General features: G+C 49.9%; 1 protein-coding gene and 3 non-coding genes across 4 annotated transcripts; all 4 read right to left on the bottom strand.

Annotated features, from left to right (window-relative positions):
- Window positions 1–45439: 45439 nt before the first annotated feature.
- Window positions 45440–56864, bottom strand: nop56 (NOP56 ribonucleoprotein homolog). Its single transcript, XM_072437732.1, has 12 exons — window positions 56622–56864; window positions 54623–54709; window positions 54047–54161; window positions 53595–53759; window positions 53135–53333; window positions 52422–52609; window positions 51152–51303; window positions 50870–50970; window positions 50158–50306; window positions 49661–49782; window positions 48889–49005; window positions 45440–45733 (listed from the first exon to the last, which is right to left on the bottom strand). Exons 1-12 carry the CDS (start codon window positions 56622–56624, stop codon window positions 45455–45457), a joined length of 1677 nt encoding a protein of 558 aa, XP_072293833.1. The 5' UTR covers window positions 56625–56864; the 3' UTR covers window positions 45440–45454.
- On the bottom strand, window positions 49085–49151 carry LOC140352435 (small nucleolar RNA SNORD57). Its single transcript, XR_011925440.1, has one exon. It is a non-coding gene; the product is annotated as a small nucleolar RNA SNORD57 (small nucleolar RNA).
- LOC140352436 (small nucleolar RNA SNORA26) lies at window positions 52184–52300 on the bottom strand. The gene has a single exon (XR_011925441.1). It is a non-coding gene; the product is annotated as a small nucleolar RNA SNORA26 (small nucleolar RNA).
- LOC140352437 (small nucleolar RNA snoR14) lies at window positions 55106–55177 on the bottom strand. Its single transcript, XR_011925442.1, has one exon. It is a non-coding gene; the product is annotated as a small nucleolar RNA snoR14 (small nucleolar RNA).
- Window positions 56865–69432: the final 12568 nt, after the last annotated feature.

The following is a 69432-nucleotide window of genomic DNA, read 5'->3' as shown; positions in this document are numbered from 1 at the left end:
AAGAACTAAGACAGCGACACATTGTACATGTACAATGCTGTGCTTAACCAGTGCAAATGAACACAAATGTCAGTCAAATGTGCGGCTCCACCACAGAGACCGTGTCACTTGGAATCAAAATATGGATAACTTTTGATGCCCCGCTTGTGTAGATGATTCTCCCCAAATATCAACTTGATCGGGTATTCGCCCTAGGAGGAGTTCGTTAAAGTGTGAAGCGTAAAAATGTGGTCATTTTAGAGATTTTGCGGTTTCCGCATAGGGATAACATGGGATGTTTCTGTCATCGCTACGGCTACGCTTTACCAAATATGACTTTGGCTCCCATACTTTTATGATCAGGATGGCAAATGAGAATTGTGTGCAAAATGTCATGTCATTTGGAAAAAACTCTATTGTTTATAGGCCACTCTGAAGGCCAAATAGTCAGAATTCTGGGAAACGTTTGCGGCTCCGTCGCACAGAAACCGTAAAAGCTATCCTTAAAATTTGGATAAATTTAGATGCCCCACTTGTCTAGAGAAAGTACACCCATTTAGAAGTTGGTGGGCAAAACGCACTAGGAGGAGTTAGTTAAAGTGTAAAACATAAAAATGTGGTAATTTGAGAGATTTTGCTGTTTTCCCATTTGTGACATATATTTGCGGGTCCGCCACACAGAGACCGTAGCACTTAGAATCGAAATATGGATAACTTTTGATGCCTCGCCTGTGTAGATGATTTTCCCCAAATATGAACTTGATCGGACAATCGCCCTAGGAGGAGTTCGCTAAAGTGTGAAGCGTAAAAATGTGGTCATTTGAGCAATTTCGCGATTGTCCCATAAGGATATAATGGGATGTTTCTGTCATCGTTACGGTTACGCCGTACAAAATATGACTTTGGCTCTCATACTTTTATGATCAGGATGGCAAATTAGAATTTTGTGCAAAATATAATGTCATTTGGAAAAACTCTATTGTTTATAGGCCACTCTGAAGGCCAAATAGTCAGAATTCAGGGAAACGTTTGCGGCTCCGTCGCACAGAGACCGTAAAAGTTATCCTTAAAATTTGGATAACTTTAGATGCCCCACTTGTCTAGGGGACTTACACCGATTTTGAGGTCGGTGGGCAAAACGCCCTAGGAGGAGTTCGTTAAAGTGTGAAACAGAAAAATGTGGATATTCGAGAGATTTAGCAATTTTCCCATAGGGATAACATGGGAGGTTTATGTCATCGCTACGACTACGCCGTAAAAATTAAGGCATAAGTTTGATTGGCCTTTTGCTCGGGACCCCAAAATAGAATTTTGGGCAAAGTTTAGAACATTTGTGTAAAACCAGTTTTTGTCCATCAATGTTCACTCAAAGGCAACTCTGTAGGGGGCGCTATCGCGCCCATTTCAATTTTGTCATCATAAACTGGTCCAAACTTGAAAGTTTAACAACTGATTCAAATTTGGTCCTAATCGGACTCGTTTTGATCAAATGGGAGCAATTTTTAGAATTGCAATATCTCAAAATAAGTTGTCCAACTTTGCGGCTGCGCCGCACACAGACCGTAAAAGGTATCTCAAAAAATTGGATAACTTTAGATGCCCCACTTGTCCAGAGAACGTACGCCGATTTTGAAGTTGGTGGGCAAAACGCCCTAGGAGGAGTTCGTCAAAGTTTGACGTGAACAAAATGGCTAACACAGCGTGTTTTCATTTTCAAAGGAAGATGGCGGCCATAGGGTAAGTCTGGGGGCGTGGCCACAATAATATTTGTTTTTTGTCCTCACGAGAGGAATGCGTGTTCCGATTTTCGTAGCTCTACGACAAAGTTGACCTCGGGGCGTCTCCCATAGGCGCAATGTATTTTGACTTTTGTCGGTGGCGCTGTCGCGCCATTTTTTAACAAAAAAAAAAATGGCCCAGAAAAAACAAAATTTTTCGCCGATTCTGAATTTTGGGCAAAGTTTGGTGAGTTTTTGAGCATGTTCAGGGGGTCAAATTAGAGTTCAAAGCGATGAAGAACAAGAAAAATAATAATAAATATAGCCGCAAGCGGCAATGATCGGCCCTCGCCACGCCGCCGCCACACCACCGCCACGCCGCAAGAGGAGGGGGCGCTAACGCGCCCCAATTATCCTTTTATTACGCCTACTGCTGAATCTGTGACGCTGTCACATCTTCTCCCCTTTGTTTTACCATCAAAAAGCAATTTTATTTTGAATTCTTGGCAAAATGTGCGGCTCTGCCGCACAGACACCGTGACTCTTTGAATGAAAATGTGGATAACTTTTGATGGTCCTGAAGATGAGTCTCACCAAATTTCAGGTTAATATGTCTAACGCCCTCAGGGGGAGGAGTTTGTGAAAGTCTAAAGTGTAAACATGTTCTGGCGATTTCCCCATTGGAATAACATGAAAGGTTTCGGTCATCGCTACGGCAACGCCATAACAATTATGACATGGGTCTCATTGACTTTTTTGATGGGGATGCTAAAATTGAGTTGTGTGTCAAATTTCATATAATTTCGCAAAACTAAACATTTAACCTCCATATAAAATCTGTAGGGGGCGCTGTAGCGCCAAATGAATTTATTTCACTTCAAGTAGGTTTAGGGCAAAGAGTTTAACAACTGATTCTAATTTGACGCAATTCGAACTTTATCTGCGCAAACGGCAGAAATTTTAAATATGGGAGATTTCTGAAATTCTAGCTACAGTTTGCGGCTTCGCCGCACAGAGACCGTGAGAGGTATCAATGTAATTTGGATAACTTTTGATGTCCCACTCCTCAGTAGCATTTCCACCAAATTTCAGCTTTTTAGGGCCAACGCCCTGAGAGGAGTTCGTAAAAGTACGACGTTTGGAAAAACTCCGAAGTCATGTTTAGCCATTTTTGAAGCAATATGGCCGACATTTGGTTGGGCGGACGGCGTTGCCGTAATAATATTTTTTACTTCTCTTGTCACCATCTACCTCTGCGCCAAATTTCATGATTCTACGATCAGATTTTTTTTGGGTCATTTCCCATCTCTCAATGCATTTTTGGTACATTTGGGGGCGCTGACGCGCCAATTTTTTTATTTTAGAAAAGGGAAATAGCCAGAATGTAGAGAGGCACGATTTTTAGAGGTGTGAACATTTTTGTGACTTTTCGTCAATGTTCACTGGGTGAAAAATAGGGGGGTTGGTCCCGAGAAGAAGAAGAAGAAAGAAAGAAAGAAAGAATAATATTCCGATGCGAAAACAATGTTTCCCATTTTTCAAATATCATAAACTATACATTTTCGGAAAGCGCTCGCGCTTTCCTACCTCATGGTGTGGGTCCCTGGTCACTGACGGGTACTTTCGTTAATTTTGAGTGGGCTCCGCCCACTTTGTGTTTTTGGCCCTCTATACAGTAATAATGTTCAATTTTTGCATTACATGCTTATATGCACGGAACATGCAAGAGATGGGGAACGTATTCGTGAGACACTTAGGGCAAATGAGTGCTTTATATGGGGATGACGACCGCTTCGCGGTCGTCATCTCAATGTAAAGTGCTCGTTTAGTGCGCACTTTTGCACGGGCTTCGCCCGTTTACAACGGTAATGTTCCATTTTCCTACTACTAATTAGTATGCACGGGGCGTGCATGAGTGAAGGAGTGCGTTAGTGAGTATTTGGAAGTGGGCGAGCGCTTCGCGCTCGATTTCGTGCGCACTACGTGCGCACTTTCGTAGCCGTGCTTCGCACGGCCTTACGAGATTAATAGGCCTCTCGCCAGCTTGTGGCGCTCAGGCCTAATAATAATATTTTTAGCAAAAACAATATAGCCGTTTCCACTATAACAACAAATTATACATCGTTTGAAAGCTCTAAGCCTTCCCGATGCCGCCATGGGGTGGAATCATCATTACGAGCGCTTACGCGCTCGTCACTCCCTATTCCGTCGGGATGCGCCGCCCACTCCCCATAGACTTCCATTGATTTGAGCAGATACAAGCATGGCCCATGCCTGCGGCATGGATTCTCGCATACAGGACGATGCCAGGAGGGTTTTTGAAGGAATGCAGCGCTTTGCGCTGCTGTTGTCAACAATTAGTGAATGGGCTACGCCCATTCACTAATTGTTGACTATTTCTGTCATAGCAGGAGTAAGTATGCATGATCCATGCCTTCGGCATGGGCTAGTTCACTGTACCTGCCAGGGGCGACGGGGCACCAAACATGCGGGCTGCGCCCGCATGTTTGGTAAGACAGTTTGGTAAGACAGTTTGGTAAGACAGTTTGGTAAGACAGTTTGGTAAGACAGTTTGGTAAGACAGTAAGACAGTTGCATGGATTCTTGCGTACGGGACGATGCCAGGAGTGATTTTGGAGGAATGCAGCGCTTCGCGCTGCTGTTGTCAACAATGAGTGACAACAGCACCTTCGGCAGCGTTGCGGGAGCAATAGGCCCTCCGCCCTGCTGGGGCTCGGGCCTAATAATAATAATGATGAAAATAAAATAAAATAAGCAGGACCATTTTGAAGGCCTCCATCAGTTTTCTTTGCTGAATAACGGGTCGAACATCTTTGATATCCTCTTGTTGTAAATACTTCAGGTCATCAATGCAGTCGATACCAGAGCTAACAAGTGGCTCCATGATGTTTTCTTGGGTCTGAACAGGTTGGTCGGCTCCTTTGGATGATACTTCGCATCTCATTTAAAGTTGACATTGTCTTTTAAAAGGAAGAAATGAATGGTGAGGAACAATAATTAGCATCTGACACCATGTGGACTGAGGTAAAGGGTAGTAATCAACTTAGGTAAATAGTTGTGAATTTCTGTGTGTCTTATAAACTCCATTGGCCGGACAGTTTGCCACAAATATGACATGGAGATACCATTATTGTTGGTGGTCTTTCACAAATGAATCAAATAATAGTAAACTTACTATTTTTTGCAAAACAGGATCTGGCTTTGTGAAGTGAAGGAAGAAAACAATGAATTCGACCTTAACAAACAAATGAACAGTATATCAATGTATTTAAATATGTAACTTTAACATTCTTGTTTGAAATGCACATTTGGCTCACGTCTTAGGACAGTTAAATGGAAAAAATACTAAATTCAAAAACGACTTGTGTTCGTTCATTTGAAGCCAAAGCACACGTCACACACTGAACCGCACTGAACGGAAACATACGTTTTTGGTGTTTTAAACCGAACTTAAAACTAGTTTGACCTGTTCATTATAGATAAAAGCAAGTGTGAGGTTGTGTGAGGAGAAGTAACGCAGTAGTTTTAGCAGCGCTGCTTCAGAGTTAAGAGTGGAACATCTGTTCTACTCATGGTTCTACTCATGGTTCTACTGGAGAGATCTGCTGTTCCACTCATGGTTCTACTAGAGAGATCTGCTGTTCTACTCATGGTTCTACTCATGGTTCTACTCATGGTTCTACTGGAGAGATCTGCTGTTCTACTGATGGTTCCACTGGAGAGATCTGCTGTTCTACTCATGGTTCCACTGGAGAGATCTGCAGTTCTACTCATGGTTCTACTCATGGTTCTACTGGAGAGATCTGCTGTTCTACTCATGGTTCCACTGGAGAGATCTGCTGTTCTACTCATGGTTCTACTGGAGAGATCTGCTGTTCCACTCATGGTTCTACTGGAGAGATCTGCTGTTCTACTCATGGTTCTACTCATGGTTCTACTGGAGAGATCTGCTGTTCTACTCATGGTTCTACTGGAGAGATCTGCTGTTCTACTCATGGTTCTACTGGAGAGATCTGCTGTTCCACTCATGGTTCCACTGGAGAGATCTGCTGTTCTACTCATGGTTCTACTCATGGTTCTACTGGAGAGATCTGCTGTTCTACTCATGGTTCTACTCATGGTTCTAATGGAGAGATCTGCTGTTCTATTGATGGTTCCACTGGAGAGATCTGCTGTTCTACTCCTGGTTCTACTCATGGTTCTACTGGAGAGATCTGCTGTTCTACTCATGGTTCTACTCATGGTTCTACTGGAGAGATCTGCTGTTCTACTCATGGTTCCACTGGAGAGATCTGCTGTTCTACTCATGGTTCCACTGGAGAGATCTGCTGTTCCACTCATGGTTCTACTGGAGAGATCTGCTGTTCTACTCATGGTTGTACTCATGGTTCTACTGGAGAGATCTGCTGTTCTACTCACGGTTCTACTGGAGAGATCTGCGGTTCCACTCATGGTTCTACTGGAGAGATCTGCTGTTCCACTCATGGTTCTACTAGAGAGATCTGCTGTTCTACTCATGGTTCTACTCATGGTTCTACTGGAGAGATCTGCTGTTCTACTCATGGTTCTACTCATGGTTCTACTGGAGAGATCTGCTGTTCTACTCATGGTTCCACTGGAGAGATCTGCTGTTCTACTCATGGTTCTACTGGAGAGATCTGCTGTTCCACTCATGGTTCTACTGGAGAGATCTGCTGTTCTACTCATGGTTCTACTCATGGTTCTACTGGAGAGATCTGCTGTTCTACTCATGGTTCTACTGGAGAGATCTGCTGTTCTACTCATGGTTCTACTGGAGAGATCTGCTGTTCCACTCATGGTTCCACTGGAGAGATCTGCTGTTCTACTCATGGTTCTACTCATGGTTCTACTGGAGAGATCTGCTGTTCTACTCATGGTTCTACTCATGGTTCTACTGGAGAGATCTGCTGTTCTATTGATGGTTCCACTGGAGAGATCTGCTGTTCTACTCCTGGTTCTACTCATGGTTCTACTGGAGAGATCTGCTGTTCTACTCATGGTTCTACTCATGGTTCTACTGGAGAGATCTGCTGTTCTACTCATGGTTCCACTGGAGAGATCTGCTGTTCTACTCATGGTTCCACTGGAGAGATCTGCTGTTCCACTCATGGTTCTACTGGAGAGATCTGCTGTTCTACTCATGGTTGTACTCATGGTTCTACTGGAGAGATCTGCTGTTCTACTCACGGTTCTACTGGAGAGATCTGCGGTTCCACTCATGGTTCTACTGGAGAGATCTGCTGTTCTACTCATGGTTCTACTGGAGAGATCTGCTGTTCCACTCATGGTTCTACTGGAGAGATCTGCTGTTCTACTCATGGTTCTACTCATGGTTCTACTGGAGAGATCTGCTGTTCTACTCATGGTTCTACTCATGGTTCTACTGGAGAGATCTGCTGTTCTACTCATGGTTCTACTCATGGTTCTACTGGAGAGATCTGCTGTTCTACTCATGGTTCCACTGGAGAGATCTGCTGTTCTACTCATGGTTCCACTGGAGAGATCTGCTGTTCCACTCATGGTTCTACTGGAGAGATCTGCTGTTCTACTCATGGTTCTACTCATGGTTCTACTGGAGAGATCTGCTGTTCTACTCATGGTTCTACTGGAGAGATCTGCTGTTCCACTCATGGTTCTACTGGAGAGATCTGCTGTTCTACTCATGGTTCTACTCATGGTTCTACTGGAGAGATCTGCTGTTCTATTGATGGTTCCACTGGAGAGATCTGCTGTTCTACTCCTGGTTCTACTCATGGTTCTACTGGAGAGATCTGCTGTTCTACTCATGGTTCTACTCATGGTTCTACTGGAGAGATCTGCTGTTCTACTCATGGTTCCACTGGAGAGATCTGCTGTTCTACTCATGGTTCTACTCATGGTTCTACTGGAGAGATCTGCTGTTCCACTCATGGTTCTACTGGAGAGATCTGCTGTTCTACTCACGGTTCTACTGGAGAGATCTGCGGTTCCACTCATGGTTCTACTGGAGAGATCTGCTGTTCTACTCATGGTTCTACTCATGGTTCTACTGGAGAGATCTGCTGTTCCACTCATGGTTCTACTGGAGAGATCTGCTGTTCTACTCATGGTTCTACTCATGGTTCTACTGGAGAGATCTGCTGTTCTACTCATGGTTCTACTCATGGTTCTACTGGAGAGATCTGCTGTTCTACTCATGGTTCTACTCATGGTTCTACTGGAGAGATCTGCTGTTCTACTCATGGTTCCACTGGAGAGATCTGCTGTTCTACTCATGGTTCCACTGGAGAGATCTGCTGTTCCACTCATGGTTCTACTGGAGAGATCTGCTGTTCTACTCATGGTTCTACTCATGGTTCTACTCATGGTTCTACTGGAGAGATCTGCTGTTCTACTCATGGTTCTACTGGAGAGATCTGCTGTTCCACTCATGGTTCTACTGGAGAGATCTGCTGTTCCACTCATGGTTCTACTGGAGAGATCTAATGTTCTACTCATGGTTCTACTCATGGTTCTACTGGAGAGATCTGCTGTTCCACTCATGGTTCTACTCATGGTTCTACTGGAGAGATCTGCTGTTTTACTCATGGTTCTACTCATGGTTCTACTGGAGAGATCTGCTGTTCTACTCATGGTTCTACTCATGGTTCTACTGGAGAGATCTGCTGTTCTACTCATGGTTCTACTGGAGAGATCTGCTGTTCTACTCATGGTTCCACTGGAGAGATCTGATATTCTACTCATGGTTCCACTGGAGAGATCTGCTGTTCTACTCATGGTTCTACTCATGGTTCTACTGGAGAGATCTGCTGTTCTACTCATGGTTCCACTGGAGAGATCTGCTGTTCTACTCATGGTTCCACTGGAGAGATCTGCTGTTCTACTCATGGTTCTACTCATGGTTCTACTGGAGAGATCTGCTGTTCTACTCATGGTTCCACTGGAGAGATCTGCTGTTCTACTCATGGTTCCACTGGAGAGATCTGCTGTTCCACTCATGGTTCTACTGGAGAGATCTGCTGTTATACTCATGGTTCTACTCATGGTTCTACTGGAGAGATCTGCTGTTCTACTCATGGTTCCACTGGAGAGATCTACTGTTCTACTCATGGTTCTACTGGAGAGATCTGCTGTTCCACTCATGGTTCTACTGGAGAGATCTGCTGTTCTACTCATGGTTCTACTCATGGTTCTACTGGAGAGATCTGCTGTTCTACTCAGGGTTCTACTCATGGTTCTACTGGAGAGATCTGCTGTTCTACTCATGGTTCTACTCATGGTTCTACTGGAGAGATCTGCTGTTCTACTCATGGTTCTACTCATGGTTCTACTGGAGAGATCTGCTGTTCTACTCATGGTTCTACTGGAGAGATCTGCTGTTCTACTCATGGTTCCACTGGAGAGATCTGCTGTTCTACTCCTGGTTCTACTCATGGTTCTACTGGAGAGATCTGCTGTTCTACTCATGGTTCTACTGGAGAGATCTGCTGTTCCACTCATGGTTCTACTGGAGAGATCTGCTGTTCTACTCATGGTTCTACTCATGGTTCTACTGGAGAGATCTGCTGTTCTACTCATGGTTCTACTGGAGAGATCTGCTGTTCTACTCATGGTTCTACTCATGGTTCTACTGGAGAGATCTGCTGTTCTACTCATGGTTCTACTGGAGAGATCTGCTGTTCTACTCATGGTTCTACTCATGGTTCTATTGGAGAGATCTGCTGTTCTACTCATGGTTCTACTCGAGAGATCTGCTGTTCTACTCATGGTTCTACTGGAGAGATCTGCTGTTCTACTCATGGTTCTACTGGAGAGATCTGCTGTTCTACTCATGGTTCTACTGGAGAGATCTGCTGTTCTACTCATGGTTCTACTGGAGAGATCTGCTGTTCTACTCATGGTTCTACTGGAGAGATCTGCTGTTCTACTGATGGTTCTACTGGAGAGATCTGCTGTTCTACTCATGGTTCTATTCATGGTTCTACTGGAGAGATCTGCTGTTCTACTCATGGTTCCACTGGAGAGATCTGCTGTTCTACTCATGGTTCTACTCATGGTTCTACTGGAGAGATCTGCTGTTCTACTCATGGTTCCACTGGAGAGATCTGCTGTTCTACTCATGGTTCTACTCATGGTTCTACTGGAGAGATCTGCTGTTCCACTCATGGTTCTACTGGAGAGATCTGCTGTTCTACTCACGGTTCTACTGGAGAGATCTGCGGTTCCACTCATGGTTCTACTGGAGAGATCTGCTGTTCTACTCATGGTTCTACTCATGGTTCTACTGGAGAGATCTGCTGTTCCACTCATGGTTCTACTGGAGAGATCTGCTGTTCTACTCATGGTTCTACTCATGGTTCTACTGGAGAGATCTGCTGTTCTACTCATGGTTCTACTCATGGTTCTACTGGAGAGATCTGCTGTTCTACTCATGGTTCTACTCATGGTTCTACTGGAGAGATCTGCTGTTCTACTCATGGTTCCACTGGAGAGATCTGCTGTTCTACTCATGGTTCCACTGGAGAGATCTGCTGTTCCACTCATGGTTCTACTGGAGAGATCTGCTGTTCTACTCATGGTTCTACTCATGGTTCTACTCATGGTTCTACTGGAGAGATCTGCTGTTCTACTCATGGTTCTACTGGAGAGATCTGCTGTTCCACTCATGGTTCTACTGGAGAGATCTGCTGTTCCACTCATGGTTCTACTGGAGAGATCTAATGTTCTACTCATGGTTCTACTCATGGTTCTACTGGAGAGATCTGCTGTTCCACTCATGGTTCTACTCATGGTTCTACTGGAGAGATCTGCTGTTTTACTCATGGTTCTACTCATGGTTCTACTGGAGAGATCTGCTGTTCTACTCATGGTTCTACTCATGGTTCTACTGGAGAGATCTGCTGTTCTACTCATGGTTCTACTGGAGAGATCTGCTGTTCTACTCATGGTTCCACTGGAGAGATCTGATATTCTACTCATGGTTCCACTGGAGAGATCTGCTGTTCTACTCATGGTTCTACTCATGGTTCTACTGGAGAGATCTGCTGTTCTACTCATGGTTCCACTGGAGAGATCTGCTGTTCTACTCATGGTTCCACTGGAGAGATCTGCTGTTCTACTCATGGTTCTACTCATGGTTCTACTGGAGAGATCTGCTGTTCTACTCATGGTTCCACTGGAGAGATCTGCTGTTCTACTCATGGTTCCACTGGAGAGATCTGCTGTTCCACTCATGGTTCTACTGGAGAGATCTGCTGTTATACTCATGGTTCTACTCATGGTTCTACTGGAGAGATCTGCTGTTCTACTCATGGTTCCACTGGAGAGATCTACTGTTCTACTCATGGTTCTACTGGAGAGATCTGCTGTTCCACTCATGGTTCTACTGGAGAGATCTGCTGTTCTACTCATGGTTCTACTCATGGTTCTACTGGAGAGATCTGCTGTTCTACTCAGGGTTCTACTCATGGTTCTACTGGAGAGATCTGCTGTTCTACTCATGGTTCTACTCATGGTTCTACTGGAGAGATCTGCTGTTCTACTCATGGTTCTACTCATGGTTCTACTGGAGAGATCTGCTGTTCTACTCATGGTTCTACTGGAGAGATCTGCTGTTCTACTCATGGTTCCACTGGAGAGATCTGCTGTTCTACTCCTGGTTCTACTCATGGTTCTACTGGAGAGATCTGCTGTTCTACTCATGGTTCTACTGGAGAGATCTGCTGTTCCACTCATGGTTCTACTGGAGAGATCTGCTGTTCTACTCATGGTTCTACTCATGGTTCTACTGGAGAGATCTGCTGTTCTACTCATGGTTCTACTGGAGAGATCTGCTGTTCTACTCATGGTTCTACTCATGGTTCTACTGGAGAGATCTGCTGTTCTACTCATGGTTCTACTGGAGAGATCTGCTGTTCTACTCATGGTTCTACTCATGGTTCTATTGGAGAGATCTGCTGTTCTACTCATGGTTCTACTCGAGAGATCTGCTGTTCTACTCATGGTTCTACTGGAGAGATCTGCTGTTCTACTCATGGTTCTACTGGAGAGATCTGCTGTTCTACTCATGGTTCTACTGGAGAGATCTGCTGTTCTACTCATGGTTCTACTGGAGAGATCTGCTGTTCTACTCATGGTTCTACTGGAGAGATCTGCTGTTCTACTGATGGTTCTACTGGAGAGATCTGCTGTTCTACTCATGGTTCTATTCATGGTTCTACTGGAGAGATCTGCTGTTCTACTCATGGTTCCACTGGAGAGATCTGCTGTTCTACTCATGGTTCTACTCATGGTTCTACTGGAGAGATCTGCTGTTCTACTCATGGTTCTACTCATGGTTCTACTGGAGAGATCTGCTGTTCTACTCATGGTTCTACTGGAGAGATCTGCTGTACTACTCATGGTTCTACTCATGGTTCTACTGGAGAGATCTGCTGTTCTACTCATGGTTCTACTAGAGAGATCTGCTGTTCTACTCATGGTTCTACTCATGGTTCTACTGGAGAGATCTGCTGTTCCACTCATGGTTCTACTGGAGAGATCTGCTGTTCTACTCATGGTTCTACTCATGGTTCTACTGGAGAGATCTGCTGTTCTATTCATGGTTCTACTCATGGTTCTACTGGAGAGATCTGCTGTTCTACTGATGGTTCTACTGGAGAGATCTGCTGTTCTACTCATGGTTCCACTGGAGAGATCTGCTGTTCTACTCATGGTTCTACTCATGGTTCTACTGGAGAGATCTGCTGTTCTACTCATGGTTCCACTGGAGAGATCTGCTGTTCTACTCATGGTTCTACTCATGGTTCTACTGGAGAGATCTGCTGTTCTACTCATGGTTCTACTGGAGAGATCTGCTGTTCTACTCATGGTTCTACTCATGGTTCTATTGGAGAGATCTGCTGTTCTACTCATGGTTCTACTGGAGAGATCTGCTGTTCTACTCATGGTTCTACTCATGGTTCTACTGGAGAGATCTGCTGTTCCACTCATGGTTCTACTGGAGAGATCTGCTGTTCTACTCATGGTTCTACTCATGGTTCTACTGGAGAGATCTGCTGTTCTACTCATGGTTCTACTGGAGAGATCTGCTGTTCTACTCATGGTTCTACTGGAGAGATCTGCTGTTCTACTCATGGTTCTACTGGAGAGATCTGCTGTTCTACTCATGGTTCTACTCATGGTTCTACTGGAGAGATCTGCTGTTCTACTCATGGTTCTACTGGAGAGATCTGCTGTTCTACTCATGGTTCTACTGGAGAAATCTGCTGTTCTACTCATGGTTCTACTGGAGAGATCTGCTGTTCTACTGATGGTTCCACTGGAGAGTTCTGCTGTTCTACTCATGGTTCCACTGGAGAGATCTGCTGTTCTACTCATGGTTCTACTCATGGTTCTACTGGAGAGATCTGCTGTTCTACTCATGGTTCCACTGGAGAGATCTGCTGTTCTACTCATGGTTCTACTCATGGTTCTACTGGAGAGATCTGCTGTTCTACTCATGGTTCTACTGGAGAGATCTGCTGTTCTACTCATGGTTCTACTCATGGTTCTACTGGAGAGATCTGCTGTTCCACTCATGGTTCTACTGGAGAGATCTGCTGTTCCACTCATGGTTCTACTAGAGAGATCTGCTGTTCTACTCATGGTTCTACTCATGGTTTTACTGGAGAGATCTGCTGTTCTACTCATGGTTCTACTCATGGTTCTACTGGAGAGATCTGCTGTTCTACTGATGGTTCCACTGGAGAGATCTGCTGTTCTACTCATGGTTCCACTGGAGAGATCTGCAGTTCTACTCATGGTTCTACTCATGGTTCTACTGGAGAGATCTGCTGTTCTACTCATGGTTCCACTGGAGAGATCTGCTGTTCTACTCATGGTTCTACTGGAGAGATCTGCTGTTCCACTCATGGTTCTACTGGAGAGATCTGCTGTTCCACTCATGGTTCTACTGGAGAGATCTGCTGTTCTACTCATGGTTCTACTGGAGAGATCTGCTGTTCCACTCATGGTTCCACTGGAGAGATCTGCTGTTCTACTCATGGTTCTACTCATGGTTCTACTGGAGAGATCTGCTGTTCTACTCATGGTTCTACTCATGGTTCTACTGGAGAGATCTGCTGTTCTATTGATGGTTCCACTGGAGAGATCTGCTGTTCTACTCCTGGTTCTACTCATGGTTCTACTGGAGAGATCTGCTGTTCTACTCATGGTTCTACTCATGGTTCTACTGGAGAGATCTGCTGTTCCACTCATGGTTCTACTAGAGAGATCTGCTGTTCTACTCATGGTTCTACTCATGGTTCTACTGGAGAGATCTGCTGTTCTACTCATGGTTCTACTCATGGTTCTACTGGAGAGATCTGCTGTTCTACTGATGGTTCCACTGGAGAGATCTGCTGTTCTACTCATGGTTCCACTGGAGAGATCTGCAGTTCTACTCATGGTTCTACTCATGGTTCTACTGGAGAGATCTGCTGTTCTACTCATGGTTCCACTGGAGAGATCTGCTGTTCTACTCATGGTTCTACTGGAGAGATCTGCTGTTCCACTCATGGTTCTACTGGAGAGATCTGCTGTTCTACTCATGGTTCTACTCATGGTTCTACTGGAGAGATCTGCTGTTCTACTCATGGTTCTACTGGAGAGATCTGCTGTTCTACTCATGGTTCTACTGGAGAGATCTGCTGTTCCACTCATGGTTCCACTGGAGAGATCTGCTGTTCTACTCATGGTTCTACTCATGGTTCTACTGGAGAGATCTGCTGTTCTATTGATGGTTCCACTGGAGAGATCTGCTGTTCTACTCCTGGTTCTACTCATGGTTCTACTGGAGAGATCTGCTGTTCTACTCATGGTTCTACTCATGGTTCTACTGGAGAGATCTGCTGTTCTACTCATGGTTCCACTGGAGAGATCTGCTGTTCTACTCATGGTTCCACTGGAGAGATCTGCTGTTCCACTCATGGTTCTACTGGAGAGATCTGCTGTTCTACTCATGGTTGTACTCATGGTTCTACTGGAGAGATCTGCTGTTCTACTCACGGTTCTACTGGAGAGATCTGCGGTTCCACTCATGGTTCTACTGGAGAGATCTGCTGTTCTACTCATGGTTCTACTCATGGTTCTACTGGAGAGATCTGCTGTTCCACTCATGGTTCTACTGGAGAGATCTGCTGTTCTACTCATGGTTCTACTCATGGTTCTACTGGAGAGATCTGCTGTTCTACTCATGGTTCTACTCATGGTTCTACTGGAGAGATCTGCTGTTCTACTCATGGTTCTACTCATGGTTCTACTGGAGAGATCTGCTGTTCTACTCATGGTTCCACTGGAGAGATCTGCTGTTCTACTCATGGTTCCACTGGAGAGATCTGCTGTTCCACTCATGGTTCTACTGGAGAGATCTGCTGTTCTACTCATGGTTCTACTCATGGTTCTACTGGAGAGATCTGCTGTTCTACTCATGGTTCTACTGGAGAGATCTGCTGTTCCACTCATGGTTCTACTGGAGAGATCTGCTGTTCTACTCATGGTTCTACTCATGGTTCTACTGGAGAGATCTGCTGTTCCACTCATGGTTCTACTGGAGAGATCTGCTGTTCTACTCATGGTTCTACTCATGGTTCTACTGGAGAGATCTGCTGTTTTACTCATGGTTCTACTCATGGTTCTACTGGAGAGATCTGCTGTTCTACTCATGGTTCTACTCATGGTTCTACTGGAGAGATCTGCTGTTCTACTCATGGTTCTACTGGAGAGATCTGCTGTTCTACTCATGGTTCCACTGGAGAGATCTGATATTCTACTCATGGTTCCACTGGAGAGATCTGATATTCTACTCATGGTTCTACTCATGGTTCTACTGGAGAGATCTGCTGTTCTACTCATGGTTCCACTGGAGAGATCTGCTGTTCTACTCATGGTTCCACTGGAGAGATCTGCTGTTCTACTCATGGTTCTACTCATGGTTCTACTGGAGAGATCTGCTGTTCTACTCATGGTTCCACTGGAGAGATCTGCTGTTCTACTCATGGTTCCACTGGAGAGATCTGCTGTTCCACTCATGGTTCTACTGGAGAGATCTGCTGTTATACTCATGGTTCTACTCATGGTTCTACTGGAGAGATCTGCTGTTCTACTCATGGTTCCACTGGAGAGATCTACTGTTCTACTCATGGTTCTACTGGAGAGATCTGCTGTTCCACTCATGGTTCTACTGGAGAGATCTGCTGTTCTACTCATGGTTCTACTCATGGTTCTACTGGAGAGATCTGCTGTTCTACTCAGGGTTCTACTCATGGTTCTACTGGAGAGATCTGCTGTTCTACTCATGGTTCTACTCATGGTTCTACTGGAGAGATCTGCTGTTCTACTCATGGTTCTACTCATGGTTCTACTGGAGAGATCTGCTGTTCTACTCATGGTTCTACTGGAGAGATCTGCTGTTCTACTCATGGTTCCACTGGAGAGATCTGATGTTCTACTCATGGTTCCACTGGAGAGATCTGCTGTTCTACTCATGGTTCTACTCATGGTTCTACTGGAGAGATCTGCTGTTCTACTCATGGTTCCACTGGAGAGATCTGCTGTTCTACTCATGGTTCCACTGGAGAGATCTGCTGTTCTACTCATGGTTCTACTCATGGTTCCACTGGAGAGATCTGATGTTCTACTCATGGTTCCACTGGAGAGATTTGCTGTTCTACTCATGGTTCTACTCATGGTTCTACTGGAGAGATCTGCTGTTCTACTCATGGTTCTACTCATGGTTCTACCGGAGAGATGTGCTTTTCTACTCATGGTTCTACTGGAGAGATCTGCTGCTCTACTGATGGTTCCACTGGAGAGATCTGCTGTTCTACTCATGGTTCCACTGGAGAGATCTGCTGTTCTACTCATGGTTCTACTCATAGTTCTACTGGAGAGATCTGCTGTTCTACTCATGGTTCCACTGGAGAGATCTGATGTTCTACTCATGGTTCTACTGGAGAGATCTGCTGTTCCACTCATGGTTCTACTGGAGAGATCTGCTGTTCTACTCATGGTTCTACTCATGGTTCTACTGGAGAGATCTGCTGTTCTACTCATGGTTCTACTCATGGTTCTACTGGAGAGATCTGCTGTTCTACTCATGGTTCTACTCATGGTTCTACTGGAGAGATCTGCTGTTCTACTCATGGTTCCACTGGAGAGATCTGCTGTTCTACTCATGGTTCTACTCATGGTTCTACTCATGGTTCTACTGGAGAGATCTGCTGTTCTACTCATGGTTCTACTCATGGTTCTACTGGAGAGATCTGCTGTTCTACTCATGGTTCTACTGGAGAGATCTGCTGTTCTACTCATGGTTCCACTGGAGAGATCTGATGTTCTACTCATGGTTCCACTGGAGAGATCTGCTGTTCTACTCATGGTTCTACTCATGGTTCTACTGGAGAGATCTGCTGTTCTACTCATGGTTCCACTGGAGAGATCTGCTGTTCTACTCATGGTTCCACTGGAGAGATCTGCTGTTCTACTCATGGTTCTACTCATGGTTCTACTGGAGAGATCTGCTGTTCTACTCATGGTTCCACTGGAGAGATCTGCTGTTCTACTCATGGTTCCACTGGAGAGATCTGCTGTTCTACTCATGGTTCTACTCATGGTTCTACTGGAGAGATCTGCTGTTCTACTCATGGTTCTACTCATGGTTCTACTGGAGAGATCTGCTGTTCTACTCATGGTTCCACTGGAGAGATCTGCTGTTCTACTCATGGTTCCACTGGAGAGATCTGCTGTTCCATTCATGGTTCTACTGGAGAGATCTGCTGTTCTACTCATGGTTCTACTCATGGTTCTACTGGAGAGATCTGCTGTTCTACTCATGGTTCTACTGGAGAGATCTGCTGTTCCACTCATGGTTCTACTGGAGAGATCTGCTGTTCTACTCATGGTTCTACTCATGGTTCTACTGGAGAGATCTGCTGTTCTACTCATGGTTCTACTCATGGTTCTACTGGAGAGATCTGCTGTTCTACTCAGGGTTCCACTGGAGAGATCTAATGTTCTACTCATGGTTCTACTCATGGTTCTACTGGAGAGATCTGCTGTTCTACTCATGGTTCTACTCATGGTTCTACTGGAGATATCTGCTGTTCCACTCATGGTTCCACTGGAGAGATCTGCTGTTCTACTCATGGTTCTACTCATGGTTCTACTGGAGAGATCTGCTGTTCTACTCATGGTTCTACTCATGGTTCTACTGGAGAGATCTGCTGTTCTATTGATGGTTCCACTGGAGAGATCTGCTGTTCTACTCATGGTTCCACTGGAGAGATCTGCTGTTCTACTCATGGTTCTACTCATGGTTCTACTGGAGAGATCGACTGTTCTACTCATGGTTCTACTCATGGTTCTACTGGAGAGATCTGCTGTTCTACTCATGGTTCCACTGGAGAGATCTGCTGTTCTACTCATGGTTCCACTGGAGAGATCTGCTGTTCCACTCATGGTTCTACTGGAGAGATCTGCTGTTCTACTCATGGTTCTACTCATGGTTCTACTGGAGAGATCTGCTGTTCTACTCATGGTTCCACTGGAGAGATCTGCTGTTCCACTCATGGTTCTACTGGAGAGATCTGCTGTTCTACTCATGGTTCTACTCATGGTTCTACTGGAGAGATCTGCTGTTCCACTCATGGTTCTACTGGAGAGATCTGCTGTTCTACTCATGGTTTTACTCATGGTTCTACTGGAGAGATCTGCTGTTCTACTCATGGTTCTACTCATGGTTCTACTGGAGAGATCTGCTGTTCTACTCATGGTTCTACTCATGGTTCTACTGGAGAGATCTGCTGTTCTACTCATGGTTCTACTCATGGTTCTACTGGAGAGATCTGCTGTTCTACTCATGGTTCCACTGGAGAGATCTGATGTTCTACTCATGGTTCCACTGGAGAGATCTGCTGTTCTACTCATGGTTCTACTCATGGTTCTACTGGAGAGATCTGCTGTTCTACTCATGGTTCCACTGGAGAGATCTGATGTTCTACTCATGGTTCCACTGGAGAGATCTGCTGTTCTACTCATGGTTCTACTGGAGAGATCTGCTGTTCTACTCATGGTTCTACTCATGGTTCTACTGGAGAGATCTGATGTTCTACTCATGGTTCCACTGGAGAGATCTGCTGTTCTACTCATGGTTCTACTCATGGTTCTACTGGAGAGATCTGCTGTTCTACTCATGGTTCCACTGGAGAGATCTGCTGTTCTACTCATGGTTCTACTCATGGTTCTACTGGAGAGATCTGCTGTTCTACTCATGGTTCTACTGGAGAGATCTGCTGTTCTACTCATGGTTCCACTGGAGAGATCTGATGTTCTACTCATGGTTCCACTGGAGAGATCTGCTGTTCTACTCATGGTTCTACTGGAGAGATCTGCTGTTCTACTCATGGTTCTACTCATGGTTCTACTGGAGAGATCTGCTGTTCTACTCATGGTTCCACTGGAGAGATCTGATGTTCTACTCATGGTTCCACTGGAGAGATCTGCTGTTCTACTCATGGTTCTACTCATGGTTCTACTGGAGAGATCTGCTGTTCTACTCATGGTTCCACTGGAGAGATCTGCTGTTCTACTCATGGTTCTACTGGAGAGATCTGCTGTTCTACTCATGGTTCTACTCATGGTTCCACTGGAGAGATCTGATGTTCTACTCATGGTTCCACTGGAGAGATCTGCTGTTCTACTCATGGTTCTACTGGAGAGATCTGCTGTTCTACTCATGGTTCTACTCATGGTTCTACTGGAGAGATCTGCTGTTCTACTCATGGTTCTACTCATGGTTCTACTGGAGAGATCTGCTGTTCTACTCATGGTTCTACTCATGGTTCTACTGGAGAGATCTGCTGTTCTACTCATGGTTCCACTGGAGAGATCTGCGGTTCTACTCATGGTTCTACTCATGGTTCTACTGGAGAGATCTGCTGTTCTACTCATGGTTCTACTGGAGAGATCTGCTGTTCTACTCATGGTTCCACTGGAGAGATCTGCTGTTCTACTCATGGTTCTACTCATGGTTCAACTGGAGAGATCTGCTGTTCTACTCAGGGTTCCACTGGAGAGATCTGCTGTTCTACTCATGGTTCTACTCATGGTTCTACTGGAGAGATCTGCTGTTCTACTCATGGTTCTACTGGAGAGATCTGCTGTTCTACTCATGGTTCTACTGGAGAGATCTGCTGTTCCACTCATGGTTCCACTGGAGAGATCTGCTGTTCTACTCATGGTTCTACTCATGGTTCTACTGGAGAGATCTGCTGTTCTACTCATGGTTCTACTCATGGTTCTACTGGAGAGATCTGCTGTTCTATTGATGGTTCCACTGGAGAGATCTGCTGTTCTACTCATGGTTCCACTGGAGAGATCTGCTGTTCTACTCATGGTTCTACTCATGGTTCTACTGGAGAGATCTGCTGTTCTACTCATGGTTCTACTCATGGTTCTACTCATGGTTCTACTCATGGATCTACTGGAGAGATCTGCTGTTCTACTCATGGTTCTACTGGAGAGATCTGCTGTTCTACTCATGGTTCCACTGGAGAGATCTGATGTTCTACTCATGGTTCCACTGGAGAGATCTGCTGTTCTACTCATGGTTCTACTGGAGAGATCTGCTGTTCTACTCATGGTTCCACTGGAGAGATCTGCTGTTCTACTCATGGTTCTACTCATGGTTCTACTGGAGAGATCTGCTGTTCTACTCAGGGTTCCACTGGAGAGATCTGCTGTTCTACTCATGGTTCTACTCATGGTTCTACTGGAGAGATCTGCTGTTCTACTCATGGTTCTACTCATGGTTCTACTGGAGAGATCTGCTGTTCTACTCATGGTTCCACTGGAGAGATCTGCTGTTCTACTCATGGTTCTACTGGAGAGATCTGCTGTTCTACTCATGGTTCTACTCATGGTTCTACTGGAGAGATCTGCTGTTCTACTCATGGTTCTACTCATGGTTCTACTGGAGAGATCTGCTGTTCTACTGATGGTTCCACTGGAGAGATCTGCTGTTCTACTCATGGTTCCACTGGAGAGATCTGCAGTTCTACTCATGGTTCTACTCATGGTTCTACTGGAGAGATCTGCTGTTCTACTCATGGTTCCACTGGAGAGATCTGCTGTTCTACTCATGGTTCCACTGGAGAGATCTGCTGTTCTACTCATGGTTCCACTGGAGAGATCTGCTGTTCTACTCATGGTTCTACTCATGGTTCCACTGGAGAGATCTGCTGTTCTACTCATGGTTCTACTGGAGAGATCTGCTGTTCTACTCATGGTTCTACTCATGGTTCTACTGGAGAGATCTGCTGTTCTACTCATGGTTCCACTGGAGAGATCTGATGTTCTACTCATGGTTCCACTGGAGAGATCTGCTGTTCTACTCATGGTTCTACTCATGGTTCTACTGGAGAGATCTGCTGTTCTACTCATGGTTCCACTGGAGAGATCTGCTGTTCTACTCATGGTTCTACTGGAGAGATCTGCTGTTCTACTCATGGTTCTACTCATGGTTCCACTGGAGAGATCTGATGTTCTACTCATGGTTCCACTGGAGAGATCTGCTTTTCTACTCATGGTTCTACTGGAGAGATCTGCTGTTCTACTCATGGTTCTACTCATGGTTCTACTGGAGAGATCTGCTGTTCTACTCATGGTTCTACTCATGGTTCTACTGGAGAGATCTGCTGTTCTACTCATGGTTCTACTCATGGTTCTACTGGAGAGATCTGCTGTTCTACTCATGGTTCCACTGGAGAGATCTGCGGTTCTACTCATGGTTCTACTCATGGTTCTACTGGAGAGATCTGCTGTTCTACTCATGGTTCTACTGGAGAGATCTGCTGTTCTACTCATGGTTCCACTGGAGAGATCTGCTGTTCTACTCATGGTTCTACTCATGGTTCAACTGGAGAGATCTGCTGTTCTACTCAGGGTTCCACTGGAGAGATCTGCTGTTCTACTCATGGTTCTACTCATGGTTCTACTGGAGAGATCTGCTGTTCTACTCATGGTTCTACTGGAGAGATCTGCTGTTCTACTCATGGTTCTACTGGAGAGATCTGCTGTTCCACTCATGGTTCCACTGGAGAGATCTGCTGTTCTACTCATGGTTCTACTCATGGTTCTACTGGAGAGATCTGCTGTTCTACTCATGGTTCTACTCATGGTTCTACTGGAGAGATCTGCTGTTCTATTGATGGTTCCACTGGAGAGATCTGCTGTTCTACTCATGGTTCCACTGGAGAGATCTGCTGTTCTACTCATGGTTCTACTCATGGTTCTACTGGAGAGATCTGCTGTTCTACTCATGGTTCTACTGGAGAGATCTGCTGTTCTACTCATGGTTCTACTGGAGAGATCTGCTGTTCTACTCATGGTTCCACTGGAGAGATCTGATGTTCTACTCATGGTTCCACTGGAGAGATCTGCTGTTCTACTCATGGTTCTACTGGAGAGATCTGCTGTTCTACTCATGGTTCCACTGGAGAGATCTGCTGTTCTACTCATGGTTCTACTCATGGTTCTACTGGAGAGATCTGCTGTTCTACTCAGGGTTCCACTGGAGAGATCTGCTGTTCTACTCATGGTTCTACTCATGGTTCTACTCGAGAGATCTGCTGTTCTACTCATGGTTCTACTCATGGTTCTACTGGAGAGATCTGCTGTTCTACTCATGGTTCCACTGGAGAGATCTGCTGTTCTACTCATGGTTCTACTGGAGAGATCTGCTGTTCTACTCATGGTTCTACTCATGGTTCTACTGGAGAGATCTGCTGTTCTACTCATGGTTCTACTCATGGTTCTACTGGAGAGATCTGCTGTTCTACTGATGGTTCCACTGGAGAGATCTGCTGTTCTACTCATGGTTCCACTGGAGAGATCTGCAGTTCTACTCATGGTTCTACTCATGGTTCTACTGGAGAGATCTGCTGTTCTACTCATGGTTCCACTGGAGAGATCTGCTGTTCTACTCATGGTTCCACTGGAGAGATCTGCTGTTCTACTCATGGTTCCACTGGAGAGATCTGCTGTTCTACTCATGGTTCTACTCATGGTTCTACTGGAGAGATCTGCTGTTCTACTCATGGTTCCACTGGAGAGATCTGCTGTTCTACTCATGGTTCTACTCATGGTTCTACTGGAGAGATCTGCTGTTCTACTCATGGTTCTACTGGAGAGATCTGCTGTTCTACTCATGGTTCCACTGGAGAGATCTGATGTTCTACTCATGGTTCCACTGGAGAGATCTGCTGTTCTACTCATGGTTCTACTGGAGAGATCTGCTGTTCTACTCATGGTTCTACTCATGGTTCTACTGGAGAGATCTGCTGTTCTACTCATGGTTCCACTGGAGAGATCTGCTGTTCTACTCATGGTTCTACTCATGGTTCTACTGGAGAGATCTGCTGTTCTACTCATGGTTCTACTCATGGTTCTACTGGAGAGATCTGATGTTCTACTCATGGTTCCACTGGAGAGATCTGCTGTTCTACTCATGGTTCTACTCATGGTTCTACTGGAGAGATCTGCTGTTCTACTCATGGTTCCACTGGAGAGATCTGCTGTTCTACTCATGGTTCTACTCATGGTTCTACTGGAGAGATCTGCTGTTCTACTCATGGTTCTACTGGAGAGATCTGCTGTTCTACTCATGGTTCCACTGGAGAGATCTGATGTTCTACTCATGGTTCCACTGGAGAGATCTGCTGTTCTACTCATGGTTCTACTGGAGAGATCTGCTGTTCTACTCATGGTTCTACTGGAGAGATCTGCTGTTCTACTCATGGTTCTACTCATGGTTCTACTGGAGAGATCTGCTGTTCTACTCATGGTTCTACTCATGGTTCTACTGGAGAGATCTGCTGTTCTACTCATGGTTCCACTGGAGAGATCTGATGTTCTACTCATGGTTCCACTGGAGAGATCTGCTGTTCTACTCATGGTTCTACTCATGGTTCTACTGGAGAGATCTGCTGTTCTACTCATGGTTCCACTGGAGAGATCTGCTGTTCTACTCATGGTTCTACTGGAGAGATCTGCTGTTCTACTCATGGTTCTACTCATGGTTCTACTGGAGAGATCTGCTGTTCTACTCATGGTTCCACTGGAGAGATCTGATGTTCTACTCATGGTTCCACTGGAGAGATCTGCTGTTCTACTCATGGTTCTACTGGAGAGATCTGCTGTTCTACTCATGGTTCTACTCATGGTTCTACTGGAGAGATCTGCTGTTCTACTCATGGTTCTACTCATGGTTCTACTGGAGAGATCTGCTGTTCTACTCATGGTTCTACTCATGTTTCTACTGGAGAGATCTGCTGTTCTACTCATGGTTCCACTGGAGAGATCTGCGGTTCTACTCATGGTTCTACTCATGGTTCTACTGGAGAGATCTGCTGTTCTACTCATGGTTCCACTGGAGAGATCTGCTGTTCTACTCATGGTTCTACTCATGGTTCTACTGGAGAGATCTGCTGTTCTACTCATGGTTCTACTGGAGAGATCTGCTGTTCTACTCATGGTTCCACTGGAGAGATCTGCTGTTCTACTCATGGTTCTACTCATGGTTCTACTGGAGAGATCTGCTGTTCTACTCAGGGTTCCACTGGAGAGATCTGCTGTTCTACTCATGGTTCTACTCATGGTTCTACTGGAGAGATCTGCTGTTCTACTCATAGTTCTACTGGAGAGATCTGCTGTTCTACTCATGGTTCTACTGGAGAGATCTGCTGTTCCACTCATGGTTCCACTGGAGAGATCTGCTGTTCTACTCATAGTTCTACTCATGGTTCTACTGGAGAGATCTGCTGTTCTACTCATGGTTCTACTCATGGTTCTACTGGAGAGATCTGCTGTTCTATTGATGGTTCCACTGGAGAGATCTGCTGTTCTACTCATGGTTCCACTGGAGAGATCTGCTGTTCTACTCATGGTTCTACTCATGGTTCCACTGGAGAGATCTGCTGTTCTACTCATGGTTCTACTAGAGAGATCTGCTGTTCTACTCATGGTTCTACTCATGGTTCTACTGGAGAGATCTGCTGTTCTACTCATGGTTCTACTCATGGTTCTACTGGAGAGATCTGCTGTTCTACTCATGGTTCCACTGGAGAGATCTGCTGTTCTACTCATGGTTCTACTCATGGTTCTACTGGAGAGATCTGCTGTTCTACTCATGGTTCTACTCATGGTTCTACTGGAGAGATCTGCTGTTCCACTCATGGTTCTACTGGAGAGATCTGCTGTTCTACTCATGGTTTTACTCATGGTTCTACTGGAGAGATCTGCTGTTCTACACATGGTTCTACTCATGGTTCTACTGGAGAGATCTGCTGTTCTACTCATGGTTCTACTCATGGTTCTACTGGAGAGATCTGCTGTTCTACTCATGGTTCTACTCATGGTTCTACTGGAGAGATCTGCTGTTCTACTCATGGTTCTACTCATGGTTCCACTGGAGAGATCTGCTGTTCTACTCATGGTTCTACTGGAGAGATCTGCTGTTCTACTCATGGTTCTACTCATGGTTCTACTGGAGAGATCTGCTGTTCTACTCATGGTTCCACTGGAGAGATCTGCTGTTCTACTCATGGTTCTACTCATGGTTCTACTGGAGAGATCTGCTGTTCTACTCATGGTTCTACTCATGGTTCTACTGGAGAGATCTGCTGTTCCACTCATGGTTCTACTGGAGAGATCTGCTGTTCTACTCATGGTTTTACTCATGGTTCTACTGGAGAGATCTGCTGTTCTACTCATGGTTCTACTCATGGTTCTACTGGAGAGATCTGCTGTTCTACTCATGGTTCTACTCATGGTTCTACTGGAGAGATCTGCTGTTCTACTCATGGTTCTACTCATGGTTCTACTGGAGAGATCTGCTGTTCTACTCATGGTTCCACTGGAGAGATCTGATGTTCTACTCATGGTTCCACTGGAGAGATCTGCTGTTCTACTCATGGTTCTACTCATGGTTCTACTGGAGAGATCTGCTGTTCTACTCATGGTTCCACTGGAGAGATCTGATGTTCTACTCATGGTTCCACTGGAGAGATCTGCTGTTCTACTCATGGTTCTACTGGAGAGATCTGCTGTTCTACTCATGGTTCTACTCATGGTTCTACTGGAGAGATCTGATGTTCTACTCATGGTTCCACTGGAGAGATCTGCTGTTCTACTCATGGTTCTACTCATGGTTCTACTGGAGAGATCTGCTGTTCTACTCATGGTTCCACTGGAGAGATCTGCTGTTCTACTCATGGTTCTACTCATGGTTCTACTGGAGAGATCTGCTGTTCTACTCATGGTTCTACTGGAGAGATCTGCTGTTCTACTCATGGTTCCACTGGAGAGATCTGATGTTCTACTCATGGTTCCACTGGAGAGATCTGCTGTTCTACTCATGGTTCTACTGGAGAGATCTGCTGTTCTACTCATGGTTCTACTCATGGTTCTACTGGAGAGATCTGCTGTTCTACTCATGGTTCCACTGGAGAGATCTGATGTTCTACTCATGGTTCCACTGGAGAGATCTGCTGTTCTACTCATGGTTCTACTCATGGTTCTACTGGAGAGATCTGCTGTTCTACTCATGGTTCCACTGGAGAGATCTGCTGTTCTACTCATGGTTCTACTGGAGAGATCTGCTGTTCTACTCATGGTTCTACTCATGGTTCCACTGGAGAGATCTGATGTTCTACTCATGGTTCCACTGGAGAGATCTGCTGTTCTACTCATGGTTCTACTGGAGAGATCTGCTGTTCTACTCATGGTTCTACTCATGGTTCTACTGGAGAGATCTGCTGTTCTACTCATGGTTCTACTCATGGTTCTACTGGAGAGATCTGCTGTTCTACTCATGGTTCTACTCATGGTTCTACTGGAGAGATCTGCTGTTCTACTCATGGTTCCACTGGAGAGATCTGCGGTTCTACTCATGGTTCTACTCATGGTTCTACTGGAGAGATCTGCTGTTCTACTCATGGTTCTACTGGAGAGATCTGCTGTTCTACTCATGGTTCCACTGGAGAGATCTGCTGTTCTACTCATGGTTCTACTCATGGTTCAACTGGAGAGATCTGCTGTTCTACTCAGGGTTCCACTGGAGAGATCTGCTGTTCTACTCATGGTTCTACTCATGGTTCTACTGGAGAGATCTGCTGTTCTACTCATGGTTCTACTGGAGAGATCTGCTGTTCTACTCATGGTTCTACTGGAGAGATCTGCTGTTCCACTCATGGTTCCACTGGAGAGATCTGCTGTTCTACTCATGGTTCTACTCATGGTTCTACTGGAGAGATCTGCTGTTCTACTCATGGTTCTACTCATGGTTCTACTGGAGAGATCTGCTGTTCTATTGATGGTTCCACTGGAGAGATCTGCTGTTCTACTCATGGTTCCACTGGAGAGATCTGCTGTTCTACTCATGGTTCTACTCATGGTTCTACTGGAGAGATCTGCTGTTCTACTCATGGTTCTACTCATGGTTCTACTCATGGTTCTACTCATGGATCTACTGGAGAGATCTGCTGTTCTACTCATGGTTCTACTGGAGAGATCTGCTGTTCTACTCATGGTTCTACTGGAGAGATCTGCTGTTCCACTCATGGTTCTACTCATGGTTCTACTGGAGAGATCTGCTGTTCTACTCATGGTTCTACTCATGGTTCTACTGGAGAGATCTGCTGTTCTACTCATGGTTCCACTGGAGAGATCTGCTGTTCTACTCATGGTTCTACTGGAGAGATCTGCTGTTCTACTCATGGTTCTACTCATGGTTCTACTGGAGAGATCTGCTGTTCTACTCATGGTTCTACTCATGGTTCTACTGGAGAGATCTGCTGTTCTACTGATGGTTCCACTGGAGAGATCTGCTGTTCTACTCATGGTTCCACTGGAGAGATCTGCAGTTCTACTCATGGTTCTACTCATGGTTCTACTGGAGAGATCTGCTGTTCTACTCATGGTTCCACTGGAGAGATCTGCTGTTCTACTCATGGTTCCACTGGAGAGATCTGATATTCTACTCATGGTTCCACTGGAGAGATCTGCTGTTCTACTCATGGTTCCACTGGAGAGATCTGCTGTTCTACTCATGGTTCTACTGGAGAGATCTGCTGTTCTACTCATGGTTCTACTCATGGTTCCACTGGAGAGATCTGATGTTCTACTCATGGTTCCACTGGAGAGATCTGCTGTTCTACTCATGGTTCTACTGGAGAGATCTGCTGTTCTACTCATGGTTCTACTCATGGTTCTACTGGAGAGATCTGCTGTTCTACTCATGGTTCTACTCATGGTTCTACTGGAGAGATCTGCTGTTCTACTCATGGTTCTACTCATGGTTCTACTGGAGAGATCTGCTGTTCTACTCATGGTTCCACTGGAGAGATCTGCGGTTCTACTCATGGTTCTACTCATGGTTCTACTGGAGAGATCTGCTGTTCTACTCATGGTTCTACTGGAGAGATCTGCTGTTCTACTCATGGTTCCACTGGAGAGATCTGCTGTTCTACTCATGGTTCTACTCATGGTTCAACTGGAGAGATCTGCTGTTCTACTCAGGGTTCCACTGGAGAGATCTGCTGTTCTACTCATGGTTCTACTCATGGTTCTACTGGAGAGATCTGCTGTTCTACTCATGGTTCTACTGGAGAGATCTGCTGTTCTACTCATGGTTCTACTGGAGAGATCTGCTGTTCCACTCATGGTTCCACTGGAGAGATCTGCTGTTCTACTCATGGTTCTACTCATGGTTCTACTGGAGAGATCTGCTGTTCTACTCATGGTTCTACTCATGGTTCTACTGGAGAGATCTGCTGTTCTATTGATGGTTCCACTGGAGAGATCTGCTGTTCTACTCATGGTTCCACTGGAGAGATCTGCTGTTCTACTCATGGTTCTACTCATGGTTCTACTGGAGAGATCTGCTGTTCTACTCATGGTTCTACTGGAGAGATCTGCTGTTCTACTCATGGTTCTACTGGAGAGATCTGCTGTTCTACTCATGGTTCCACTGGAGAGATCTGATGTTCTACTCATGGTTCCACTGGAGAGATCTGCTGTTCTACTCATGGTTCTACTGGAGAGATCTGCTGTTCTACTCATGGTTCCACTGGAGAGATCTGCTGTTCTACTCATGGTTCTACTCATGGTTCTACTGGAGAGATCTGCTGTTCTACTCAGGGTTCCACTGGAGAGATCTGCTGTTCTACTCATGGTTCTACTCATGGTTCTACTGGAGAGATCTGCTGTTCTACTCATGGTTCTACTCATGGTTCTACTGGAGAGATCTGCTGTTCTACTCATGGTTCCACTGGAGAGATCTGCTGTTCTACTCATGGTTCTACTGGAGAGATCTGCTGTTCTACTCATGGTTCTACTCATGGTTCTACTGGAGAGATCTGCTGTTCTACTCATGGTTCTACTCATGGTTCTACTGGAGAGATCTGCTGTTCTACTGATGGTTCCACTGGAGAGATCTGCTGTTCTACTCATGGTTCCACTGGAGAGATCTGCAGTTCTACTCATGGTTCTACTCATGGTTCTACTGGAGAGATCTGCTGTTCTACTCATGGTTCCACTGGAGAGATCTGCTGTTCTACTCATGGTTCCACTGGAGAGATCTGCTGTTCTACTCATGGTTCCACTGGAGAGATCTGCTGTTCTACTCATGGTTCTACTCATGGTTCTACTGGAGAGATCTGCTGTTCTACTCATGGTTCTACTGGAGAGATCTGCTGTTCTACTCATGGTTCCACTGGAGAGATCTGATGTTCTACTCATGGTTCCACTGGAGAGATCTGCTGTTCTACTCATGGTTCTACTGGAGAGATCTGCTGTTCTACTCATGGTTCTACTCATGGTTCTACTGGAGAGATCTGCTGTTCTACTCATGGTTCCACTGGAGAGATCTGCTGTTCTACTCATGGTTCTACTCATGGTTCTACTGGAGAGATCTGCTGTTCTACTCATGGTTCTACTCATGGTTCTACTGGAGAGATCTGATGTTCTACTCATGGTTCCACTGGAGAGATCTGCTGTTCTACTCATGGTTCTACTCATGGTTCTACTGGAGAGATCTGCTGTTCTACTCATGGTTCTACTCATGGTTCCACTGGAGAGATCTGCTGTTCTACTCATGGTTCTACTCATGGTTCTACTGGAGAGATCTGCTGTTCTACTCATGGTTCTACTGGAGAGATCTGCTGTTCTACTCATGGTTCCACTGGAGAGATCTGATGTTCTACTCATGGTTCCACTGGAGAGATCTGCTGTTCTACTCATGGTTCTACTGGAGAGATCTGCTGTTCTACTCATGGTTCTACTGGAGAGATCTGCTGTTCTACTCATGGTTCTACTCATGGTTCTACTGGAGAGATCTGCTGTTCTACTCATGGTTCTACTCATGGTTCTACTGGAGAGATCTGCTGTTCTACTCATGGTTCCACTGGAGAGATCTGATGTTCTACTCATGGTTCCACTGGAGAGATCTGCTGTTCTACTCATGGTTCTACTCATGGTTCTACTGGAGAGATCTGCTGTTCTACTCATGGTTCCACTGGAGAGATCTGCTGTTCTACTCATGGTTCTACTGGAGAGATCTGCTGTTCTACTCATGGTTCTACTCATGGTTCTACTGGAGAGATCTGCTGTTCTACTCATGGTTCCACTGGAGAGATCTGATGTTCTACTCATGGTTCCACTGGAGAGATCTGCTGTTCTACTCATGGTTCTACTGGAGAGATCTGCTGTTCTACTCATGGTTCTACTCATGGTTCTACTGGAGAGATCTGCTGTTCTACTCATGGTTCTACTCATGGTTCTACTGGAGAGATCTGCTGTTCTACTCATGGTTCTACTCATGTTTCTACTGGAGAGATCTGCTGTTCTACTCATGGTTCCACTGGAGAGATCTGCGGTTCTACTCATGGTTCTACTCATGGTTCTACTGGAGAGATCTGCTGTTCTACTCATGGTTCCACTGGAGAGATCTGCTGTTCTACTCATGGTTCTACTCATGGTTCTACTGGAGAGATCTGCTGTTCTACTCATGGTTCTACTCGAGAGATCTGCTGTTCTACTCATGGTTCTACTGGAGAGATCTGCTGTTCTACTCATGGTTCCACTGGAGAGATCTGCTGTTCTACTCATGGTTCTACTCATGGTTCTACTGGAGAGATCTGCTGTTCTACTCAGGGTTCCACTGGAGAGATCTGCTGTTCTACTCATGGTTCTACTCATGGTTCTACTGGAGAGATCTGCTGTTCTACTCATAGTTCTACTGGAGAGATCTGCTGTTCTACTCATGGTTCTACTGGAGAGATCTGCTGTTCCACTCATGGTTCTACTCATGGTTCTACTGGAGAGATCTGCTGTTCTACTCATAGTTCTACTGGAGAGATCTGCTGTTCTACTCATGGTTCCACTGGAGAGATCTGCTGTTCTACTCATAGTTCTACTCATGGTTCTACTGGAGAGATCTGCTGTTCTACTCATGGTTCTACTCATGGTTCTACTGGAGAGATCTGCTGTTCTATTGATGGTTCCACTGGAGAGATCTGCTGTTCTACTCATGGTTCCACTGGAGAGATCTGCTGTTCTACTCATGGTTCTACTCATGGTTCTACTGGAGAGATCTGCTGTTCTACTCATGGTTCTACTCATGGTTCTACTCATGGATCTACTGGAGAGATCTGCTGTTCTACTCATGGTTCTACTGGAGAGATCTGCTGTTCTACTCATGGTTCCACTGGAGAGATCTGATGTTCTACTCATGGTTCCACTGGAGAGATCTGCTGTTCTACTCATGGTTCTACTGGAGAGATCTGCTGTTCTACTCATGGTTCCACTGGAGAGATCTGCTGTTCTACTCATGGTTCTACTCATGGTTCTACTGGAGAGATCTGCTGTTCTACTCAGGGTTCCACTGGAGAGATCTGCTGTTCTACTCATGGTTCTACTCATGGTTCTACTGGAGAGATCTGCTGTTCTACTCATGGTTCTACTCGTGGTTCTACTGGAGAGATCTGCTGTTCTACTCATGGTTCCACTGGAGAGATCTGCTGTTCTACTCATGGTTCTACTCATGGTTCTACTGGAGAGATCTGCTGTTCTACTCATGGTTCCACTGGAGAGATCTGATGTTCTACTCATGGTTCCACTGGAGAGATCTGCTGTTCTACTCATGGTTCTACTGGAGAGATCTGCTGTTCTACTCATGGTTCTACTCATGGTTCTACTGGAGAGATCTGCTGTTCTACTCATGGTTCCACTGGAGAGATCTGATGTTCTACTCATGGTTCCACTGGAGAGATCTGCTGTTCTACTCATGGTTCTACTCATGGTTCTACTGGAGAGATCTGCTGTTCTACTCATGGTTCCACTGGAGAGATCTGCTGTTCTACTCATGGTTCTACTGGAGAGATCTGCTGTTCTACTCATGGTTCTACTCATGGTTCTACTGGAGAGATCTGCTGTTCTACTCATGGTTCCACTGGAGAGATCTGATGTTCTACTCATGGTTCCACTGGAGAGATCTGCTGTTCTACTCATGGTTCTACTCATGGTTCTACTGGAGAGATCTGCTGTTCTACTCATGGTTCCACTGGAGAGATCTGCTGTTCTACTCATGGTTCCACTGGAGAGATCTGATGTTCTACTCATGGTTCCACTGGAGAGATCTGCTGTTCTACTCATGGTTCTACTCATGGTTCTACTGGAGAGATCTGCTGTTCTACTCATGGTTCTACTCATGGTTCTACTGGAGAGATCTGCTGTTCTACTCATGGTTCCACTGGAGAGATCTGATGTTCTACTCATGGTTCCACTGGAGAGATCTGCTGTTCTACTCATGGTTCTACTGGAGAGATCTGCTGTTCTACTCATGGTTCTACTCATGGTTCTACTGGAGAGATCTGATGTTCTACTCATGGTTCCACTGGAGAGATCTGCTGTTCTACTCATGGTTCTACTCATGGTTCTACTGGAGAGATCTGCTGTTCTACTCATGGTTCCACTGGAGAGATCTGATGTTCTACTCATGGTTCCACTGGAGAGATCTGCTGTTCTACTCATGGTTCTACTGGAGAGATCTGCTGTTCTACTCATGGTTCTACTCATGGTTCTACTGGAGAGATCTGCTGTTCTACTCATGGTTCCACTGGAGAGATCTGCTGTTCTACTCATGGTTCTACTCATGGTTCTACTGGAGAGATCTGCTGTTCTACTCATGGTTCCACTGGAGAGATCTGCTGTTCTACTCATGGTTCTACTGGAGAGATCTGCTGTTCTACTCATGGTTCCACTGGAGAGATCTGCTGTTCTACTCATGGTTCTACTGGAGAGATCTGCTGTTCTACTCATGGTTCTACTCATGGTTCTACTGGAGAGATCTGCTGTTCTACTCATGGTTCCACTGGAGAGATCTGATGTTCTACTCATGGTTCCACTGGAGAGATCTGCTGTTCTACTCATGGTTCTACTGGAGAGATCTGCTGTTCTACTCATGGTTCCACTGGAGAGATCTGATGTTCTACTCATGGTTCCACTGGAGAGATCTGCTGTTCTACTCATGGTTCTACTCATGGTTCTACTGGAGAGATCTGCTGTTCTACTCATGGTTCTACTCATGGTTCTACTGGAGAGATCTGCTGTTCTACTCATGGTTCCACTGGAGAGATCTGCTGTTCTACTCATGGTTCTACTCATGGTTCTACTCATGGTTCTACTGGAGAGATCTGCTGTTCTACTCATGGTTCTACTCATGGTTCTACTGGAGAGATCTGCTGTTCTACTCATGGTTCTACTGGAGAGATCTGCTGTTCTACTCATGGTTCCACTGGAGAGATCTGATGTTCTACTCATGGTTCCACTGGAGAGATCTGCTGTTCTACTCATGGTTCTACTCATGGTTCTACTGGAGAGATCTGCTGTTCTACTCATGGTTCCACTGGAGAGATCTGCTGTTCTACTCATGGTTCCACTGGAGAGATCTGCTGTTCTACTCATGGTTCTACTCATGGTTCTACTGGAGAGATCTACTGTTCTACTCATGGTTCTACTGGAGAGATCTGCTGTTCTACTCATGGTTCCACTGGAGAGATCTGCTGTTCTACCCATGGTTCTACTCATGGTTCTACTGGAGAGATCTGCTGTTCTACTCATGGTTCTACTCATGGTTCTACTGAAGAGATCTGCTGTTCTACTCATGGTTCCACTGGAGAGATCTGCTGTTCCATTCATGGTTCTACTGGAGAGATCTGCTGTTCTACTCATGGTTCTACTCATGGTTCTACTGGAGAGATCTGCTGTTCTACTCATGGTTCTACTGGAGAGATCTGCTGTTCCACTCATGGTTCTACTGGAGAGATCTGCTGTTCTACTCATGGTTCTACTCATGGTTCTACTGGAGAGATCTGCTGTTCCACTCATGGTTCTACTGGAGAGATCTGCTGTTCTACTTATGGTTCTACTCATGGTTCTACTGGAGAGATCTGCTGTTCTACTCATGGTTCTACTCATGGTTCTACTGGAGAGATCTGCTGTTCTACTCAGGGTTCCACTGGAGAGATCTGCTGTTCTACTCATGGTTCTACTCATGGTTCTACTGGAGAGATCTGCTGTTCTACTCATGGTTCTACTGGAGAGATCTGCTGTTCCACTCATGGTTCCACTGGAGAGATCTGCTGTTCTACTCATGGTTCTACTCATGGTTCTACTGGAGAGATCTGCTGTTCTACTCATGGTTCTACTCATGGTTCTACTGGAGAGATCTGCTGTTCTATTGATGGTTCCACTGGAGAGATCTGATGTTCTACTCATGGTTCCACTGGAGAGATCTGCTGTTCTACTCATGGTTCTACTCATGGTTCTACTGGAGAGATCTGCTGTTCTACTCATGGTTCCACTGGAGAGATCTGCTGTTCTACTCATGGTTCTACTGGAGTGATCTGCTGTTCTACTCATGGTTCTACTCATGGTTCTACTGGAGAGATCTGCTGTTCTACTCATGGTTCTACTGGAGAGATCTGCTGTACTACTCATGGTTCTACTCATGGTTCTACTGGAGAGATCTGCTGTTCTACTCATGGTTCTACTAGAGAGATCTGCTGTTCTACTCATGGTTCTACTCATGGTTCTACTGGAGAGATCTGCTGTTCCACTCATGGTTCTACTCATGGTTCTACTGGAGAGATCTGCTGTTTTACTCATGGTTCTACTCATGGTTCTACTGGAGAGATCTGCTGTTCTACTCATGGTTCTACTCATGGTTCTACTGGAGAGATCTGCTGTTCTACTCATGGTTCCACTGGAGAGATCTGCTGTTCTACTCATGGTTCCACTGGAGAGATCTGCTGTTCTACTCATGGTTCTACTCATGGTTCTACTGGAGAGATCTGCTGTTCTACTCATGGTTCCACTGGAGAGATCTGCTGTTCTACTCATGGTTCCACTGGAGAGATCTGCTGTTCCACTCATGGTTCTACTGGAGAGATCTGCTGTTATACTCATGGTTCTACTCATGGTTCTACTGGAGAGATCAACTGTTCTACTCATGGTTCCACTGGAGAGATCTACTGTTCTACTCATGGTTCTACTGGAGAGATCTGCTGTTCCACTCATGGTTCTACTGGAGAGATCTGCTGTTCTACTCATGGTTCTACTCATGGTTCTACTGGAGAGATCTGCTGTTCTACTCAGGGTTCTACTCATGGTTCTACTGGAGAGATCTGCTGTTCTACTGATGGTTCTACTGGAGAGATCTGCTGTTCTACTCATGGTTCTACTGGAGAGATCTGCTGTTCCACTCATGGTTCCACTGGAGAGATCTGCTGTTCTACTCATGGTTCTACTCATGGTTCTACTGGAGAGATCTGCTGTTCTACTCATGGTTCTACTCATGGTTCTACTGGAGAGATCTGCTGTTCTATTGATGGTTCCACTGGAGAGATCTGATGTTCTACTCATGGTTCCACTGGAGAGATCTGCTGTTCTACTCATGGTTCTACTCATGGTTCTACTGGAGAGATCTGCTGTTCTACTCATGGTTCCACTGGAGAGATCTGCTGTTCTACTCATGGTTCTACTGGAGTGATCTGCTGTTCTACTCATGGTTCTACTCATGGTTCTACTGGAGAGATCTGCTGTTCTACTCATGGTTCTACTGGAGAGATCTGCTGTACTACTCATGGTTCTACTCATGGTTCTACTGGAGAGATCTGCTGTTCTACTCATGGTTCTACTAGAGAGATCTGCTGTTCTACTCATGGTTCTACTCATGGTTCTACTGGAGAGATCTGCTGTTCCACTCATGGTTCTACTCATGGTTCTACTGGAGAGATCTGCTGTTTTACTCATGGTTCTACTCATGGTTCTACTGGAGAGATCTGCTGTTCTACTCATGGTTCTACTCATGGTTCTACTGGAGAGATCTGCTGTTCTACTCATGGTTCTACTGGAGAGATCTGCTGTTCTACTCATGGTTCCACTGGAGAGATCTGATATTCTACTCATGGTTCCACTGGAGAGATCTGCTGTTCTACTCATGGTTCTACTCATGGTTCTACTGGAGAGATCTGCTGTTCTACTCATGGTTCCACTGGATAGATCTGCTGTTCTACTCATGGTTCCACTGGAGAGATCTGCTGTTCTACTCATGGTTCTACTCATGGTTCTACTGGAGAGATCTGCTGTTCTACTCATGGTTCCACTGGAGAGATCTGCTGTTCTACTCATGGTTCCACTGGAGAGATCTGCTGTTCCACTCATGGTTCTACTGGAGAGATCTGCTGTTATACTCATGGTTCTACTCATGGTTCTACTGGAGAGATCTGCTGTTCTACTCATGGTTCCACTGGAGAGATCTACTGTTCTACTCATGGTTCTACTGGAGAGATCTGCTGTTCCACTCATGGTTCTACTGGAGAGATCTGCTGTTCTACTCATGGTTCTACTCATGGTTCTACTGGAGAGATCTGCTGTTCTACTCAGGGTTCTACTCATGGTTCTACTGGAGAGATCTGCTGTTCTACTGATGGTTCTACTGGAGAGATCTGCTGTTCTACTCATGGTTCTACTGGAGAGATCTGCTGTTCCACTCATGGTTCCACTGGAGAGATCTGCTGTTCTACTCATGGTTCTACTCATGGTTCTACTGGAGAGATCTGCTGTTCTACTCATGGTTCTACTCATGGTTCTACTGGAGAGATCTGCTGTTCTACTCATGGTTCTACTGGAGAGATCTGCTGTTCTACTCATGGTTCCACTGGAGAGATCTGCTGTTCTACTCCTGGTTCTACTCATGGTTCTACTGGAGAGATCTGCTGTTCTACTCATGGTTCTACTGGAGAGATCTGCTGTTCCACTCATGGTTCTACTGGAGAGATCTGCTGTTCTACTCATGGTTCTACTCATGGTTCTACTGGAGAGATCTGCTGTTCCACTCATGGTTCTACTGGAGAGATCTGCTGTTCTACTCATGGTTCTACTGGAGAGATCTGCTGTTCTACTCATGGTTCTACTCATGGTTCTACTGGAGAGATCTGCTGTTCTACTCATGGTTCTACTGGAGAGATCTGCTGTTCTACTCATGGTTCTACTCATGGTTCTATTGGAGAGATCTGCTGTTCTACTCATGGTTCTACTCGAGAGATCTGCTGTTCTACTCATGGTTCTACTGGAGAGATCTGCTGTTCTACTCATGGTTCTACTGGAGAGATCTGCTGTTCTACTCATGGTTCTACTCATGGTTCTACTGGAGAGATCTGCTGTTCCACTCATGGTTCTACTGGAGAGATCTGCTGTTCTACTCATGGTTCTACTCATGGTTCTACTGGAGAGATCTGCTGTTCTACTCATGGTTCTACTGGAGAGATCTGCTGTTCTACTCATGGTTCTACTGGAGAGATCTGCTGTTCTACTCATGGTTCTACTGGAGAGATCTGCTGTTCTACTCATGGTTCTACTGGAGAGATCTGCTGTTCTACTCATGGTTCTACTCATGGTTCTACTGGAGAGATCTGCTGTTCTACTCATGGTTCTACTGGAGAGATCTGCTGTTCTACTCATGGTTCTACTGGAGAAATCTGCTGTTCTACTCATGGTTCTACTGGAGAGATCTGCTGTTCCACTCATGGTTCTACTGCTGGTTCTATTGGAGAGATCTGCTGTTCTACTCATGGTTCTACTCATGGTTCTACTGGAGAGATCTGCTGTTCTACTCATGGTTCTACTCATGGTTCTACTGGAGAGATCTGCTGTTCTACTCATGGTTCTACTGGAGAGATCTGCTGTTCTACTCATGGTTCCACTGGAGAGATCTGCTGTTCTACTCATGGTTCTACTGGAGAGATCTGCTGTTCTACTCATGGTTCTACTCATGGTTCTACTGGAGAGATCTGCTGTTCTACTCATGGTTCTACTGGAGAGATCTGCTGTTCTACTCATGGTTCTACTGGAGAGATCTGATGTTCTACTCATGGTTCTACTGGAGAGATCTGCTGTTCTACTCATGGTTCTACTGGAGAGATCTGCTGTTCTACTCATGGTTCTACTGGAGAGATCTGCTGTTCTACTCATGGTTCTACTGGAGAGATCTGCTGTTCTACTCATGGTTCTACTCATGGTTCTACTGGAGAGATCTGCTGTTCTACTCATGGTTCCACTGGAGAGATCTGATGTTCTACTCATGGTTCCACTGGAGAGATCTGCTGTTCTACTCATGGTTCTACTCATGGTTCTACTGGAGAGATCTGCTGTTCTACTCATGGAATAGAATCTGATAGATCTGATGTTCTACTCATACTGTGTGAGACATGTGTCTCTCACAGACACGTGTCTCTCACAGACACGTGTCTCTCACAGACACATGTGTCTCACACAGACACGTGTCTCTCACAGACACGTGTCTCTCACAGACACGTGTCTCTCACAGACACATGTCTCTCACAGACACGTGTCTCTCACAGACACGTGTCTCTCACAGACACATGTGTCTCACACAGACACGTGTCTCACACAGACACGTGTGTCTCACAGACACGTGTCTCTCACAGACACGTGTCTCTCACAGACACATGTGTCTCACACAGACACGTGTCTCTCACAGACACGTGTCTCTCACAGACACATGTGTCTCACACAGACACGTGTCTCACACAGACACGTGTGTCTCACAGACACGTGTCTCTCACAGACACGTGTCTCTCACAGACACATGTGTCTCACACAGACACGTGTCTCTCACAGACACATGTGTCTCACACAGACACGTGTCTCACACAGACACGTGTGTCTCACAGACACGTGTCTCTCACAGACACGTGTCTCTCACAGACACGTGTCTCACACAGACACGTGTCTCACACAGACACATGTGTCTCACAGACACATGTCTCTCCCTGACATTTGTCTTTCTGTCCCTCCTGATCTGACCAGAGCAAACATTGAGTTCAGCTTATTAAGGCACAGCAGGTGCCACATATGCACAAAACCAGTCCAAACATATTGCAGAGACACACGCTCAATGTTCTACCTCATGTGTTCATCCTCTGACCTCTGACCTCTGACCTGCAGCTTCAGTGTTCAGAGTCTGCAGAGACAGAAGTGTGACCCACATGTTCCACATATAAGACCTAAGTTCTATGTCCTCAGGCAAAGACATGACATGATTACATCACAGGACATGGGGGGCGTCTATGCGGGACATGGGGGGCGTCTATGCGGGACATGGGGGGCGTCTATGCGGGACATGGGGGGCGTCTATGCGGGACATGGGGGGCGTCTATGCGGGACATGGGGGGCGTCTATGCGGGACATGGGGGGCGTCTATGCGGGACATGGGGGGCGTCTATGCGGGACGTCTATGTGGGACATGGGGGGCGTCTATGTGGGACATGGGGGGCGTCTATGTGGGACATGGGGGGCGTCTATGTGGGACATGGGGGGCGTCTATGTGGGACATGGGGGGCGTCTATGTGGGACATGGGGGGCGTCTATGCGGGACGTCTATGTGGGACATGGGGGGCGTCTATGTGGGACATGGGGGGCGTCTATGCTTTGTTGGCAGGGCCTTTGTTGGCAGGGCCTTTGTTGGCAGGGCCTTTGTTGACAGGGCCTTTGTTGGCAGGGCCTTTGTTGACAGGGCCTTTGTTGGCATCGTGTGTTCATCACAAACGTTGGGCAGAGGCGGAGTTTCACAGAAGGGGTGGAGCTCGGGGACCAGGTGGTAAGACGGGCGGAGTCAGGTGTGCTCTCCGCTTCAGTGATGAGGCTCCTCCCCTTCATTGATGAGGCTCCTCCCCTTCGACCGCTCGCACCAGAAGTGCACCTTCTGCCTCTGGTGGTTAAAGGAGGAACTTCAGGCAGGTCTGAGGCCCCTGGAGTCGGTGGTGGACATGTCTGAGCAGCTGCTGAGGGCCCCATGTCTCCATCGCTCTGCACTGCTCTGAGCGGCCAATCAGGAGGTCTCCATCGCTCTGCACTGCTCTGAGCGGCCAATCAGGAGGTCTCCATCGCTCTGCACTGCCCTGAGCGGCCAATCAGGAGGTCTCCATCGCTCTGCACTGCTCTGAGCGGCCAATCAGGAGGTCTCCATCGCTCTGCACTGCTCTGAGCGGCCAATCAGGAGGTCTCCATCGCTCTGCACTGCCCTGAGCGGCCAATCAGGAGGTCTCCATCGCTCTGCACTGCTCTGAGCGGCCAATCAGGAGGTCTCCATCGCTCTGCACTGCTCTGAGCGGCCAATCAGGAGGTCTCCATCGCTCTGCACTGCTCTGAGCGGCCAATCAGGAGGTCTCCATCGCTCTGCACTGCTCTGAGCGGCCAATCAGGAGGTCTCCATCGCTCTGCACTGCTCTGAGCGGCCAATCAGGAGGTCTCCATCGCTCTGCACTGCCCTGAGCGGCCAATCAGGAGGTCTCCATCGCTCTGCACTGCCCTGAGCGGCCAATCAGGAGGTCTCCATCGCTCTGCACTGCTCTGAGCGGCCAATCAGGAGGTCTCCATCGCTCTGCACTGCTCTGAGCGGCCAATCAGGAGGTCTCCATCGCTCTGCACTGCTCTGAGCGGCCAATCAGGAGGTCTCCATCGCTCTGCACTGCTCTGAGCGGCCAATCAGGAGGTCTCCATCGCTCTGCACTGCTCTGAGCGGCCAATCAGGAGGTCTCCATCGCTCTGCACTGCTCTGAGCGGCCAATCAGGAGGTCTCCATCGCTCTGCACTGCTCTGAGCGGCCAATCAGGAGGTCTCCATCGCTCTGCACTGCTCTGAGCGGCCAATCAGGAGGTCTCCATCGCTCTGCACTGCTCTGAGCGGCCAATCAGGAGGTCTCCATCGCTCTGCACTGCTCTGAGCGGCCAATCAGGAGGTCTCAACCATGTCCTGCTCCTGAGGCCAGCGCCGCTCTGAACATGAAGTGTGAGTCAGGAAGTGAATTTAGTCCCTAGAAGAGAAAAAACTAGATATTTACAGATATTCCCCCAACACACGCCCCCAACACACGCCCCCAACACACGCCCCCAACACACGCCCCCAACACACGCCCCCAACACACGCCCCAACACACGCCCCAAACACACGCCCCCAACACACGCCCCCAACACACGCCCCCTACAGGAACACACGCCCCCAACACACGCCCCAAACACACGCCCCCAACACACGCCCCCAACACACGCCCCCAACACACGCCCCCTACAGGAACACACGCCCCAAACACACGCCCCCAACACACGCCCCCAACACACGCCCCCAACACACGCCCCCAACACACGCCCCCAACACACGCCCCCTACAGGAACACACGCCCCCAACACACGCCCCAAACACACGCCCCCAACACACGCCCCCAACACACGCCCCCAACACACGCCCCCAACACACGCCCCCAACACACGCCCCCAACACACGCCCCCAACACACGCCCCCAACACACGCCCCCAACACACGCCCCCAACACACGCCCCCAACACACGCCCCCAACACACGCCCCCTACAGGAACACACGCCCCAAACACACGCCCCCAACACACGCCCCCAACACACGCCCCCAACACACGCCCCCTACAGGAACACACGCCCCCAACACACGCCCCAAACACACGCCCCCAACACACGCCCCCAACACACGCCCCAAACACACGCCCCCAACACACGCCCCAAACACACGCCCCCAACACACGCCCCTAACACACGCCCCCAACACACGCCCCCAACACACGCCCCCAACACATGCCCCCAACACACGCCCCCAACACACGCCCCCTACAGGAACACACGCCCCCTACAGGAACACACGCCCCCTACAGGAACACACGCCCCCAACACACGCCCCAAACACACGCCCCAAACACACGCCCCCAACACACGCCCCCAACACACGCCCCCAACACACGCCCCCTACAGGAACACACGCCCCCAACACACGCCCCCTACAGGAACACACGCCCCCTACACACGCCCCCAACACACGCCCCCTACACACGCCCCCAACACACGCCCCCTACAGGAACACACGCCCCCAACACACGCCCCAAACACACGCCCCCAACACACGCCCCCTACAGGAACACACGCCCCCAACACACGCCCCCTACACACGCCCCCAACACACGCCCCCTACACACGCCCCTACACACGCCCCCAACACACGCCCCTACACACGCCCCCTACAGGAACACACGCCCCCAACACACGCCCCCTACACACGCCCCCAACACACGCCCCCTACACACGCCCCCAACACACGCCCCCAACACACGCCCCAAACACACGCCCCCAACACACGCCCCCTACAGGAACACACGCCCCCAACACACGCCCCCTACAGGAACACACGCCCCCAACACACGCCCCCTACACACGCCCCCAACACACGCCCCCTACAGGAACACACGCCCCCAACACACGCCCCCTACAGGAACACACGCCTCCAACACACGCCCCAAACACACGCCCCCAACACACGCCCCCAACACACGCCCCCTACTGGAACACACGCCCCCTACTGGAACACACGCCCCCTACTGGAACACACGCCCCCAACACACGCCCCCAACACACGCCCCCTACACACGCCCCCTACAGGAACACACGCCCCCAACAGGAACACACGCCCCCTACACACGCCCCCAACACACGCCCCCAACACACGCCCCCAACACACGCCCCCTACACACGCCCCCTACACACGCCCCCAACACACGCCCCCAACACACGCCCCAAACACACGCCCCCAACACACGCCCCCAACACACGCCCCCTACACACGCCCCCAACACACGCCCCCTACACACGCCCCCAACACACGCCCCCTACAGGAACACACGCCCCCAACACACGCCCCAAACACACGCCCCCAACACACGCCCCCTACAGGAACACACGCCCCCAACACACGCCCCCTACACACGCCCCCAACACACGCCCCCTACACACGCCCCTACACACGCCCCCTACAGGAACACACGCCCCCAACACACGCCCCCTACACACGCCCCCAACACACGCCCCCTACACACGCCCCCAACACACGCCCCCAACACACGCCCCAAACACACGCCCCCAACACACGCCCCCTACAGGAACACACGCCCCCAACACACGCCCCCTACAGGAACACACGCCCCCAACACACGCCCCCTACAGGAACACACGCCCCCAACACACGCCCCCAACACACGCCCCCAACACACGCCCCCAACACACGCCCCCAACACACGCCCCCTACTGGAACACACGCCCCCTACTGGAACACACGCCCCCAACACACGCCCCCAACACACGCCCCCTACACACGCCCCCTACAGGAACACACGCCCCCAACAGGAACACACGCCCCCTACACACGCCCCCAACACACGCCCCCAACACACGCCCCCAACACACGCCCCCAACACACGCCCCCTACTGGAACACACGCCCCCTACTGGAACACACGCCCCCTACTGGAACACACGCCCCCAACACACGCCCCCAACACACGCCCCCTACACACGCCCCCTACAGGAACACACGCCCCCAACAGGAACACACGCCCCCTACACACGCCCCCAACACACGCCCCCAACACACGCCCCAAACACACGCCCCCAACACACGCCCCCAACACACGCCCCCTACTGGAACACACGCCCCCTACTGGAACACACGCCCCCTACTGGAACACACGCCCCCAACACACGCCCCCAACACACGCCCCCTACACACGCCCCCTACAGGAACACACGCCCCCAACAGGAACACACGCCCCCTACACACGCCCCCAACACACGCCCCCAACACACGCCCCCAACACACGCCCCCAACACACGCCCCCAACACACGCCTGGAACACACGCCCCCTACACACGCCCCCAACACACGCCCCCTACACACGCCCCCAACACACGCCCCCAACACACGCCTGGAACACACGCCCCCTACTGGAACACACGCCCCCTACAGGAACACACGACCCCTACTGGAACACACGCCCCCTACAGGCACACGCCCCCTACTGGAACACACGCCCCCTACAGGAACACACGCCCCCTACAGGAACACACGCCCCCTACTGGAACACACGCCCCCTACAGGAACACACGCCCCCTACTGGAACACACGCCCCCTACAGGAACACACGCCCCCTACTGGAACACACGCCCCCTACAGGAACACACGCCCCCTACTGGAACACACGCCCCCTACAGGAACACACGCCCCCTACAGGAACACACGCCCCCTACTGGAACACACGCCCCCTACTGGAACACACGCCTGGAACACACGCCCCCTACTGGAACACACGCCCCCTACAGAAACACACGCCCCCTCGAGTTGTGAGAAGGCCCCTTGTTATAGCAGGAAGCTCCTCCACCAAATCAACAGTAAAAATCTGTATTTCTCTTCAAACAGAAACATAACTTTAATAAATACAATTCAGTGAGAGACTTATCCACCCTCGCTGTGGGAGGGACTTAGTCCTGAACATGTGCAATACTCATGTAACCACGCGCAATACTCATGTAACCACGCGCAATACCTGTAAATAAGAGTGTTTTGTTTATTCGGTTTACTTACCTGCTAATAGTATTACCTAGTCTTGTGCTAGTGATTTATACTTTATTCTATTATTTATCTTTTTATTATCTATATTTCCCCCCCTCCATTCCCCTATGATAGTTTTGTTCATAAGAGTTCAATAAAGAGTGTTGCCTCCTGCACATGTCCTTGTGGGACATTAAAGAATCACCTCAGACTTCTGTGTCGGGGTTTGAAGCAAAACGTTTCACTTGTGACGTCGTGTGGAGTTTGAGTCGGACGACGGTGACGAGTGCGACTGATGCTTCAGATGCTTCAGAGGGAACGAGGAGCGGTCAGACAGGCACAAGTGTGTTTGGACGCCATGTCGCCCTGCGCTCGCTGACCACAGCAAACAGTTCCTTTAAAACCCGCACGATGACACGGTCACATATGGTGTTTAAAGCTGCCTTGAGCTGACTCACATTAGTTTCCTTGTACAGAGCGCCATCTACAGGCCTCACATTCAGAGGCTCGTCCACATTGTTCCAGTGAGACTTTAGAAACGGGGAGGAGTTCATGATTTTATTGTATTTACAGTTGACATTTAGAAAAGGCACATAATCTTTCAGAGGCTTAAACTAAAAACATTTTACAGAAGGATAAAAAAAAAAAAATTAAATCAGTTTTTACTCCCCCTGCTTTTTCTTTTTTTTCTTTTTCTCTGAGGCGGGGCCCTCAGGGGCCTCTGCTTGTGCCATCTCCTTTTTCTTCTTCTTGGCTGGCGTTTGTGTCCTTTCCTCTTCCTCCTCTTCCTCGGGGGCCGGCTCAGACTTTCGCTTCTTTTTCTTTTTGCTTGGAGTTTCTTGGGCCCCGTTCTCATTAGGGGCCTCATCTGCCGGGGCCTCGTCTGCCGGGGCCTCAGACTCTGACGGTTTATTTTTCTTCACCGCCGTCTCCCCATTCTCCTGAAAGAGAAACTGCATCAACATCTGCTCTTCAGTGAGAAGAGACCACCCCCCCTCATGAGACACTAGTGTGAGACCACCCCCCCTCATTAGACACTAGTGTGAGACCACCCCCCCTCATTAGACACTAGTGTGAGACCACCCCCCCCCTCATGAGACACTAGTGTGAGACCACCCCCCCTCATGAGACACTAGTGTGAGACCACCCCCCCCTCATGAGACACTAGTGTGAGACCACCCCCCCTCATTAGACACTAGTGTGAGACCACCCCCCCCTCATTAGACACTAGTGTGAGACCACCCCCCCCCTCATGAGACACTAGTGTGAGACCACCCCCCCTCATGAGACACTAGTGTGAGACCACCCCCCCCTCATGAGACACTAGTGTGAGACCACCCCCCCTCATGAGACACTAGTGTGAGACCACCCCCCCCTCATGAGACACTAGTGTGAGACCACCCCCCCTCATTAGACACTAGTGTGAGACCACCCCCCCTCATTAGACACTAGTGTGAGACCACCCCCCCTCATTAGACACTAGTGTGAGACCACCCCCCCCTCATTAGACACTAGTGTGAGACCACCCCCCCCTCATGAGACACTAGTGTGAGACCACCCCCCCTCATGAGACACTAGTGTGAGACCACCCCCCCTCATTAGACACTAGTGTGAGACCACCCCCCCTCATTAGACACTAGTGTGAGACCACCCCCCCTCATTAGACACTAGTGTGAGACCACCCCCCCTCATTAGACACTAGTGTGAGACCACCCCCCCTCATTAGACACTAGTGTGAGACCACCCCCCCTCATTAGACACTAGTGTGAGACCACCCCCCCTCATTAGACACTAGTGTGAGACCACCCCCCCTCATTAGACACTAGTGAGAGACCACCCCCCCTCATTAGACACTAGTGTGAGACCACCCCCCCTCATTAGACACTAGTGTGAGACCACCCCCCCTCATTAGACACTAGTGTGAGACCACCCCCCCTCATTAGACACTAGTGTGAGACCACCCCCCTCATTAGACACTAGTGTGAGACCACCCCCCTCATTAGACACTAGTGTGAGACCACCCCCCTCATTAGACACTAGTGTGAGACCACCCCCCCTCATGAGACACTAGTGTGAGACCACCCCCCCTCATGAGACACTAGTGTGAGACCACCCCCCCTCATGAGACACTAGTGTGAGACCACCCCCCTCATGAGACACTAGTGTGAGACCACCCCCCCTCACGAGACACTAGTGTGAGACACCCCCCCTCATGAGACACTAGTGTGAGACACCCCCCCTCATGAGACACTAGTGTGAGACCACCCCCCTCATGAGACACTAGTGTGAGACCACCCCCCTCATGAGACACTAGTGTGAGACCACCCCCCCTCACGAGACACTAGTGTGAGACCACCCCCCCTCATGAGACACTAGTGTGAGACCACCCCCCCTCATGAGACACTAGTGTGAGACCACCCCCCTCATGAGACACTAGTGTGAGACCACCCCCCCTCATGAGACACTAGTGTGAGACCACCCCCCCTCACGAGACACTAGTGTGAGACACCCCCCTCATGAGACACTAGTGTGAGACACCCCCCCTCATGAGACACTAGTGTGAGACCACCCCCCTCATGAGACACTAGTGTGAGACCACCCCCCCTCATGAGACACTAGTGTGAGACACCCCCCTCATGAGACACTAGTGTGAGACACCCCCCCTCATGAGACACTAGTGTGAGACACCCCCCCTCATGAGACACTAGTGTGAGACCACCCCCCCTCATGAGACACTAGTGTGAGACCACCCCCCCTCATGAGACACTAGTGTGAGACCACCCCCCTCATGAGACACTAGTGTGAGACCACCCCCCTCATGAGACACTAGTGTGAGACCACCCCCCCCTCATGACACTAGTGTGAGACACCCCCCCTCATGACACTAGTTTGAGACCACCCCCCTCATGAGACACCCCCCCCTCATGACACTAGTGTGAGACCACCCCCCTCATGAGACACCCCCCCTCATGAGACACTAGTGTGAGACCACCCCCCCTCATTAGACACTAGTTTGAGACCACCCCCCCTCATTAGACACTAGTGAGAGACCACCCCCCCTCATTAGACACTAGTGTGAGACCACCCCCCCTCATTAGACACTAGTGTGAGACCACCCCCCCTCATGAGACACTAGTGTGAGACCACCCCCCCTCATGAGACACTCCACCCCCCCTCATGAGACACTAGTGTGAGACCACCCCCCCTCATGAGACACTCCACCCCCCCTCATGAGACACTAGTGTGAGACCACCCCCCTCATGAGACACCCCCCCCTCATGACACTAGTGTGAGACCACCCCCCCTCATGAGACACTAGTGTGAGACCACCCCCCTCATGAGACACCCCCCCCTCATGAGACACTAGTGTGAGACCACCCCCCCTCATGAGACACTAGTGTGAGACCACCCCCCCTCATGAGACACTAGTGTGAGACCACCCCCCCTCACGAGACACTAGTGTGAGACCACCCCCCCTCATGAGACACTAGTGTGAGACCACCCCCCCTCATGACACTAGTGTGAGACCACCCCCCCTCATGAGACACTAGTGTGAGACCACCCCCCCTCATGAGACACTAGTGTGAGACCACCCCCCCTCATGAGACACTAGTGTGAGACCACCCCCCCTCATGACACACTAGTGTGAGACCACCCCCCCTCATGAGACACTAGTGTGAGACCACCCCCCCTCACGAGACACTAGTGTGAGACCACCCCCCCTCATGAGACACTAGTGTGAGACCACCCCCCCTCATGACACTAGTGTGAGACCACCCCCCTCATGAGACACTAGTGTGAGACCACCCCCCCTCATGAGACACTAGTGTGAGACCCTCTTCAGTGACGTGGTCCACTTTTTGGACCAGACAATGGTTCGGGGTCAGTTTTCTGTAGCTCGTTTCTAGAAGAGACTGAAACATAAGAAACAGTCCGAGTCTGAACGAGCCCCGCCCCCTCACCTCAGCCCCCGCCCCTCACCTCAGCCCCCGCCCCTCACCTCAGGCCCCGCCCCTCACCTCAGGCCCCGCCCCCTCACCTCAGGCCCCGCCCCTCACCTCAGGCCCCGCCCCTCACCTCAGGCCCCGCCCCTCACCTCAGCCTCTCCGTTGGTCCCGTTCTCCTCGAGTTCCTTGAGCTTCTTCTCTTTCTTCTTTCGTTTCTTCTCCTTTTTCTCCAGTTTTCGTTTGATCTCTGCAGCCACACCTTCGGCCTGCAGGGGGAGAGATATTGGGGAGACATTCAGCGCTTTGGCACACAGTGATACTCTGACGAGCCAAAGTGAAGGTGCTGCGTCAGGCTCATTAAATCAGTTTGTGCCTCCACCAAGAGTCAGGAGAGAGAAGCTCATCATCCACAGCATCAAAGAACCGCCCCCAGGCCACACCCGGCCCCGCCCACAAGCGCGACAGTCCTTCCGCTTCTTTTCAGGCCGATGACAATTTTTAAGGCGGTATGGCTGATTTGTCGATTTAGAACGCAGGCAGAAGTGCTCATGCCACTCCCCCGTGTGGACTGATACAACACACGTGTGTTTGTTTATCAGCGCGACAGATCACATCACATCTCTCGTCTCCTGTAGATTTCTTTCATTTCTGAGTCAGCTCGAACTGTCTTTCTCAGTCTTCATTTTGCCCCGTACACTGAGGGAACTATATTATGATAGATCCATGCGCTTAGGCACGCGGAAACGAGCCTGGCGCGGCTGCAGGTGAGCGACAGGTGCGTTTTATGATCGACACGTGGCAGGACAAATGATTTATCCACGACACCAGGAAATATGATAAAAAATTTGCGGAAAAAAAATCATCCATTCCACCTCTCACACATTGTGACCGCGCCCCCGGGTCTAAACCCCGCCCCCTCACCTCAGACACCGCCTCCTTCATCACGTCAACGTTCTTTCTGGGCAGGTCTCCGGTCTCGTAGAAGGATAGTCTCTCCTCCACCTGCCCGCGGAGTTTGTCCCCGAAAACGCTGGTGGGAACCTCTGAAAAACACACATTTTAACTGTGAGAGAGAAAAACATGTCAAACGTGTCAAAGTTCAAGAAGAATCTGCTCAGAACAAAGCTTCAACACCAGCACAGGCTGAATACTGTTGACGAAAAATGAAGCATCACCGCAGACAGCCGCCCCCCCTACAGCCGCCCCCCCCTACAGCCGCCCCCCCCTACAGCCGCCCCCCCCCACAGCCGCCCCCTCCTACAGCCGCCCCCCCCCCTACAGCCGCCCCCCCCTACAGCCGCCCCCCCCCCACAGCCGCCCCCCCCCACAGCCGCCCCCTCCTACAGCCGCCCCCTCCTACAGCCGCCCCCTCCTACAGCCGCCCCTCCTACAGCCGCCCCTCCTACAGTCGTCCTTACCAGAGAAACAGTCAATCCTGGAGGCGATGGTGCACTTGTTGGCCAGATATCGGGAGATTCTTCCTTTGTTCTTGGCCGCAGCTCGACCGATGAACGTGGAGTGGAAGATCAGACCATATTTGGGCGTGTTTCCTTTAGTCTTCAGCGCTCTGAAGACAAACGCTTCAAGTCAGAACGAATGAAAACATTTAGGGCTAAAGGTCAATATCAAAGTTCCAAGTCAAAATGGTCATTCAGAAGGTCAATGATCAGCATCTGCTCAGGACGCTCCGCTACAAACCTATGGAACGAGAGACATTTGTGGACTTTGGTAACTTCTGTTTAGACTGTGTTAAAGGTCTAAAGAGTCCACTCTAAAACATGACAGGATCCTGAGGCAACTGGGCCCTAAACAGGAGAACGGGTCAGCGAGGTTCAAATGTGAGCGATATTCATCACATGTTTACATCATTTTGGATTATTTTTAGGCTTCTTCACCTACATTAGTCGTGAAATAGTAAAGGGTCACCGAGAATAACACTTACACCAACATGACTCACTCGTGTTTTACTCTAAACTCAGTGGCCGCTCAGACATTGAGGCGCTGTGACACTGGGGGCCCCCCCCGGTGCGGCCGCAGGGGTCCCGTCGCGCAGCCCCACCCTTTGCCATCACAGAAGCCACGCCCACTCCCTTACCCCCCCCCTCACCCACAGGGAGGGGCCCCGTGTACCTGAACAGAGCCTTTTCCGCTCCCAGGATCTGAACCGTGGAGGCCGGGTATTTGGCCAGGTTCGTGAGGCTGCCGGCGTGAGAGATGAGGCGTGCTCCGACCTGCAGGGGGCGAGAAAGGGCACAGGTCAGCAGAGGTCTGCACAGGTGAGGGAGGGGAAGGAGGGGCAGGACTATCAGCACCGGAAAGAGTCATCACAAATGTCAGAGGATTGACAGATTTGGTTTAACATCATCAGTCCAACACAGTGGATGTGTTTAAACTGGGTGCGAGGTCACTCACCACTTCCCCGATGAGCGCCGCCAGGTTGGGAGCGACTTGACCCATCTTGGACCTGAGATACTCCTGAAGCTCCAGTCTGTACGCCGCCAGAGACACGACACGGGTGGAGAAACGCTCGATGTTGATCAGATCGATGGGGGAGATGTCCATGCCTGAGACCAGATAAACCATGTCACGTGTTTCTAAAGACCAGATAAACCATGTCGTGTGTTTCTAAAGACCAGATAAACCATGTCCCGTGTGTGTTTCTAAAGACCAGATAAACCATGTCCCGTGTTTCTAAAGACCAGATAAACCATGTCCCGTGTGTTTCTAAAGACCAGATAAACCATGTCCCGTGTTTCTAAAGACCAGATAAACCATGTCCCGTGTTTCTAAAGACCAGATAAACCATGTCCCGTGTTTCTAAAGACCAGATAAACCATGTCCCGTGTTTCTAAAGACCAGATAAACCATGTCCCGTGTTTCTAAAGACCAGATAAACCATGTCACGTGTGTTTCTAAAGACCAGATAAACCATGTCCCGTGTGTTTCTAAAGACCAGATAAACCATGTCCCGTGTGTGTTTCTAAAGACCAGATAAACCATGTCCCGTGTGTTTCTAAAGACCAGATAAACCATGTCCCGTGTGTTTCTAAAGACCAGATAAACCATGTCCCGTGTGTTTCTAAAGACCAGATAAACCATGTCCCGTGTTTCTAAAGACCAGATAAACCATGTCCCGTGTGTTTCTAAAGACCAGATAAACCATGTCCCGTGTGTTTCTAAAGACCAGATAAACCATGTCACGTGTGTGTTTCTAAAGACCAGATAAACCATGTCACGTGTGTGTTTCTAAAGACCAGATAAACCATGTCCCGTGTGTTTCTAAAGACCAGATAAACCATGTCCCGTGTGTGTTTCTAAAGACCAGATAAACCATGTCCCGTGTGTTTCTAAAGACCAGATAAACCATGTCCCGTGTGTTTCTAAAGACCAGATAAACCATGTCCCGTGTGTGTTTCTAAAGACCAGATAAACCATGTCACGTGTGTTTGTTTCTCCCGACAGGATCCGAGGCGAGGACTTGAACCTTCACCTCAGGTTTATGAGAGATGTGCTCTGCCCCCCTGTGTTCCACACCGAGGACACGCCAGTCCAGGTGGGTAAAAAAGGGGCGCGGTTCATCAACAGCTTTGCACTCGTTTTACACTTCACTCTGAAGATGTGGCATTATGTGGTAAAATAATAGCATGATATGGGATCTTTAATAACGTCTGATTCCACTGACCCATGGACTGTCGTGAAGCGTCCAGAATGGCCTGGGCTTTGGCTCCGTCCATCGTCACCTCCTCCAGCGACTCCAGGCTCTCCTCCGAGAGCTCCTTCCTGTTCCCGATGAGCTGAGCCAAGCGGCAGTACGTGGAGTTATCAGGGACGACCTTTATGAGCTCCGGGAAGTGGTAACCGTACCATTCTCTAAAGGACAGAAGGAGAGAGATGACCAACATTCTCTAAAGGACAGAAGGAGAGAGATGACCAACATTCTCTAAAGGACAGAAGGAGAGAGATGACCAACATTCTCTAAAGGACAGAAGGAGAGAGATGACCAACATTCTCTAAAGGACAGAAGGAGAGAGATGACCAACATTCTCTAAAGGACAGAAGGAGAGAGATGACCAACATTCTCTAAAGGACAGAAGGAGAGAGATGACCAACATTCTCTAAAGGACAGAAGGAGAGAGATGACCAACATTCTCTAAAGGACAGAAGGAGAGAGATGACCAACATTCTCTAAAGGACAGAAGGAGAGAGATGACCAACATTCTCTAAAGGACAGAAGGAGAGAGATGACCAACATTCTCTAAAGGACAGAAGGAGAGAGATGACCAACATTCTCTAAAGGACAGAAGGAGAGAGATGACCAACATTCTGTAACTGCACTGACGAGCAGCCAGAGGGGCGCGGTCTCTTTAGGCTGCGGTACGCTTCTGGAGGACTCACCGGACCCTCATGGAGAAGGTGTTGATGTCCTTGTCGAGCTGGTCGAGCAGAGCGATGGACTGGATGATCATGTTGTCCGCTCGGTTCACGTTGAACTTGACCTTTGCCCTAGAGTAACTGTGACCCAAACCCAGCTGAGCTTTAGAGGCCGCGAGAGCCGTCAAGCCCTTGACCAGAGCGTGGAAGTGGAGCCGGACGCCTGAGGGGAGGAGACATGGGAGGGGGGCGGAGACATGGGAGGGGGGAGGAGACATGGGAGGGGGGCGGGGGGAGGAGACATGGGAGGGGGGAGGAGACAGAAATCAGATGGACATTTTAAAGTTCGGTCTCACATTGTTACAAGTTTGGGCTGTTCAGATTTTCAGTATGAACCCTCATGAGATTCAGGACACAAGAGTTCATCAGCACAGCCTCTGCTCCCGTTTGACCTCCGACCCCCCGGTTGGATCCGCCCCCTCACCTCGCAGTATCTCTGCCACGACTCCTCCGGTCTGAAGTGACATCCCACACTCCTCCTGCAGCGCCGCCCCGATCTTTGTGTCCGACACGCCCAAGACCGGCTTCTTTTTCCCCGAACGAGGAAGATTTGTCTCGAGGAACAGCTTCAGGTCGGCGTGGACCAAACCTGGAGACCAGCAGGGTTAGGTTAAAGGTCAAGAGCTCTTCGCCTCCCCCCCTCAGGCCGCATCCCCCCAACACCCACTCTGGCCGCCTCCCCCCCCCCTAACACCCTGCAGTTGTTCAGCACATAGGTTTGTCATCACAGTATTCAGGGGATTGACAGATTATGTTAAACATCACCACAACTGCTCTTCCTGATACGCGCGCACACACACACACACACACACACACACACACACACACACACACACACACAAACACACACACTTAGAGCTAAGAGAGCGTGTGAACCTTCTGAAATGGCGTTCATGTTCTCCAGCGCCGTCTGAGCGGATCTAAAGGGGAAGAACGCAGCCAGACTGACGATATTGTTGAATTTAGCCAGACTCAAGACACTTTCCTCCACCTGGGGGCGACAGAGAGCGCAGTCAAAACAAGCCCATGTCAGATGCCCTCCCGCTGCAGGGCATCCGGGTCACACCAGAGCCCGGACTCCCTGCAGGGCATCCGGGTCACACCAGAGCCCGGACTCACTGCAGGGCATCCGGGTCACACCAGAGCCCGGACTCACTGCAGGGCATCCGGGTCACACCAGAGCCCGGACTCACTGCAGGGCATCCGGGTCACACCAGAGCCCGGACTCCCTGCAGGGCATCCGGGTCACACCAGAGCCCGGACTCACTGCAGGGCATCCGGGTCACACCAGAGCCCGGACTCACTGCAGGGCATCCGGGTCACACCAGAGCCCGGACTCACTGCAGGGCATCCGGGTCACACCAGAGCCCGGACTCACTGCAGGGCATCCGGGTCACACCAGAGCCCGGACTCACTGCAGGGCATCCGGGTCACACCAGAGCCCGGACTCACCTGAGGCAGTAACATCCCGATCTCTTCCACCTCTTTGACGGCGAACAGGGCGTATCCCGACGCGTGCTCGAACAGCACGTGTAACACCTGAAACACAAGAGTATAAGTCCTGCGAAAGTACTACGTCTCCCACAATGCAACAGGGTTTATTGTAGTTCAAGGCCGGTATGGTACTGCGTTGCTCTCCATTACTGTGTTGTTCTAATGCTGTGTGTTTGGGCACCGCCTGCGTCCATATGAGGAGTGTTGTTTAATGTCAACGTTCTGTAAGTTAGAGCTTCACTGTTACAGTGAAGCGGCTGCGCTCGTGTTATGTACTAATATACTTTAGTTATACACAAGTCCAAAATTCAATCCTTTATCCTGTATATTAAATTGTAAATAGCGACTCGTGTATATATTGTGCAGGTTACGTACGTTCTGTGAAAGAGTTATGGTTTATTTGTAACTACTTGTGAACTCTGCCCCCCCAACACCCTGCAGTTGTTCAGAACATAGAAGTTTGTCATCACAGTATTTCAGGGGATTGACAGATTATGTTAAACATCACCACAACTGCTCTTCCTGATCCAACTCATCTGCTTAAAACTAGTTTATGCCATGGATCAGTATTAGCAAGAATGTAGCTAACTCATCCCAAAACAAACTAGACTGTGCAATCTACAAGTTTAAACCAGAGAGGCGACCTCAGATTCACACACGAGACCGTCTCACACACACGAGACCGTCTCACACACACGAGACCGTCTCACACACACACGAGACCGTCTCACACACACACGAGACCGTCTCACACACACACGAGACCGTCTCACACACACACGAGACCGTCTCACACACACACGAGACCGTCTCACACACACACACGAGACCGTCTCACACACACACACGAGACCGTCTCACACACACGAGACCGTCTCACACACACACGAGACCGTCTCACACACACACGAGACCGTCTCACACACACACGAGACCGTCTCACACACACACGAGACCGTCTCACACACACGAGACCGTCTCACACACACACGAGACCGTTTCACACACACACGAGACCGTCTCACACACACACGAGACCGTCTCACACACACACACGAGACCGTCTCACACACACGAGACCGTCTCACACACACGAGACCGTTTCACACACGAGACCGTCTCACACACGAGACTGTCTCTCACACACGAGACTGTTCGGTCAGTAGCAGACCGGACGCACGTGGTCTCGCACACTGAGAAACAAGAACTCTTCACTAACGTTAAAAGTTCACTTCAAGTTTTGGATAATCTGATTAAAGAATGTGGGTGGGGATAAGGGGTAGGTGGAAACAGGACTCATGAGTTTATCTGGACGTAAACTATTAAAGATCCAAGATATTAATGGTAAAATGAAGCACGTGTTTACGCAGCCGCACGTGGTTCACAAACGAGACTAAACGTGAACCGACACAAACCGGCTCCGTAACAGACCGGTCCAATGTGAAAGTGACAAAACTGGACTAAAAAAAAGGTTAAAAATGATTAAACACAGATTTCCCGGGTTCCTATGCGCGCCCACGTGTCAGGCGGGGCCCACGCGGGACTCGCGTTAGCAGTGAGCTAAAGCTAACCTGGAGAGTCCTCGTAAGAGAGGCTCTAGTTTAAAGTGCACCCCGTGTGTCTCACCGTGTGTCTCACTTGTGTCTCACTTGTGTCTCACTTGTGTCTCACGTGTGTCTCACGTGTGTCTCACGTGTGTCTCACGTGTGTCTCACTTGTGTCTCACGTGTGTGACACTTGTGTGAGATTTACACGAGTCTCACGAGGTGGAAATGTTAAGAGTTCAAACATTAGCATTATTAGCATCATCGGCAGCGCCAAACTGCGCATGTCTCGCGTTCTTTTACATTTAGGCAAACTAAAGCTTAAACCCGACAGTCCGCGACAGTGAAAGGCTCTAAACTCCGTCTTCACTCGTGGTGCGTTTTGTTCTCCGTGTTTGAGGCTCTTTTCTTACCATTTCTCCTGTTTTGAGCGCAGAGCCGCAGCGCCGCTCCGTCTGCGCAGAAAGTGACTGAGAAGAAGCAAAGTGACGCAATATAGAGCCGCAGCCCGAGTCCAAACACCGCGAGAACTGCTCCAAACACCGCGAGAACTGCTCCAAACACCGCGAGAACTGCTCCAAACACCGCGAGAACTGCTCCAAACACCGCGAGAACTGCTCCAAACACCGCGAGAACTGCTCCAAACACCGCGAGAACTGCTCCAAACACCGCGAGAACTGCTCCAAACACCGCGAGAACTGCTCCAAACACCGCGAGAACTGCTCCAAACACCGCGAGAACTGCTCCAAACACCGCGAGAACTGCTCCAATCACCGCGAGAACTGCTCCAATCACCGCGAGAACTGCTCCAATCACCGCGAGAACTGCTCCAAACACCGCGAGAACTGCTCCAATCACCGCGAGAACTGCTCCAATCACCGCGAGAACTGCTCCAAACACCGCGAGAACTGCTCCAATCACCGCGAGAACTGCTCCAATCACCGCGAGAACTGCTCCAATCACCGCGAGAACTGCTCCAAACACCGCGAGAGCTCACAGTGACACGTGCTGTTTACCCAAGCCCCCAGCAGCCAAGATGGCCGCCCATTCAAGTCAATGAGAGCTGCTCAGTGGCGCCAGTTAGCCTTTAGCCTTTAGCTCTTTAGCCTTTAGCTCTTTAGCCTTTAGCCTTTAGCTCTTAAGCCTTTAGCCTTTAGCCTTTAGCTCTTAAGCCTTTAGCCTTTAGCTCTTAAGCCTTTAGCCTTTAGCTCTTAAGCCTTTAGCCTTTAGCCTTTAGCCTTTAGCTCTTTAGCCTTTAGCCTTTAGCCTTTGGCTCTTTAGCCTTTAGCCTTTAGCTCTTAAGCCTTTAGCCTTTAGCTCTTTAGCCTTTAGCCTTTATTATATAGATATTATAATAGATCCATGCTTTAGCCTTTAGCTCTTTGGACACTGCAGCCCAGAAGTGACGTAGGTCTGCGTCCGGTTAGCGTACCATGTGATCGTACTGACCAATCAGAGAGAGTTACTAGAGCAGCGCACAGTGTGAGATAAAGCCAAATATTAAACAACTGGTTTTAAGAAAACTGAAGGATTTTGAACCGGAAAAAAGTAAATCTATTTATTGTCATGGCTCAATAGTTTAGAGTTATTATTCAGTGTTTTGTGGTTTATCGCAAACAAAATATAAAACCATAAAAAATGTCTAGTTAGGAAACATTTTCACTGTCAATGGAAATAATTCTGATTCTTATTAAGTACATGGAATGTTTGATCTAAAATTGATTTCTTAAATTACGGATTTTTAATCATATCATTCTACAACATGTCAAATGTATTCAGATGACATGTTTATTTACATGCAAAACATGCTAAAGTCATGATTAAGTCCATGTTTAGGTTTCTTGTCTGTGTCGTACAGATAAAACACTGATGGACACGAAACATAACATCCAATAGTTTATACCTGGCAAAACATTCCATTTCCACAGCATTTATTACATGATTTAGTTTTTCACTTCTGAGTCGTAGATCCGCGGCCCTCAGGGGCCCTCAGGGGCCCTCAGGGGCCCTCAGGTCCGTGGTGGTCATTAGTTCCATGATTTGTTCAGTTATTAAACTCATGGATCATAGTTTTACGCCTGCAGCTCATTGGTTGCATCTCGGCCCGTTCACTTCACCTCCTTGCGCTCTGATTGGTCCAGACGGTCACGAGCTGAAGCTACAGCTTCAACGTGTTTTAAAAACACCGAGGAGTCTTAGAAGTGGAAAAAGTCAATGACCCAAAAATAAGTCAGAATTGTTGCAATATCCGACTTTTGTGAAAGCTCTAGGTCCCTGTCAGCTGTAGTCCCTGTCAGCTGTAGTCCCTGTCAGCTGTAGGTACCTGTCAGCTGTAGGTCCCTGTCAGCTGTAGGTCCTATCAGATGTAGGTCCCTGTCAGCTGTAAGTCCCTGTCAGCTGTAGGTCCCTTTCAGCTGTAGTCCCTGTCAGCTGTAGTCCCTGTCTGCTGTAGGTCCTGTCAGCTGTAGGTCCCTGTCAGCTGTAGGTCCCTGTCAGCTGTAGGTCCCTGTCAGCTGTAGGTCCCTGTCAGCTGTAGTCCCTGTCAGCTGTAGGTCCCTGTCAGCTGTAATCCCTGTCAGCTGTAGTCCCTGTCAGCTGTAGTCCCTGTCAGCTGTAGTCCCTGTCAGCTGTAGTCCCTGTCAGCTGTAGGTCCCTATCAGCTGTAGGTCCCTGTCAGCTGTAGTCCCTGTCAGCTGTAGTCCCTGTCAGGTGTAGTCCCTGTCAGCTGTAGTCCCTGTCAGGTGTAGGTCCCTGTCAGCTGTAGTCCCTGTCAGCTGTAGGTCCCTGTCTGCTGTAGGTCCCTGTCAGCTGTAGTCCCTGTCAGCTGTAGTCCCTGTCAGCTGTAGGTCCCTGTCAGCTGTAGTCCCTGTCAGCTGTAGTCCCTGTCAGCTGTAGGTCCCTGTCTGCTGTAGGTCCCTTTCAGCTGTAGTCCCTGTCAGCTGTAGTCCCTGTCTGCTGTAGGTCCTGTCAGCTGTAGGTCCCTGTCAGCTGTAGGTCCCTGTCAGCTGTAGGTCCCTGTCAGCTGTAGGTCCCTGTCAGCTGTAGGTCCCTGTCAGCTGTAGTCCCTGTCAGCTGTAGTCCCTGTCAGCTGTAGTCCCTGTCAGCTGTAGGTCCCTGTCTGCTGTAGGTCCCTTTCAGCTGTAGTCCCTGTCAGCTGTAGTCCCTGTCTGCTGTAGGTCCTGTCAGCTGTAGGTCCCTGTCAGCTGTAGGTCCCTGTCAGCTGTAGGTCCCTGTCAGCTGTAGGTCCCTGTCAGCTGTAGTCCCTGTCAGCTGTAGGTCCCTGTCAGCTGTAATCCCTGTCAGCTGTAGTCCCTGTCAGCTGTAGTCCCTGTCAGCTGTAGTCCCTGTCAGCTGTAGGTCCCTATCAGCTGTAGGTCCCTGTCAGCTGTAGTCCCTGTCAGCTGTAGTCCCTGTCAGCTGTAGTCCCTGTCAGCTGTAGTCCCTGTCAGGTGTAGGTCCCTGTCAGCTGTAGTCCCTGTCAGCTGTAGGTCCCTGTCTGCTGTAGGTCCCTGTCAGCTGTAGTCCCTGTCAGCTGTAGTCCCTGTCAGCTGTAGTCCCTGTCAGCTGTAGGTCCCTGTCAGCTGTAGTCCCTGTCAGCTGTAGTCCCTGTCAGCTGTAGGTCCCTGTCAGCTGTAGGTCCCTGTCAGCTGTAGTCCCTGTCAGCTGTAGTCCCTGTCAGCTGTAGGTCCCTGTCTGCTGTAGGTCCCTGTCAGCTGTAGGTCCCTGTCAGCTGTAGTCCCTGTCAGCTGTAGGTCCCTGTCAGCTGTAGGTCCCTGTCAGCTGTAGTCCCTGTCAGCTGTAGTCCCTGTCTGCTGTAGGTCCTGTCAGCTGTAGGTCCCTGTCAGCTGTAGGTCCCTGTCAGCTGTAGTCCCTGTCAGCTGTAGGTCCCTGTCAGCTGTAGTCCCTGTCTGCTGTAGGTCCTGTCAGCTGTAGGTCCCTGTCAGCTGTAGGTCCCTGTCAGCTGTAGTCCCTGTCAGCTGTAGGTCCCTGTCAGCTGTAATCCCTGTCAGCTGTAGTCCCTGTCAGCTGTAGGTCCCTGTCAGCTGTAGGTCCCTGTCAGCTGTAGTCCCTGTCAGCTGTAGGTCCCTGTCAGCTGTAGTCCCTGTCAGCTGTAGGTCCTGTCAGCTGTAGGTCCCTGTCAGCTGTAGTCCCTGTCAGCTGTAGGTCCCTGTCAGCTGTAATACCTGTCAGCTGTAGTCCCTGTCAGCTGTAGGTCCCTGTCAGCTGTAGTCCCTGTCAGCTGTAGTCCCTGTCAGCTGTAGTCCCTGTCAGCTGTAGGTCCTGTCAGCTGTAGGTCCCTGTCAGCTGTAGTCCCTGTCAGGTATGGTCCCTGTCTGCTGTAGGTCCCTGTCAGCTGTAGGTCCCTGTCAGCTGTAGGTCCCTGTCAGCTGTAGTCCCTGTCAGCTGTAGTCCCTGTCAGCTGTAGGTCCCTGTCTGCTGTAGGTCCCTGTCAGCTGTAGGTCCCTGTCAGCTGTAGGTCCCTGTCAGCTGTAGTCCCTGTCAGGTGTAGGTCCCTGTCTGCTGTAGGTCCTGTCAGCTGTAGGTCCCTGTCAGCTGTAGGTCCCTGTCAGCTGTAGTCCCTGTCAGCTGTAGGTCCCTGTCAGCTGTAGTCCCTGTCTGCTGTAGGTCCTGTCAGCTGTAGGTCCTGTCAGCTGTAGGTCCCTGTCAGCTGTAGGTCCCTGTCAGCTGTAGTCCCTGTCAGCTGTAGGTCCCTGTCAGCTGTAATCCCTGTCAGCTGTAGGTCCCTGTCTGCTGTAGGTCCCTGTCAGCTGTAGGTCCCTGTCAGCTGTAGTCCCTGTCAGCTGTAGGTCCCTGTCAGCTGTAGGTCCCTGTCAGCTGTAGTCCCTGTCAGCTGTAGTCCCTGTCTGCTGTAGGTCCTGTCAGCTGTAGGTCCCTGTCAGCTGTAGGTCCCTGTCAGCTGTAGTCCCTGTCAGCTGTAGGTCCCTGTCAGCTGTAGTCCCTGTCTGCTGTAGGTCCTGTCAGCTGTAGGTCCTGTCAGCTGTAGGTCCCTGTCAGCTGTAGGTCCCTGTCAGCTGTAGTCCCTGTCAGCTGTAGGTCCCTGTCAGCTGTAATCCCTGTCAGCTGTAGTCCCTGTCAGCTGTAGGTCCCTGTCAGCTGTAGGTCCCTGTCAGCTGTAGTCCCTGTCAGCTGTAGGTCCCTGTCAGCTGTAGTCCCTGTCAGCTGTAGGTCCTGTCAGATGTAGGTCCCTGTCAGCTGTAGGTCCCTGTCAGCTGTAGTCCCTGTCAGCTGTAGGTCCCTGTCAGCTGTAATACCTGTCAGCTGTAGTCCCTGTCAGCTGTAGGTCCCTGTCAGCTGTAGGTCCCTGTCAGCTGTAGTCCCTGTCAGCTGTAGTCCCTGTCAGCTGTAGTCCCTGTCAGCTGTAGGTCCTGTCAGCTGTAGGTCCCTGTCAGCTGTAGTCCCTGTCAGGTATGGTCCCTGTCTGCTGTAGGTCCCTGTCAGCTGTAGGTCCCTGTCAGCTGTAGGTCCCTGTCAGCTGTAGTCCCTGTCAGCTGTAGGTCCCTGTCAGCTGTAGTCCCTGTCAGCTGTAGTCCCTGTCAGCTGTAGGTCCCTGTCTGCTGTAGGTCCCTGTCAGCTGTAGGTCCCTGTCAGCTGTAGGTCCCTGTCAGCTGTAGTCCCTGTCAGGTGTAGGTCCCTGTCTGCTGTAGGTCCCTGTCAGCTGTAGGTCCCTGTCAGCTGTAGGTCCCTGTCAGATGTAGTCCCTGTCAGCTGTAGTCCCTGTCAGCTGTAGTCCCTGTCTGCTGTAGGTCCTGTCAGCTGTAGGTCCCTGTCAGCTGTAGGTCCCTGTCAGCTGTAGTCCCTGTCAGCTGTAGGTCCCTGTCAGCTGTAGTCCCTGTCTGCTGTAGGTCCTGTCAGCTGTAGGTCCTGTCAGCTGTAGGTCCCTGTCAGCTGTAGGTCCCTGTCAGCTGTAGTCCCTGTCAGCTGTAGGTCCCTGTCAGCTGTAATCCCTGTCAGCTGTAGTCCCTGTCAGCTGTAGGTCCCTGTCAGCTGTAGGTCCCTGTCAGCTTTAGGTCCCTGTCAGCTGTAGGTCCCTGTCTGCTGTAGGTCCTGTCAGCTGTAGGTCCCTGTCAGCTGTAGTCCCTGTCAGCTGTAGGTCCCTGTCTGCTCTAGGTCCCTGTCAGCTGTAGTCCCTGTCAGCTGTAGGTCCTTGTCTGCTGTAGGTCCCTGTCAGCTGTAGGTCCCTGTCAGGTGTAGGTCCCTGTCAGCTGTAGTCCCTGTCAGCTATAGGTCCTGTCAGCTGTAGGTCCCTGTCAGCTCTAGGTACCTGTCAGCTGTAGGTCCTGTCAGCTGTAGGTCCCTGTCAGCTGTAGGTCCCTGTCAGCTGTAGGTCCCTGTCAGCTGTAGTCCCTGTCAGCTGTAGGTCCTGTCAGCTGTAGGTCCCTGTCAGCTGTAGGTCCCTGTCAGCTGTAGTCCCTGTCAGCTGTAGGTCCCTGTCAGCTGTAATACCTGTCAGCTGTAGTCCCTGTCAGCTGTAGGTCCCTGTCAGCTGTAGGTCCCTGTCAGCTGTAGTCCCTGTCAGCTGTAGTCCCTGTCAGCTGTAGTCCCTGTCAGCTGTAGGTCCTGTCAGCTGTAGGTCCCTGTCAGCTGTAGTCCCTGTCAGGTATGGTCCCTGTCTGCTGTAGGTCCCTGTCAGCTGTAGGTCCCTGTCAGCTGTAGGTCCCTGTCAGCTGTAGTCCCTGTCAGCTGTAGGTCCCTGTCAGCTGTAGTCCCTGTCAGCTGTAGTCCCTGTCAGCTGTAGGTCCCTGTCTGCTGTAGGTCCCTGTCAGCTGTAGGTCCCTGTCAGCTGTAGGTCCCTGTCAGCTGTAGTCCCTGTCAGGTGTAGGTCCCTGTCTGCTGTAGGTCCCTGTCAGCTGTAGGTCCCTGTCAGCTGTAGTCCCTGTCAGCTGTAGTCCCTGTCAGCTGTAGTCCCTGTCAGCTGTAGTCCCTGTCTGCTGTAGGTCCTGTCAGCTGTAGGTCCCTGTCAGCTGTAGGTCCCTGTCAGCTGTAGTCCCTGTCAGCTGTAGGTCCCTGTCAGCTGTAGTCCCTGTCTGCTGTAGGTCCTGTCAGCTGTAGGTCCCTGTCAGCTGTAGGTCCCTGTCAGCTGTAGTCCCTGTCAGCTGTAGGTCCCTGTCAGCTGTAATCCCTGTCAGCTGTAGTCCCTGTCAGCTGTAGGTCCCTGTCAGCTGTAGGTCCCTGTCAGCTTTAGGTCCCTGTCAGCTGTAGGTCCCTGTCTGCTGTAGGTCCTGTCAGCTGTAGGTCCCTGTCAGCTGTAGTCCCTGTCAGCTGTAGGTCCCTGTCTGCTCTAGGTCCCTGTCAGCTGTAGTCCCTGTCAGCTGTAGGTCCTTGTCTGCTGTAGGTCCCTGTCAGCTGTAGGTCCCTGTCAGGTGTAGGTCCCTGTCAGCTGTAGTCCCTGTCAGCTATAGGTCCTGTCAGCTGTAGGTCCCTGTCAGCTCTAGGTACCTGTCAGCTGTAGGTCCTGTCAGCTGTAGGTCCCTGTCAGCTGTAGGTCCCTGTCAGCTGTAGTCCCTGTCAGCTGTAGGTCCCTGTCAGCTGTAGTCCCTGTCAGCTGTAGGTCCCTGTCAGCTGTAGTCCCTGTCAGCTGTAGTCCCTGTCAGCTGTAGTCCCTGTCAGCTGTAGGTCCCTGTCAGCTGTAATCCCTGTCAGCTGTAGTCCCTGTCAGCTGTAGGTCCTGTCAGCTGTAGGTCCCTGTCAGCTGTAGGTCCCTGTCAGCTGTAGTCCCTGTCAGCTGTAGTCCCTGTCAGCTGTAGGTCCCTGTCAGCTGTAGTCCCTGTCAGCTGTAGTCCCTGTCAGCTGTAGTCCCTGTCAGCTGTAGTCTCTGTCAGCTGTAGGTCCCTGTCTGCTGTAGGTCCCTGTCAGCTGTAGGTCCCTGTCAGGGGTAGGTCCCTGTCAGCTGTAGTCCCTGTCAGCTGTAGGTCCTGTCAGCTGTAGGTCCCTGTCAGCTGTAGGTACCTGTCAGCTTTAGGTCCTGTCAGCTGTAGGTCCCTGTCAGCTGTAGTCCCTGTCAGCTGTAGTCCCTGTCAGCTATAGGTCCTGTCAGCTGTAGGTCCCTGTCAGCTCTAGGTACCTGTCAGCTGTAGGTCCTGTCAGCTGTAGGTCCCTGTCAGCTGTAGGTCCCTGTCAGCTGTAGTCCCTGTCAGCTGTAGGTCCCTGTCAGCTGTAGTCCCTGTCAGCTGTAGGTCCCTGTCAGCTGTAGTCCCTGTCAGCTGTAGTCCCTGTCAGCTGTAGTCCCTGTCAGCTGTAGGTCCCTGTCAGCTGTAATCCCTGTCAGCTGTAGTCCCTGTCAGCTGTAGGTCCTGTCAGCTGTAGGTCCCTGTCAGCTGTAGGTCCCTGTCAGCTGTAGTCCCTGTCAGCTGTAGTCCCTGTCAGCTGTAGGTCCCTGTCAGCTGTAGTCCCTGTCAGCTATAGGTCCTGTCAGCTGTAGGTCCCTGTCAGCTCTAGGTACCTGTCAGCTGTAGGTCCTGTCAGCTGTAGGTCCCTGTCAGCTGTAGGTCCCTGTCAGCTGTAGTCCCTGTCAGCTGTAGGTCCCTGTCAGCTGTAGGTCCCTGTCAGCTGTAGTCCCTGTCAGCTGTAGGTCCCTGTCAGCTGTAGTCCCTGTCAGCTGTAGTCCCTGTCAGCTGTAGTCCCTGTCAGCTGTAGGTCCCTGTCAGCTGTAATCCCTGTCAGCTGTAGTCCCTGTCAGCTGTAGGTCCTGTCAGCTGTAGGTCCCTGTCAGCTGTAGGTCCCTGTCAGCTGTAGTCCCTGTCAGCTGTAGTCCCTGTCAGCTGTAGGTCCCTGTCAGCTGTAGTCTCTGTCAGCTGTAGGTCCCTGTCTGCTGTAGGTCCCTGTCAGCTGTAGGTCCCTGTCAGGGGTAGGTCCCTGTCAGCTGTAGTCCCTGTCAGCTGTAGTCCCTGTCAGCTGTAGGTCCCTGTCAGCTGTAGGTCCCTGTCAGCTGTAGGTCCCTGTCAGCTGTAGGTCCCTGTCAGGGGTAGGTCCCTGTCAGCTGTAGTCCCTGTCAGCTGTAGGTCCTGTCAGCTGTAGGTCCCTGTCAGCTGTAGGTACCTGTCAGCTTTAGGTCCTGTCAGCTGTAGGTCCCTGTCAGCTGTAGTCCCTGTCAGCTGTAGTCCCTGTCAGCTATAGGTCCTGTCAGCTGTAGGTCCCTGTCAGCTCTAGGTACCTGTCAGCTGTAGGTCCTGTCAGCTGTAGGTCCCTGTCAGCTGTAGGTCCCTGTCAGCTGTAGTCCCTGTCAGCTGTAGGTCCCTGTCAGCTGTAGTCCCTGTCAGCTGTAGGTCCCTGTCAGCTGTAGTCCCTGTCAGCTGTAGTCCCTGTCAGCTGTAGTCCCTGTCAGCTGTAGGTCCCTGTCAGCTGTAATCCCTGTCAGCTGTAGTCCCTGTCAGCTGTAGGTCCTGTCAGCTGTAGGTCCCTGTCAGCTGTAGGTCCCTGTCAGCTGTAGTCCCTGTCAGCTGTAGTCCCTGTCAGCTGTAGGTCCCTGTCAGCTGTAGTCCCTGTCAGCTGTAGTCCCTGTCAGCTGTAGTCCCTGTCAGCTGTAGTCTCTGTCAGCTGTAGGTCCCTGTCTGCTGTAGGTCCCTGTCAGCTGTAGGTCCCTGTCAGGGGTAGGTCCCTGTCAGCTGTAGTCCCTGTCAGCTGTAGGTCCTGTCAGCTGTAGGTCCCTGTCAGCTGTAGGTACCTGTCAGCTTTAGGTCCTGTCAGCTGTAGGTCCCTGTCAGCTGTAGGTCCCTGTCAGCTGTAGTCCCTGTCAGCTGTAGGTCCCTGTCAGCTGTAATCCCTGTCAGCTGTAGTCCCTGTCAGCTGAAGGTCCCTGTCAGCTGTAGGTCCCTGTCAGCTGTAGGTCCCTGTCAGCTGTAGTCCCTGTCAGCTGTAGTCCCTGTCAGCTGTAGGTCCCTGTCAGCTGTAGTCCCTGTCAGCTGTAGTACCTGTCAGCTGTAGTCCCTGTCAGCTGTATGTTCCTGTCTGCTGTAGGTCCCTGTCAGCTCTAGGTCCCTGTCAGGTGTAGGTCCCTGTCAGCTGTAGTCCCTGTCAGCTGTAGGTCCTGTCAGCTGTAGGTCCCTGTCAGCTGTAGGTCCCTGTCAGCTGTAGTCCCTCTCAGCTGTAGGTCCCTGTCAGCTGTAATCCCTGTCAGCTGTAGTCCCTGTCAGCTGAAGGTCCCTTTCAGCTGTAGGTCCCTGTCAGCTGTAGTCCCTGTCAGCTGTAGTCCCTGTCAGCTGTAGGTCCCTGTCTGCTGTAGGTCCCTGTCAGCTGTAGGTCCCTGTCAGCTGTAGGTCCCTGTCAGCTGTAGTCCCTGTCAGCTGTAGGTCCCTGTCTGCTGTAGGTCCTGTCAGCTGTAGGTCCCTGTCAGCTGTAAATCCCTGTCAGCTGTAGTCCCTGTCAGCTGTGGGTCCCTGTCAGCTGTAGTCCCTGTCAGCTGTAGGTCCCTGTCAGCTGTAGTCCCTGTCAGCTGTAGTCCCTGTCTGCTGTAGGTCCCTGTCAGCTGTAGGTCTCTGTCAGCTGTAGGTCCCTGTCAGCTGTAGGTCCCTGTCAGCTGTAGGTCTCTGTCAGCTGTAGGTCCCTGTCAGCTGTAGGTCCCTGTCTGCTGTAGGCCCCTGTCTGCTGTAGTCCCTGTCAGCTGTAGGTCCCTGTCAGCTGTAGTCCCTGTCAGCTGTAGTCCCTGTCTGCTGTAGGTCCCTGTCAGCTGTAGGTCTCTGTCAGCTGTAGGTCCCTGTCAGCTGTAGGTCCCTGTCAGCTGTAGGTCTCTGTCAGCTGTAGGTCTCTGTCAGCTGTAGGTCCCTGTCTGCTGTAGGCCCCTGTCTGCTGTAGGTCCCTGTCAGCTGTAGGTCCCTGTCAGCTGTAGTCCCTGTCAGCTGTAGGTCCCTGTCAGCTGTAGTCCCTGTCAGCTGTAGTCCCTGTCTGCTGTAGGTCCCTGTCAGCTGTAGGTCTCTGTCAGCTGTAGGTCCCTGTCAGCTGTAGGTCCCTGTCAGCTGTAGTCCCTGTCAGCTGTAGTCCCTGTCTGCTGTAGGTCCTGTCAGCTGTAGGTCCCTGTCAGCTGTAGGTCCCTGTCAACTGTAGTCCCTGTCAGCTGTGGGTCCCTGTCTGATGTAGGTCCCTGTCAGCTGTAGGTCCTGTCAGCTGTAGGTCCCTGTCAGCTGTAAATCCCTGTCAGCTGTAGTCCCTGTCAGCTGTGGGTCCCTGTCTGATGTAGGTCCCTGTCAGCTGTAGTCCCTGTCAGCTGTAGTCCCTGTCAGCTGTAGGTCCCTGTCTGCTGTAGGCCCCTGTCTGCTGTAGGTCCCTGTCAGCTGTAGTCCCTGTCAGCTGTAGGTCCCTGTCAGCTGTAATCCCTGTCAGCTGTAGGTCCCTGTCTGCTGTAGGTCCCTGTCAGCTGTAGGTCCCTGTCAGCTGTAGTCCCTGTCAGCTGTAGGTCCCTGTCAGCTGTAGGTCCCTGTCAGCTGTAGTCCCTGTCAGCTGTAGTCCCTGTCTGCTGTAGGTCCTGTCAGCTGTAGGTCCCTGTCAGCTGTAGGTCCCTGTCAGCTGTAGTCCCTGTCAGCTGTAGGTCCCTGTCAGCTGTAGTCCCTGTCTGCTGTAGGTCCTGTCAGCTGTAGGTCCTGTCAGCTGTAGGTCCCTGTCAGCTGTAGGTCCCTGTCAGCTGTAGTCCCTGTCAGCTGTAGGTCCCTGTCAGCTGTAATCCCTGTCAGCTGTAGTCCCTGTCAGCTGTAGGTCCCTGTCAGCTGTAGGTCCCTGTCAGCTGTAGTCCCTGTCAGCTGTAGGTCCCTGTCAGCTGTAGTCCCTGTCAGCTGTAGGTCCCTGTCAGCTGTAGTCCCTGTCAGCTGTAGGTCCTGTCAGATGTAGGTCCCTGTCAGCTGTAGGTCCCTGTCAGCTGTAGTCCCTGTCAGCTGTAGGTCCCTGTCAGCTGTAATACCTGTCAGCTGTAGTCCCTGTCAGCTGTAGGTCCCTGTCAGCTGTAGGTCCCTGTCAGCTGTAGTCCCTGTCAGCTGTAGTCCCTGTCAGCTGTAGTCCCTGTCAGCTGTAGGTCCTGTCAGCTGTAGGTCCCTGTCAGCTGTAGTCTCTGTCAGGTATGGTCCCTGTCTGCTGTAGGTCCCTGTCAGCTGTAGGTCCCTGTCAGCTGTAGGTCCCTGTCAGCTGTAGTCCCTGTCAGCTGTAGGTCCCTGTCAGCTGTAGTCCCTGTCAGCTGTAGTCCCTGTCAGCTGTAGGTCCCTGTCTGCTGTAGGTCCCTGTCAGCTGTAGGTCCCTGTCAGCTGTAGGTCCCTGTCAGCTGTAGTCCCTGTCAGGTGTAGGTCCCTGTCTGCTGTAGGTCCCTGTCAGCTGTAGGTCCCTGTCAGCTGTAGTCCCTGTCAGCTGTAGTCCCTGTCAGCTGTAGTCCCTGTCTGCTGTAGGTCCTGTCAGCTGTAGGTCCCTGTCAGCTGTAGGTCCCTGTCAGCTGTAGTCCCTGTCAGCTGTAGGTCCCTGTCAGCTGTAGTCCCTGTCTGCTGTAGGTCCTGTCAGCTGTAGGTCCTGTCAGCTGTAGGTCCCTGTCAGCTGTAGGTCCCTGTCAGCTGTAGTCCCTGTCAGCTGTAGGTCCCTGTCAGCTGTAATCCCTGTCAGCTGTAGTCCCTGTCAGCTGTAGGTCCCTGTCAGCTGTAGGTCCCTGTCAGCTTTAGGTCCCTGTCAGCTGTAGGTCCCTGTCTGCTGTAGGTCCTGTCAGCTGTATGTCCCTGTCAGCTGTAGTCCCTGTCAGCTGTAGGTCCCTGTCTGCTCTAGGTCCCTGTCAGCTGTAGTCCCTGTCAGCTGTAGGTCCTTGTCTGCTGTAGGTCCCTGTCAGCTGTAGGTCCCTGTCAGGTGTAGGTCCCTGTCAGCTGTAGTCCCTGTCAGCTATAGGTCCTGTCAGCTGTAGGTCCCTGTCAGCTGTAGGTCCTGTCAGCTGTAGGTCCCTGTCAGCTGTAGGTCCCTGTCAGCTGTAGTCCCTGTCAGCTGTAGGTCCCTGTCAGCTGTAATCCCTGTCAGCTGTAGTCCCTGTCAGCTGTAGGTCCCTGTCAGCTGTAGGTCCCTGTCAGCTGTAGTCCCTGTCAGCTGTAGGTCCCTGTCAGCTGTAGTCCCTGTCAGCTGTAGGTCCCTGTCAGCTGTAGTCCCTGTCAGCTGTAGGTCCTGTCAGATGTAGGTCCCTGTCAGCTGTAGGTCCCTGTCAGCTGTAGTCCCTGTCAGCTGTAGGTCCCTGTCAGCTGTAATACCTGTCAGCTGTAG

Source organism: Eucyclogobius newberryi, unplaced genomic scaffold, assembly GCF_026437365.1.
Source record: "Eucyclogobius newberryi isolate DKJ021-1_F unplaced genomic scaffold, fEucNew1.0.hap1 SCAF_85, whole genome shotgun sequence".
NCBI classification, from domain to species: domain Eukaryota; kingdom Metazoa; phylum Chordata; class Actinopteri; order Gobiiformes; family Gobiidae; genus Eucyclogobius; species Eucyclogobius newberryi.
This window is presented reverse-complemented; position numbering and strand designations above follow the sequence as displayed.

What these genes read in the sequence shown, in the direction of transcription:
- nop56 (XM_072437732.1), bottom strand. An exon ending in CGTGGCAGAGATACTGCGAG is followed by an intron (nt 53,334 to 53,594) that starts GTGAGGGGGCGG and finishes TCCTCCCCTCAG; the next exon opens with GCGTCCGGCTCCACTTCCAC. An exon ending in GCGGAAAAGGCTCTGTTCAG is followed by an intron (nt 50,307 to 50,869) that starts GTACACGGGGCC and finishes GTTTGTCTTCAG; the next exon opens with AGCGCTGAAGACTAAAGGAA.